This window comes from Lynx canadensis, chromosome C2 (assembly GCF_007474595.2).
Source record: "Lynx canadensis isolate LIC74 chromosome C2, mLynCan4.pri.v2, whole genome shotgun sequence".
In the NCBI taxonomy this organism is placed as follows: domain Eukaryota; kingdom Metazoa; phylum Chordata; class Mammalia; order Carnivora; family Felidae; genus Lynx; species Lynx canadensis.
In genome coordinates, this window is record NC_044311.2 from 36154685 (window position 1) to 36226773 (window position 72089).

The 72089-nt window shown below is 43.0% G+C and overlaps 1 protein-coding gene across 1 annotated transcript; it reads left to right on the top strand.

The window, feature by feature from the left end:
* The first annotated feature begins 24036 nt into the window (after positions 1 to 24036).
* Positions 24037 to 47942, top strand: TRIM42 (tripartite motif containing 42). The gene is made up of 5 exons (XM_030330601.1): positions 24037 to 24377; positions 28178 to 28875; positions 34502 to 35325; positions 38538 to 38762; positions 47856 to 47942. The coding sequence occupies exons 1-5, from the start codon at positions 24037 to 24039 to the stop codon at positions 47940 to 47942; spliced, it is 2175 nt and encodes a 724-aa protein (XP_030186461.1).
* Positions 47943 to 72089: the final 24147 nt, after the last annotated feature.

Consider the following 72089-nt stretch of genomic DNA (forward strand, 5'->3'; position numbering starts at 1 on the left):
TCCATCCAGGAAATATGGGGCTAAGCCAGCCAGAGCCTCGCACAGATCAGAAACATGCTGTGAATGCTGCTTCCTTATGCAACTTGAGCAACGTGGAGTTTGAAAATGCAGTGTTCGATATTCTGTTAGTGCCTCACAATGATCTTGGGCGGTTGCTATTGCTGTCACCCACATTTAATAGGTGAAAGTGCTGAGGTTCAAGAGTCCTGGCCCCTGTTCTCTCCTGCCTACATCTTTGTATCACAGCCCTCACCAAATGCATTATGACAATTACTTATGCCCATGTCTGCTTTTCCCCCTGGGCAGTGAGAACCTTGAAATGAGTCGCACCATAGCCCTGGCGAGTCACAGAGGGCCAGGCTCAGGAAAATACTTGGCCAAATCAGTCAGTCCATCAACAGAGGAAGGGGCCCAGGTCAGACAATCAGCACAAGTCCCCGAGGCAGATGCTGCCCTGGCCTGGCTCTGAGACCACTGTTCTCTCTCCTTGACAAAAACAGCAATGTTTTCCCTTCCACCTCTTCCATCTGCTCTGGGGCTCACTACTCCTTAACCAGCTAGCCATTGGGGGTTTCACCTGGGCAGTCAAATGTGGATCCCAGGTAGTGATGGGGACTCCAGCAGAAAGAAATGTGACATCACACTCCCACGATGTGCTAGAGAAGTGGGAACCTTCCAGAGAGTTGCTGGCACCTGGGCAACCCAGGCTGCAGACCTGACCTCCAACCTCACCATACCCCACTGCCTCCCTAACCCAGGTCCTACAGCACTCCTCCACCCGATTCCCTACACAACAACACGAAAACCTTGTATCAACACAATAGATGCTTCAACAATTTTAAAAATCAGATTTATTGCAGTGTAACTTACAAAAAGTCACTCATTTTAAGTGCACAGTGTGGTGAGTTTTGACAAAAGTGTACAATCTTGTAACTACCACCACAGTCAAGATATATAGTTGACCCTTGAACAACATTGGGGGTTAGGACTGCCAACCCCCGCCCACAGTTGAAAATCCCAGTATAACTTTTGACTCCCCCAAAACTGAACTAATAGCCTACGGTTGATCAGAAGCCTTATCAATAACATACACAGTCAATACCACATATTCTGTATGCTATACATATTATATACTGTATTCTTCCAATAACATAAGCTACAGAAAAGAAAATGTCATTAAGAAAATTGCAAGGAAGATGGGGCGCCTGGGTGGCTCAGCTGGTTAAGCCTCCGACTTCAGCTCAGGTCATGATCTCACAGCTCGTGGGCTCGAGCCCTGCATAAGGCTCTGTGCTGACAGCTCAGAGCCTGTAGCCTGCTTCAGATTCTGTGTCTCCCTCTCTCTCTGTTCTTCCCCTGCTCTCACTCTGTGTGTGTCTCTCTCTCTCAAAAATAAAGATTAAAAAAAATTTTTTAAAAAGAAAATTTCAAGGAAGAAAACATACATTTACAATATTGTACTTTATTTATTAAAAAAAAAAATCTGTGTATAGGTGGACCCCACAGTGCAAAAGTTCCTTGCTTCAGGCTACTGATGTGCATCCTGTCGCTACACTTTGGCTCTTTCTAAAATGTCATAAAATGGAAGGTTAAAGTGTATAGTTTTTGGAGTCCTCCTTCTTTTGCTTACCATAGTGCTTTTAAAATTCAATTCCAGGGGCGCCTGGGTGGCTCAGTCGGTTAAGCGGCCGACTTCGGCTCAGGTCATGATCTCATGGTCCGTGAGTTCGAGCCCCGCATCGGGCTCTGTGCTGACAGCTCAGAGCCTGGAGCCTGTTTCAGATTCTGTGTCTCCCTCTCTCTGACCCTCCCCCGTTCATGCTCTGTCTCTCTCTGTCTCAAAAATAAAAAAACGTTAAAAAAAATTAAAAAAATATATGAAAAAATAAATAAATAAAATAAAATTCAATTCCATTCTTGCATCTACCATTAGCTTGTTCCTCTTTATTGCTGAGTAGTACTCCATTGGGTGAATACACAACAGTTCATTTCTCCATCACTTGACAGACATTTGTGCTGTTTCCAGGCTTTGTCTATTTTGAATAAAGCTGTTATAAACTTTATGTAAAAACATTTATTCAGGATATGTTTTTATTTCTCAAGGATGAATATCCAACACTGCAATGGCTGGGTCATATGGTAGATGTATGTTTCACATTATAAGGAAATAGCAAACTATTTTCCAAAGTGGCAATGACATTTTGCTCTCCCCCTAGCAATTGACAAGCAGGCCGGTTGTTCCACGTCCTCTGTGGCACTTGGCACGGACAGTCTTCTAAAAAAAAAATTTTTTTTTAAAGTTTATTTATTATTGAGAGACAGAGCATGACCATGGGAGGGGCCGAGAGACAAGGAGACACAGAATGGGAAGCAAGCTCCAGGCTCTGAGTTGTCAGCACAGAGCCTGATGCGGGGCTTGAACTCACAGACCATGAGATGATGACCTGAGTCAAAGTCAGATGCTTAACTGACTGAGCCACCCAGGGGCCCCTCTCAACCAGTTTTAATTTGAATTTCCTTTAGGAAATGTCCTTTAGGACAACTGATGTTAATCATCCTTTCATATGTTTATTTGCTATACCTATATCTTCTTTGGTAAAAAGGGTCTTACTAAATCTTTGTCCATTTTTTTTTAACTGGGTTGTTTGGATTCCCAATACTAAGTTTTAACAGTTCTTTAAATATTCTGAATCCAAGTCCTTTACCCAATATATGGTTGACAAATATTTTCTCCCAGTCTGAGGCTTGTGTTGCCATTTTCTTAACAGGGTTTTTCAAAGGGCAAAAAGTTTCATTTTCATGAAGTCCAATTTATCAATCTTTTTCTTTTATAGTTTCTACTTTTTTGTGCTTTATCTAAGAAATCTTTACCTAAGCCAGGGTCGCAAACATTTTCTGTTTACTTCTAGAAATTTCATATAGTTATAGCTTTTATATGACAGTATGACCCATTTTGAGTTCCTATTTATATATTATATGAGATCAAGATGAAGGTTCATTTTTTTTCCATATAACTATCCAATTGCTTCCACTCCATTTGTTGAAAAGACTAGATTTTCTCCAGTGAATTTTCACAGCACCTTGTTGAAAATCAGTTGAACATGTACATATGTGTCCATTTCTGAATTTTTCCTTCCATTTCATTGAGTTATATGTCTATCTTTATGACAAATCCACACTACCTTGATTACTGTAGTCTTATGTAGTGAGTTTGGAAATTAGGTACTGTGCATTCTCCTCTGTTATTCTTCTCTGCAAAAATGGCTTTGGTTATTCTAGGTTTTTTGAATTTCTATAAAAATTGTAGAATGAGCTTGTGAAAGAAGCTGTAAGGAGCCTACTATGATTTTGATTAGAATTGTTTTGGATCTACAGATCAATTTCAGGAGAATGGACATTGTAACAATACTAAGTCTTCAAATTCATAAACCTACTCATATTACTCTATTTCTTAAATCTTTTTTAAGCATGCATAAGCATATATATACATATAAGATACATACATAGGCATGTATAATCAAATACAATAGAAATCACTTTTTAATATTTTATTTTTTTCTGAGAGAGAGAGACAGATGGAGCATGAGTGGGGGAGGGGCAGAGAGAGAGAGGGAGACCACAGAGCCCGACACGGGGCTTGAACCCACGAACCGTGACAGCATGACCTGAGCTGAAGTCAGATGCTTCACCAGCTAAGCCACCCAGGCGCCCCTATGACACAAGTCATTTTTTTTTTTTAATTTTTTTTTTTTTCAACGTTTATTTTTATTTTTGGGACAGAGAGAGACAGACCATGAATGGGGGAGGGGCAGAGAGAGAGGGAGACACAGAATCGGAAACAGGCTCCAGGCTCTGAGCCATCAGCCCAGAGCCCGACGCGGGGCTCGAACTCACGGACCGCGAGATCGTGACCTGGCTGAAGTCGGACGCTTAACCGACTGCGCCACCCAGGCGCCCCAACACAAGTCATTTTAAATGAACTGTTACCTATTAGATCAATTAAAAATAAGAAAAATAAGTTTTTATTTTACCTTCATGTATTCCTTCTTCAGTATTTTCCTTCCTCAGTATTCTTGTTTAGATCCAAGTTACTGATCTATGTACTATTTTTCCTCTCTATAAAAAACTTCTTTTAACATTTCTTGCAAGGTAGGTATACTGGAAACACATTCTCTCAATTTCTGTTTGTCTGAGAAAGTCTTAATTTCTCCTTCACTTTTGAAGGATAATTTCACAGGGTACAGAATTCTAGGTCAATTTTTTTCCTCAAGATTTTAAATATTTCACTACACTCTCCTTGCTCTCATGGTTTCTGAGAAGTCAGATATAATCTTGTTCTTTTATAGATAAGATTTCTTCCCCCTGGCTTCTTTCAGAATTTTTCATTATCTTTGATTTTCTGTAGTTTGAAAATAATATGCCTATGTGTAGCTTTTTGGCATTTATCCTGCTTGGTGTTTTCTAAGCTTTCTGGATCTGTGGTTTGATGCCTGACATTAATTTGGGAAATTTTCTGTCACTATTGCTTAAAATATTGTTTCCGTTCCTTTCAATCTCCCTTCCCTCCTGGTACTACCATTATTTGTATTTTATACCTTTTGTAGTTGTCCTATAGTCCTTGGATATCCTGTTCCGTTTTTTCCAGTCTTTGTTCTCTTTGCTTTTCACTCTTGAAGGACGCCACTGAAATTGCCTCTAGCTACAGATTCTTTCCTCAGCTGTATCCAATCTACTAATAAGCCCATCAAAGCAATCTAAATTTCTCTTACAGTGTTCTTCATCTCTAGCATTTCTTTTTGGTTCTTTCTTATGACTTCGATGTCTCTGCTTACATATACCATCTGTTCTTGCATAAAGTCTATTTTATCCATTAGCTTCCCTTAACATAACATAACATAACATAACATAACATAACAAAACAAAATAAAATAAAATAAAATAAAATAAAATAAAATAAAATAAAATAAAATATCATAATCATTTTAAATCCTTGGTGTGATAATTCCAACATCCCTGACATGTCTGGTTCTGATGCTTGCTCTGTCTCTCAAAGTGTGTTTTTTGCCTCTTGGTATGCCTTGTGATTTTTTCCTGATAGCTGGATATGATGTACTGGGTAGAAGGAACTGCTGTAAATAGGCCTTTAGTAATGTGGTCATGAGGTGTGATGGGAGGGAAAGCTTTCTACAGTCCTGTGATTAGGTCTTAGTCTTTTAGTGAGCCTGGGCCTCTTGACTTTGAACTTCACATGCGTTTCTTGGTTTTTTCTTCCCCACCTGAGGTGGGACAAGACTGCTACAACCAGCTAGAACTTGTGCTCTCCCTTTCCCCCAGTCAGTCTGAAAAATACCCCAGCAAGTTAAGCTCTGGTTAACTAGTTTCCCCTGAGTGCAGACCTTGTTAAGAACAGAGTACCCAGGCATATTTCAAAATGATTCCTTTTCCCTTCTGCCTGCCAGAATCACAAGGGGACTTTTCCTGGATATTTACTGTGGGAAAGTAGTCTAACTCCTACAGATAAATCTCATAGAATTATGAGATCCTCCCCTATGACTGGGGTCCTCCTGGAGTTTTTAACTCTCATACTTGTCCACACTGAGCCTCCAGCAGTTTGTCAATTATAGTTCAGGGTTTCCTACCCCGGCACTGGTTCCTGTGCTGGCTTCTAGTCATGACTCCCTGCATTTGCATGTCTGCCTCACAAGTCTTGGGTGTAGTAACTGGCCCTGTGTCCTGTGTCCTCCCCTCTCCTATGGATCTAAGAAGAGTTGTTGATTTTTTGCTCATTTAGCTTTTTACCTGTTGTTAGGACAGAGTGGAGACTTCCAATATCTTTACTACAGAACCATAAACTGGAAGTCTCTTAAGTCTTTAAAAATTTTTCTCAGCAAATATATTTCAATACACTAAAAATATATTCAATATGTACAGATTTTGTGTGTAAATGTTTTCCATAAATATTTTATATTTTCTCTACATGATTTTATATTTTTGATGTTATTTTAAAAGGCATTATTGGGGCGCCTGGGTGGTGCAGTCGGTTAAGCGTCCGACTTCAGCCAGGTCACGATCTCGCGGTCCGTGAGTTCGAGCCCCGCGTCAGGCTCTGGGCTGATGGCTCGGAGCCTGGAGCCTGTTTCCGATTCTGTGTCTCCCTCTCTCTCTGCCCCTACCCCGTTCATGCTCTGTCTCTCTCTGTCCCAAAAATAAATAAATGTTGAAAAAAAAATTTAAAAAAAGAAAAAAAAAGGCATTATTAATTTCAAGTCTGATACTTTTGTTGCTAATATAGGGAAATACAATTTATTTTTGTACATTTTGTACATTTTGACCTTATGTCCTATAAGCCCATAAAATTACTTAGTTGTTCTAATAGCTTTTTAATAGATTTATTAAGATTTTCTTTTTTTTTCTTTTTTTTTTTAATTTTTTTTTCAACGTTTATTTATTTTTGGGACAGAGAGAGACAGAGCATGAACGGGGGAGGGGCAGAGAGAGAGGGAGACACAGAATCGGAAACAGGCTCCAGGCTCTGAGCCATCAGCCCAGAGCCTGACGCGGGGCTCAAACTCACGGACCGCGAGATCGTGACCTGGCTGAAGTCGGACACTTAACCGACTGCGCCACCCAGGCTCCCCAGATTTATTAAGATTTTCTATGGAGACAATTATGTCATCTGGGAATACAGTTTATTTCTTTCCCAATATATGTTATCTCTTACTTCTTTTTCCTGTCTTATTGCACTGGCTATGACTTCCAGTACAATGTCAAATAGATGTGGTGAAAGTGGTCATGCTTTCCCTTATTTCCCAACCTAGAGGGAAATTATTCAATCTTTCACCAGTAAATATGATGTTAACTGCAGGTCTTTTATAAATGCTCTGTCAGGTTGAGGAAATTCCATTTATCCCTGGTTTCCTGAGAGTTTTCATCACATGTTGTTGTATTTTCTCAAATGTTTTTTTCTGCATCTACTGGGATGAATAAATTTTATTTCTTTGTTAGTCTTTTGCAATGGTGAATTATAGTGATACATTTTAAATAATAAACTGACATACTGCTTTATTTCAAACTGAAATGGCCCATATATCAATAGGACAATGGTTTAAAAAATGTGACTTACATACATACACTTCTCCTTTATTCTCTATTGTATCAGCAACAAGAAGGCAAGAAATTTAAAAAATACAAACAATATACATGGGGAAATCACAGGAAAGGAAACCCCAGGTTATTGATGAGTTTATGATTTTTTTTTTTTTACCTCACTGGTAACCAGAGATTGTACAGTGAAAAAAAAAAATGCCATGTTTTATCCAGTGATCTCGATAGTCATGAGCTTCTGGTTACTTCCCCCTCAGGAGGACACAATATTTGATGCCATGATAAAACACCCATTTATTGACAAAAAATTAAACAATTACTATCTAACGCCTGGCTGAGAAATGAGTAACTGGTGTTGCTGTGTTTGAGGGGGCACACAGCAGACATGATTGACAAGCAGCAGCCCCACACCTTCGTACTTACCTGGAAGAAACTCTTACACAATCCAAGGACAAGGATAACCATGCAAGAATGTTTATCACTGTGTTGTTTGTGATAGTTATGGCACTGAGACCCTGCATCTACTGAATAGAAGTTTTTCATGAGAGCTTGTGGATTGAATTGCTTCTACTTACTTGTATCCATTCCTCCATTGCCCTGCTTTCTGGTCTACGCAGCATGGCTCCCTCTTCCCAACACTCTCAGAGCACTCACTGTCCTAGAACAAATTCGCCATTCTATGTTCACTCTAAAATATGTGAAATAATAATAATTAATATTTCATGATTAATAGTTTGCTTTCCTTCTTGGAAATTTGATGAGCTTTTGAGGAATCACTTGGTTAGCCTGAGTCTGTTAATAAAAGATGCCCAAAGAAATTTATGCCGCAATTTATTTTTCACCCCGTAAAGTTTTGCACTGCAAGAAGAAGCAGTCCAACATCTTTGAAGCTATGGGTATTTCCCTTAGAATTTCAAAGATGAGGTGGCATCTCTCCCACTGAAACCATTAGTAAAAGGCTTGCTCAGCATTACATGCCTTTATCCTCTCTTACCTCCTTCCTCAGGTCAGGTGCTCAGATTCAGACGGAAAGTAAGCTAATGGGAAACAATAATGTATTTTCCAAAGGTTTCTCTTCCTTTTTCTGTCAGTGGGCTGACTTGGCATTTTGTTGGCAGCCTTCAAAGCACTTCACACTTCCCTGGAAAGTGTTGAAAGCTTATAAGTTCTCAGCACATATAATAAATAGGTTTTCAAAACAATCTCTTTTAAAATTGCCAACAATATATAGACTGGGTGAGACACTGTTTCTTCTCTGCTGGTTTTCCCTGGGAGATATTACCAAATAATTATAAAGACCATAGGGATTGAGGTAGCAGTTCAGCCACGATAAATCACTGAAGTTCTGTGACAGGCTTGTCATTGCACAAAGAAAAATATGTTCCAGAAATGACAATACACTGACATGAAATTACTTCTCTCAAGCTGGTTTTAGGTCTAGAAGTTCAAAATTTTTGGTCAGATCAGGTGTGGTGAATACCTACAGCTTTTGCCCCACCCTCACCCCCACCACCCATTTGCCACTCTGCTCCTAACTAACCCCTGCCTCCCTCTGGAGAACTAGCCCCTCCCACACTCAGACCCCATCCTCTGAGTCCGAGCCAACCCCAGCTCCAGGGTTGAACATAAAACTTGAGTCTAAGCCAATCGGCACACTGCATTTCCATGACCCTAGCCATTTGCTTAGGAATGGTCACATGACCCAACAAGAGCCAATAAAAATGTAGTTAAGTTTCGGGGAAACAGGTATTTTCATTTCTGGATTTAAACTGTGGGGAGGAAAGCATTGGAGATTTGTTCCCACCATCATGTTATACCACAAGAAACCTGAGGCTCTAGTCAAGACAGAAAGAGGCAGAGCAGAGATGTGGAAAGAAACTGAGTCCTTAAATTCAGCAATGTCTGAAACTATAACTGTACGGTCCTGTTAAATGAAACAATTTTTTTTCTTTTTTCTACTTAAGCAGGTTTTTTTAAAGCTTATTTATTTATTTTGAGAAAGAGAGAACCAGAAAGGATGGGCAGAGAGGGGGGTTGACCGAGGATCTGAAGCAGGCTCTGTGCTGACAGCACAGAGCCAGACGTGAGGCTCGAACTCACAAACCCTGAGATCATGACCTGAGCCAATGCTTAATGGACTAAGCCACCCAGATGCCCCATAGCAGGTTTTGATATGATATTCTTTTACTTCAAAATCAAACCAAACAAAAACCCTCAGTGTTCCACCATATACCCTGATTTTAGGTTTGAAAAATATATTCAGTGTAGGTAAAAGTATAAATTAAGTGATGTGATAAAGAGCCTGTATTTCTACATTTCCCAAAGCAGCAAGCACATCCTGGCCACACTCTAGCTTTCCAAGATGGGGTGTGTGTGTGTGTGTGTGTGTGTGTGTGTGTATGTGTGTGTGTGTGTGTGTGTGTTGGACTGACTGAGTGGGCCCAGAAAGAATAATTCTGTCGGGAATAATTCATGTCAACTGTTAGGGAATCCCTGGGTTTCAAAGCAACAATCACTGGAATTTGGAAGTTCTCTAGTAAATATGCAACTGCCTGTCAATGCTCAATGAATAGAACTCACTAAAAGCTGAGCCACAGAATAAAATGTCTGTGAGCAAGAAGGCTCTCACTGACCATCTCCTGGCAAGGCCACCGATCTCCCTGAAACAGGAACTCTGACAAACCTGAGAGAAGGCCCCTCCCATCCCCACCTCCACATTGCAGATGCACCCCCGGAGCAGTGAAAAATCAGAGTCAGGGCCTCAGAATGCCTTCCACATCCAAGGGATGTGAGGGTGAGAGCTGACATGGGCAGCACGAGTTTACAGAAGAAACTCATGCAGAGCCTGAGGTCCATGGCAGGAAGAAGCTGGCTTTCTCCTGACAGTACAAGTTCAGCATTCTCAGCAATTCAAAACTCTTTTTAGACAGGGAAGGCACAGGACTCCAGAAAGAGGAGTCCTCACAAGACCTAGAATTGAAGGAAGAACCAAGACTTGAGCAGGAATGGCTTTAGAAAACTATAAACTGAGCAAAGTTCTGTTCTCACTACTGAAGCCTGTGTCCCTTATCAGCACCTCCTTCCCAGAGGTCCAGGGCTCTTCCATGGCTTCAGTCACTGAAGAGATGAGTCAGAGACTTCTTTGTACAAAGGAGTTAGAAATCAGTGTGAGCAAAGGGACACGAAGGAAGAAAGAAAGGAAGGAAGGAAGGGAAGGAAGGAAGGAAGGAAGGAAGGAAGGAAGGAAGGAAGGAAGGAAGAAATACAGTGGGGAGAGAGGAAGGAAGGAAGGAAGGAAGGAAGGAAGGAAGGAAGGAAGGAAGGAAGGAAGGAAAAATAGAGTGGGGAGAGAGGAAGGAAGGAGGGAAAGAGGGATGCAGAGGGTATAGTGAATCTTCGGATGAACTCAAGTGGTGAAACTTCTCAGGCATTGACAACATTCTCAGGCACTTCCCCAACTTCCTTCTCTATATAAGGAATGAAATTCCACTGCTGGAGTTGTATTCCTTTAGCTTTTGACTTTAATCTCATTAAGACACAGATGTCTTTGGAAAGAAAGAGATTCAGACAGTAAACTGTTGCTCCTCTGTGTGAAAGCTTTTTTATTACAGAAGAAAGTGTGATATCTAGGAACAAAAATACAAGAGGAAGACAAAGAAATGGGATGCCAAAGAGGGGAAATGGTATTTGGGCAAGTGGTACCCTGGGATGGGCAAAGCACAGACTTTGGAGTCAGAAAGACATGAATTCAAATCTTGATTCTCTTACCTTCTAACCTTTACATTTGGCTAGTTACTTCACTTCTTTGAAATTCTACTACCTTCTTTGTGAAATAGATACATATATATGCCATCTCTGTGCCTTAGATCATTGCATCCTCTCTGTCTCAAATGCCCACATAGTCCTTGCCATTTGCCTGCTGACTCCTATCCAGGCTATATTTGATCCGTGTCTTCCTCAGGAAGACTGGACTACAGCATCCACTTACAGAGAACAGAGGCAACATCAGTTGTAACCATTGCTATTCCACACTGTGACCTCTCCCTTTGACTGTCTCCACTACAGTGAGATGGCTTTGAGACCCAGGGTCTGTGTGTTACTCACTGGTGCATCCCCAGTGCTTAGGAAATCTGAAAACATCAGGGAAAGGGATCTGGAGAGCTCTCTCCTAGGAGAGATGGAGACACTGGTCTTGAGTGAGCCAGGGGAGAAGCAGGGACCCCTGTGGAAGGCTGTTCCTCCACCACATGGGGAAACAAAAAACAATGTCGACAGAGCTGAGAGAGGGATAGGCAGCCATACCACTTTTCCTTTCCCCAAACCAGCTTCTTAACCTGGAGCAGAGCCTGAACAGAGACAAGGCAGGAATTGTGACCAGTGTTATTAGACAAAGTTGAATTCAAGGTCAAAAGCACTGTGTGCGGCCACTTCACAATGATGAAGGATGCAATCCACAGTGGAGATAATACTGTCATGATCCATTAGGAATCAAATAACAAAACATCAACATCAGTAAAGTAAAACCATAGGAAATACAAAGAGAAATTGACAAAAATATGAAAGTAATAGAAGGTTTTAATACACGCTTTAGAGCTCTGACAGATCAAGTATATGAAAATAAGTAAAGATATAAAATATGTTAAGGATATAATTAAAATTATGTCTTTCTAGGTTGCTATGGTGCATTTACAAAAGTTATCATCTTTTGGGCATAAATTCCAAGGTGTTATAATGAGAAGAACTACATTCTAAGATTGCAATACAATAAAACAATAAATAAGTAGCAAACAGAAACATAGAAAAGTCAAATACTTGCAGATTTGGGGGAAAACATCTCTCCTAATTAACTATTAGGTCACAGGTAATAGATAAATTACAACTATCAAATATTTAAAAAATAAAATAATAGCATTACCAATTAGAACTGGGAAACGTTCAGGGTGCCTGGGTGGCTAAACGTCTGACTCTTGGTTTCAGATCAGGTCATGATCTCATGGTTCATGAGTTGAGCCCCATGTGGAGCCCCTGGTGGAGCTTTGGGCTCTGCTCCAACACTGCAGAGCCAGCTTAGGAATCTCTCTCTGCCCCTCCCCCACTCGTGCACACTCTATCCCTCTCTCTTTCTCAAAATAAATGAACAAATTTAAAAAAATAAAAAGAACTAGGATACATTCAAAATTGTACTTACAGGGAAATTCACAACTTCAAACACTTATACTATTAAACAAACAAGAATAAAAATAAATAAGCATTCAACATAAGAAAGTTCAAAGATAAAGAAAAAAAGAAGTTGAAGAAAAATATAAACTCAAAAGACCATGAATCTGTGATCAACAAATAGTAGGATTAAATTAAGAGCAGTTTCTTTGGGGAAAAAAAATCAATACAACGAATACATCATTGGGCAGCCTAATCAGGAATGAAAGAGAGAAAGCACAAAATTATAACCTTAAGAATCAATAAAGGAGAAAACACAAATGCAGAGAAAAATCCAAAGATACGTAGGAGAGCATTTTGCCCAACACTGTATTAGCAACTTTGAAAATATGAATAGAACATATCTTTCCTTATCCCAAAATGTCATATTAGTTTTCTTTCCCACAGGCTTGCTGCTTCTGGATGACAGTCTCACATCATGATGGTGACTCCTCACAGACCAGACATCGTGGGAAATTCCGCAGCATCTCACTGATACGTAAAAATGGCCCATGAGGTAGGCATTCCTATCATCATCCTTCTGATTTCACAGATGAACAAACAGTAGCTTTGAGAAATTAAATGGTTCGTCCAAAACTACATAGCTAATTAGGAACCATACTGAAACTTGACCCCAAGCAGCCTGACTCAAAAGCCACACCAGCGTGCCTCCAGCTGGATGCACTGGTGCTGCTGGTCCAGAGCCCACACTTGCAGCGCAACGCAAGGCTCCATCCTGCCTCCCAGCAGACTGTCCACCGACTGGCATCTGCCACAAGGCCGACAGGGCACGAGACGTTCTACAGATTCTACTTACTTCATTGCCATGACCATCCTAACACTCATAGGTATTATTATAATTCCCATTTTACGGGGGGGGGGGGGGGGGGGGGGGGGGAGTGAGGCCTAGAGAGTTAAGTGCTTATCTAAAGTAAGACAAATCTAAGAGGCAGAGGCAGGATTCACACCCAGATCTGGGAAACCCCCAAACTGGTTTGTTTTTTTTTACACTTCACCAGGCACTCTGATCTACTTGTCTCCACGGGAACTGCCAGGTTTATTCACAGTGTGGTAGTTCATGGGATCAAGAAATGAAACACTGCCCAAGAAAATTAGGAGGCCATGGCCAATAATAACTACATAAGAAATACTGCCACAAACTGTGGTGCTTTTGATAATTCTCTCAAGAGAAGATGCATTATGTTAGTTTATCATTTTAAATAAATTCTCAACAAGCTCTTTACCTGTCAGTCTGTATCTGCGGAGACGGTTTTTGTAACATCAGATAAATGAGCAATTAGAGACTTTAAAAGGCTCTTAAATGTGGTGGAGCTTATAAACCTAAACTCCCAGGGACAGTAAATGTCACATCAAATGGCTTCAGTACACATTTCCTATCTACCCTTTGTTTCAACAGCTGTAATATGGCACTCCATATCCCAGTCTGAACACATCTGCCTTTGAGCAGGATGTAATGGGAAAATTGGGGACCTGGGACATAGGTCACCTGGACTCTAGAACCACCTGTCCTTGGATGACCTTGACCAAGTCAACATTTCTCTCAGTTATTTCCTAATAAAATGAGAGGGTTGCAACTAGAACATTATGAAGAGCTCTCCAAGCTCCAATGGTCTATAGCTTCACAAACCTATGACTTTGACTATGCACACCATCATTCTTTATACTTTTCTATGCAGAATCCTACACAAAGGCAAGTTTAGCCCTTGATAAGTATTAGTTATCATTGTCATCATCATTATTACCTGATGAAGTCATAAAGTCTATCCATAGCAAAAGAAGCAGAACGAGGATCTAAAATTCTACCATTACAGACTCATTCCTTTGGTTTTAAAATGTTCTAAAATATCTCATATAGGAAAAATGCTCTAAAAATTTATTGTTTTTAAGAAGCAGTAATCTTTTTTTTTAAGTAAAACTCTTTAATGAGCCCCGATATACAAACAATGGATACTGAGTTTTTCTGGTTGAAGTGGGGAATGGAGCAGGGACAGGGCGGGAATGGGCACGGATACCTGGAAGTTTCTCCACTTATTTCTTTCATTCACATGGACACCAAGGCACTGCCTCAAAAACCTGTGATTCCTCAGAAGACCATTTACAATTCATTTCTTTAAGCCAATACCACTTTCCCTCTTTACAGATTAAGGAGCCAATAAAGATTAAGCTGAGTGATTGAAAATGGAGAACAGCGGGGCAGTTGCAGAGGAGGCCAGACTCTAGGACGGAAGGGAGAGGAAAGAAGCTAACCTTTACTGAGGGTCTTCTGTCTGTTGTGTATTTCGCTAGATCCTTTAAATATGCAATAAGGGGAAAGCATTTAAATTATACATATTTACCAAGGCCCGGTTCCCATGTCAATCCCTTTTCTTGTGTACCAGATCCCATCCTCGCTTCTCTACTCAGGACACTGCTCTCTTCTAAATCAGTATCTCCCACCTGAGTCACAGCTGTGGCTTCCTGCCTCCCACCAATCCGCAGTGTGCTGTCAGTGTGGCACTCTGACCAGAACCTGCAATCCCTGTGCTCAGAGTAAAAGCCAAAATCCTCCACTGGCCTCCAAGGGATGTATGGTCTGGGCCTGATGCTATCTGGCCTTATCTCCTGGTTCACCCCCTCACACTCTGCTGCAGGCACGCTGGCTCCCTGCTCCTCTGGGAAGATCCCAGGCACGCTTCTGCCACAGTACCTTTGCACCAGCTGTCCCCTCTACCCGGGACACCCTTCTACAGACATCCACGTGGCCCTCTCTCTACCTCCTGCAAGCCTTCTCTCCAAGCCCCTCTCAACAAGTTTCCCTATTTAACACGACTGACCACTCACTTGGGCACTTCAACCTCCCCTCCTGTTAAGCCAATTCATACACTGAAGTCTGAACCCCCAGTAGCTCTGAATGTGACCTTATTGGAAATAGGGTCATTGTCAATGTAATTAGTTAGGATGAAGTCATGCTGGAGTCACGTGGACCCCTGATTCAACATAACTGGTGTCCTTATAAAAAGAGGAAATTGGGACGCAGAGATGGACATGCCCACAGGGAGAAAGCCATGTGAAGACTGAGGTGTTGCTACCACCAGCCAAGGAACAACCAAAAGCCAGGAGAGCCACCTGGCACAGATCCTTCCCAGACCCCTGCACCTCAGACCTCTGGCCTCCAGAGGTGAGGGCAAAGAATTTCTGTTGCTTGTACTACTCAGTCTGTGATACTTTGTTACCACAGCCCTGGAAACTAACTCACTCCTGTTCTGCTTTTCCTATTTCCCATGGGACTTTCTAATGTGTCACACAGTATCATTTCTTGCTGTTTTTTAAATATATTGTCAAGTTAGCTAATATGCAGTGTATACAGTGTGCTCTTGGCTTCGGGGGTAGATTCCCATGATTTGTCACTTACACCCAGTGCTCTTCCCAGCAAGTGCCCTCCTCAATGCCCATCACCCATTTTCCCCCTCCCCCTTCAACCCTTAGTTTGTTCTCTATTTAAGAGCCTCTATGGTTTGCCTCCCTCTCTGTTTGAAACTATTTTTTCCTTTTCCTTTTCCCTTTCCCTCTCCCCATGGGCTTCTGTTAAGTTTCTCAAATTCCACATATAAGTGAAAACATGTATCTTTCTCTGACTTATTTCACGTAGCATAATACCCTCCAGTTCCATCCACGTTGTTGCAAATGGCAAAATTTTATTCTTTCTCACTGTCAAGTAGTATTCTATTGCAAATATAAATCACATGTTTTCTATCCATTTTTCCTAAAATTGTGTGAAACCACAAAACACCCTGAATAGCCAAAGTAATACTTAAGAAGAAAACCAAAGCAGGAGGCATCACAATCCTAGACTTTAGCCTCTACTACAAAGCTATAACTATAATCATCAAGACAGTATGGTATTGGCACAAAAACAGACACATAGACCAATGGAATAGAATAGAGAATCCATAAATGAACCCACAAATGTATGGCCAACTAATCTTTGACAAAGCAGGAAAGAGTATCCAATGGAAAAAAAAAAAAAAAAGGCAGTCTCTTCAGCAAATGGTGCTGGGAGAACTAGACAGCAGCATGCAAAAGAATGAAACTGGACCACTTTCTTACACCATTCACAAAAATAAACTCAAAATGGATGAAAGACCTAAATGTGAAACAGGAAACCATCAAAACCCTAGAGGAGAAAACAGGTAAAAACCTCTTTGACCTGAGCCACAGCAACTTCTTACTCAACAGGTCTGCAAAGGCAAGGGAATTAAAAGCAAAAAGGAACTATTGGGGCTTCATCAAGATAAAAAGCTTCTGCACTGCAAAGAAACAATCAACAAAACTAAAAGGCAACCAACAGAATGGGAGAAGATATTTGCAAATGATGTATCAGATAAAAAGGGTTAGTATCCAAAATCTATAAAGAATTTACCAAACTCCACACCCGAAAAACAAATAATCATTTCTTTCTTTTAATGTCTATTGTCTTCTCTCCTCCTTCTGGATTATAACATAACCTCTAAAGGGGCACAGATCTTGGTCTACTTTACTCACTGATGTCTAACGTAAGTGGATTAAGCAAATGCTTCCAAATGAATGATTAAACAAATACATTTACCTCCTTTCTTCTATTTCCTCCAGAAACTAGCATTAAATTTGACCTTACTCTTGTGTGCCTTAGTTCTCAGACTTATCTTCCTGACCGACAGCCCTCCCCCACCTCACCCACTCTCACTACCCATCTTCCCACCTGCAGGGACAATAAGAACATGTTTAGAGGGATGCAGCTCACGAGGGTGCAATTACACTGATGTTGCACATATTTAATCCTCATGTGAGCCCTGTGAAGCAGACGTTGTAATCCCATTACATGGATAAGGAAACTGAGGTTCATAAAATTCAAGTAATATGCCCCTAGCATCCTGTGTGGAAAACACTTACACATGTTGACCTGCTCTCTTCCTTCTTTAGCATGGCAGCTTCCGAGGGGCAGGAACAGCAATGGTCATCTCTGTGTCGCAAGCACGCAGGCCAGACCGGCACACAATAGGTGCTTCGTGAACACTGCTGGACTCTCCACTGTGACACCACTGGCAAGCGGCAAAGCTGGACTGCAGCGCAGGCTGGCCCCACGGCCCATGCTCCTGCCATATAGCCCACCCGGCCGGCGGAACATGGGCACATCACAGCTGCCTTTTATTTTTCCAAAGTTTTTCAGCGGCCCCATCTCCCCACCATCCACCCAAAGCACTTTCCCACTCCCCCCCCCACACCGGCCCCAAGTAACCATGTTAACACCTGCTGAACACCCTCCCATATACACAAATGCAAATGTGCCTACGTAGAATTTTTGCCGGTTTTCTTTTTTTTTTAATGAGGTCTCCTACATTCATGTGTGCATCTTGCTTTTCTCATTCAGCAACAACATTCCTGAAAACTCATCTAAGGTGAACTGGTTTGCCTCCAAATATTTCCTTGTAACGACTGCATGGTGTCACAATTTATTCAACCATATGTCACTGTTGGGGATTCAGCTTATTTGCAGAATCTTTTTTCTCTTGTGTTAGTTTTGCTACATTAAACATTCATACATGGATAACACCTATGGATAGATTCCCAGGAGTGAGATTATTATATTAAAAATTAAATGTATCAGGGCCCCTATGTGGCTACGTTGGTTGAGAATTCAACTCTTGATTTCGTCTCAGGTCATGATCCAGGGATGTGGGATTGAGTCCCATGTCAGGCTCCACGCTGAGTGGGGAGCCTGCTTGAGAATCTCTCTCTTTGCCCCCACTCGCTCTCCCTCTCTCTCTAAAATTAATTAATTAATTTAAAATGTCTCTCTCTATGGGGCGCCTGGGTGGCGCAGTCGGTTAAGCGTCCGACTTCAGCCAGGTCACGATCTCGCGGTCTGTGAGTTCGAGCCCCGCGTCAGGCTCTGGGCTGACGGCTCGGAGCCTGGAGCCTGTTTCCGATTCTGTGTCTCCCTCTCTCTCTGCCCCTCCCCCATTCATGCTCTGTCTCTCTCTGTCCCAAAAATAAATAAACGTTGAAAAAAAAAAAATTTAAAATGTCTCTCTCAAAAAAAAAAAAATTAAGTGTATACATGCTTCTATTACTTATAATGGAAATTCTCAAACATATAAAAGTAAAGGAAACCAAATAATGAACCCCCCTAAACCTAATGCTCACAGCTTCAGTGGTTATGAAATCATGGCCAATCTGGTTTCATCAAATCCATTACCCACAGTCTAGAATGTTTTGGAGGAAAACTGATATTCTATCACATAATCTGTAAATATTTCTGCCTGTATCTCTAAACATTGAGGACTTTTTAAAATAATACCACCAGAAGATTATTATCAAACCTAAAAAATTAACAATTATTTCTTCCTATCATCCAGTCTTCAGGCAGTGTTAAAATTCCCTGACTGAACCAAAAACAATATTTTTACAGTGTGCTCAAACCAGAATCTTATTAAGTTTCAAGAATTACAATTGGTTAATATGTTTCTTGTCTCTTAAGTCCCTTTAATTTATAAATGTTCCCCTTCATAGCTGTGTGTGTGTATGTGTGTGTGTGTGTGTGTGTGTGTGTGTGTCCCTTGCAATGTCTTTGTTGAAAAAACAATGGTCATGGGATGCCTGGGTGATTCAGTCAGTTAAGCCTCTGGCCGTTGGTCTCACAGTTCGTGAAATCGAGCCCCATATTGGGCTCTGTGCTGACAGCAGAGACTGCTTGGGATTCATTCTCTCTCTCTCTCTCTCTCTCTCTCTCTCTCTCTCTCTCTCTGTCCCTGCCCTTCCCCTGCTTGTGCCCTCTCTCTCTCTCTCCCCCTCTCTCTCACTCATACAAAATATAAATAAATAAACTTTTAAAAAATGTTTTAAAAAAAAGAGTCACATGCTTAAATGCAGGCCTAGGCCACTCTCCCCTATTATGATTTTACCCTGCATGCTCGCTCTCTCTCTCTCTCTCTCAAAATAAATAAACATTAAAAAGAAACAAAGAAAGAAAAAAGAAAAAACAGTCATTTGTCCTAAACAGTTTTCCACAGTCTTCATTTTACAAATTGCCTCACCCCAATATCATCTTGTCCCCAACAACTGGTGTTTAGATCTAGAAGCTTGATCAGATTCAGGCTGGAACTCTTTGCAAGAACACTTCATCGGTGGTGCTGTATACTTCCATCCGGAGCACACAATGTCTGGTTGTCCCTCTTGTGCTATTAGCAGTCACCGATAATATTGCCCAGATTCATCTTTTCTGTAGGAGATAAATGTAAATGGATGGAATCTTAAGTTCATCATTCTTCATTTCTCAGCTGGCATACTTCTATAAAGAGAAAATTCCCCTTACAACTCATTTATTATCCTAAGGCACAATCCATTTAACCAAGTCTGGATAAATTATTCTTTCCCTTTATTTGCCAGGTTTCAAAATAACAAGGTAGTTTTCTAGTACCACCTAAATGAGGGTTGTTGGGATTTTTGTTCTGTTTCAATTATCTTTACAAACTTGCGGGTTTTCAAATGCAAATATAGGGTTAACAAATTCATTCTCCTTTTCTATGGAAAACTGACCTTGGGTTAACTTTCTAGCTCTGTTCCCCTGGAAACCTAATAAAGGTGGAATGCCATCTATGTTACCAGGCAACATTGCTCATGGTAAAAATGACCTCTAATTAGTAAACTATACCTGGCCTGGGAGGACTGTGAATTAACTATAAATACCCAGTGAGAATCCATAGTTTGAACTCCTCTGAATGCAGTGCATTCTTGCAACTGGGTATGTCCCTTGCTAGGCCTCCTGAAAGCTATTCCCGTGGGAGGAAATAAAACATATTGGCTCATATGGGGAATGGAGCTTATAAACCAGAATAGCACCTATACTCATTCACGTGGGCCAGATTCCACCAAGAAACAGACTATGAAGTGGAGATTTGTGCACAGGAGGTTTATTGGAGAGGGCTCTCGGGGAGTGAGGGAAATCAGATTTTGCAGAGGAAAAAGCTAAACTACAGTATAGTTTCAACTGTAAACCTCAGCCAATGCAATCGGACTTCCTCAGTAGCTGGGATGGCCATTTAAAGTCCTAATTTAGGAAGCTCCCTGCTTCCTGAATAGGGGCGTACTCTTGGGCAAGGCAGCTTTTTTTCCACAGAACGCAATCCCCAGAGATTGGTTCAAGTGTGAACTGTGAGCAGCCAGCACTCATACAACTGGGGGAACAATTATCTGGGTCTTAACAAGGATCCCCAGGCTCAAGTACCACAGCATCACTACACCTGCTCATTTGGTCTCATTCCTTCACACCTGAGCCATCACACCTGCCTCTGCCCTGCTGAAAAGCTGTCCTTCCTGTCCTACCTCCACCAGCACAGCTAACAAACAGATGCCAGAGGGGACCTGTTCAGTTTTGGGAAACGTAGATCTAAACCCACATTTACCTTGTACATTTCCTGCCCCACATCTGGTATCATCCATTTCTCCAAAGAGCCTGGCTTCTTTTCAGTAATATTCAGGACCACAATCCAGGAGACGGAGGGCTCATTACTACTGATTAAGTCATGGTTTCTGGGACTTTTCAGTGGCTGGAGTTAAGAAATATGTTGCTGTTTGGGTTTTTTTTTTCCCAGATAAGATACGTCATGAGTTTCATATTCAAGACTACATAATTTTCTTAACTTCATCAGTTGTCCATCTGTATGCCCCTTCCCTGTTGTCCAAAATGGTGATTCTCACTGACATCAACCTAATTCCTTGTTTGCTTTACTGTCCAAACAAAGCCTTACCCGCATAAGATTTCCAGAATAAGAATACCAACACTACATTACTGAAAGAATTTAACTTCTCTTTGCTTTGTTTTATTTGTTTGTTTTGTTTCCCCTTAGGGATTAATGCCCCCTCCCAGGGATATATCACCAAATTACTGTGTTTTAAACTAACTTAAAATAATTCCTCTTCATATGTGCCACAAATTCACTTCACAGATTCGTTTGTTTCATTTTGCTTTAATTTTTAGGATTGGGCTTTTTAGTTTAATTTTGTTCTATAATTATGTAAAATATTTAAGTAGTTTCAAAATCAATTCAATAAATTAGGTCGTATAGGCCCCTCAATCTTTTTTCTGCCCTCCCTCATAAATCTAATCTTGTGGTTTATTTTTCAATATCATAGGAAAAGATTAACCAATGACTTAAGACCTTTCTTGAAATGAACAGCAGCATGTTACATGCACATTTCTACACCTGGCTTTTTGTACTCAACAATATATTTGAGAAATCATTTTGAAACAGTCAACAGAGGTCTTTTTCATTGGTTTATATAACTGCACTAGACAGTGGATGTACCTGTGTGGATATGTTTCGGTTTGTGTAGATATATGTTAGTTTATTTGATCAGTTCCCTATTGATGGGTATTTGGATTGTTTCTCATTTTATGCTCTCAAAATAGTGCTATTATAAGTAACACAATGAGTGATACTCTCTTCTTTTTTTTTTTTTTTTTTTTTTTTTTTTTTTTGCCAGTATATCTTTGGGAGAGATTCTTATCACTGGAATTGCTAGGTAAAGAGATGTAATTTTGAGATTCCACTTTCATGCCCACTATGATGGCTATAATAATAATAATTTTAGGAGAACAATAACAAATTTCTGCGAGGGTGTAGAGAAATTATAACTCATATATTGCTGACAGGAACGGAAAGATGTAAAATCCATCTGTTTTGGATGCACAGTTTGGCATTTCCTCAAAAAGTTAAACACAGAGTTACCATTTGACCCAGCAATTCCACTTCTAGGTGTATACTCAAAAGAACTGAAAACATGTTCATACAAAAACCTGAACACAAATGTTCACAGCAACATTACTCGTAATAGTCAAGAAGTAGGAAACACACCTATGGCCATCAATGGATAAGCAAAATGTTGTATATACCTACAATGTTATTCAGCCATAAAAAAATAAAACACCGATACATGGTAAAACATGGATGACCCTTGAACACATTATGCTAAGAAGCCAGATACAAAAAGCCATATGTTATATGATTCCATTTATATGAAATGTCCAAAATAGACAAATCCATAGAGACACTAAGTAGATATATGGTTGCCCAGAGATGTGGGAAGGGGGCATAGAAAGTGATGGGTAATGGGCACAGGGTATCTTTTTGGGGTGATGGAAATATTCTGGATTTAGCAAGTGGTGATGGTTGCACAGTCTTGTGAATATACTAAAAACCATCAAATTGTTCACTTTAAAATGGTGATTTTCATGGTAATTAAACTATATCTCAATAAAAAATTTTAAGTTAAAAAAAAAAAAACTAAAACAACAAGGAGCCTTACACAGACCAGTGATGAAAACGTACCATAAATCCGGGAGTAAAACTCAAACCTCTGTGCCTGGAGGATAGAGAAGAATATTTGAGAAAATTGGGAAAATGGGGGCAGGGGGGAAGCATCTCCCATGCATTGTTGGTGTCAGTAGAAACTGACACATTCATTTAAATAAGTAATTTAGTAGTAATCTATCAAAAAATAATAATAAAACACACACCCTATGATCCAGAATTTCCATTTGTAGGAACTTAAAATCAATGTGTGGCTGGCACAGTTAGCACTCAGTGAATGTTCTTTCCTAATATAAAGGTGATAATCACAGGGAGAGATAATAAATTACACAATAAACTCCTACAGCCAAATTCAGCTCTCACTTCTGCTCCCTTTTGGAAAAATACTGAGACAGTGTCTATACCATAGGGTAGTATGATCATGAAACCTTTCTCTTTTAATCTTTGCAAGCTGCATAAAGTAAAGGAAAGCAAAATTCTCCCCTAAAATATAAGGCCATTTCTAGAAATACTGAGCATATACTAAAAGCAAAGTTAAAGATGATCATGTAGAGTTCCAGCCTCTTGATAAAAGGGAGATCACGGGGAGGAAAACAGCTTGAGCCTCAGCCAAACACCATGAAGCTACAAAAAAGCCAAGAAATATTTAGAGTGACATATGCATGAAGCCTCCTGAAACTCAGCAATGACTATGCAGCAATTGACAAACAAAATGACTACTGAAAGGCATGCCTAAGTGAACTTCTATCTTTTTTTCCCTTTAATTCTTTCTCCAAATGTTGATTTCCCTTAAATGTGGCATTGCCATGATTTGTAAATACGGTGCTTTGTTCATTGCATTAAGAGTTTATTCAACGCAGAAAAGCCCAGGGAGAGGAACATCATGTCAGTCCACTCCCAGTTAACCATTCCAGACCTTTCAGTCCATGAAGACATACACTGAAGTCAACTAGCCCAAGTGGCAGGGAAAACCTCAAGCAAAGAGAAATAGCTTCTTAAATCCACCCCATAACCCAAAAGGTGACAAACCTCCAGGATGCTGTTTGCATCAACCCTACTCTGGACCTGATCCTGTGGAAGCATGGAGTGTCCTTCAGCGGCCCCTGCCACTAGCCCCAACATCTCACCCACCCAGCATGGTGAGACATGGTGGGGAGACAGGGATTGTGACATAAGCAAATGGCCTCAGGCTGATATAGGTAAATGCCAACCCAGGAGCTTCCTAGTAGGGACGCCGCCTGTAAAGGTCTCACGACAGCCAACCTCTTGCAACCTCCAAGCTGAGGACCTCATCAGAAGGAGGGGGGACTCCTGCCTGGGAGCCCACAGGATTCTGGTAGAGAGGCGTCAAGAGCTCTGGGCAGCCGGTAGCCATCATGTAGGCACCATGGAGACTGCCATGTGTGTTTGCTCTCCATGTTGTACATGGCAGAGATGTTGTCCTCAACTATGCTCCTGTCTGTGCTGCAAGTTCCTCTTCACCTCAGAGCGGAACTGCACCTGCTTCCCCTGCCCGTACAAAGATGAGCGCAATTGCCAGTGCTGCCACTGCACCTGCTCTGAGAACCCCAACTGCCACTGGTGCTGCTGCTCCTGGGCCAATGACCCCAACTGCAAGTGCTGCTGCACGACCAGCAGCAACCTCCAGTGCTACTACTATGAGAGCCGCTGCTGCCGCAATGCCACCATCACGTTCCACAAGGGCCGCCTCAGGAGCATCCGCACCTCGTAAGTGCCGGGCGCCCGACGGGGCCCTTGCCAGCTGTGGGCTCCATACGTACCCCCGCCCCAAGTCCCTTTCTCCCTCTGAAAAAAGGAGGCCAAGAACTTTGTAGCAATTAAGGCCTGTCCTAAACAGCCAGTGACCACATCTAGCCCTGAGTCCCACATCCACGCCCCACCAGCTGCGTGAATAGGCACTGGGCTCTCTCACCTGCACTAAATAGTAGTGGCTAATACTCAGCGTGTAAGCCACTTGCCAGGCACTGTGTGCCCCCCAGCAACCCTCACAGCACGCCCACCACACCAACGAGGAAACGGAGCCTTTGGAAGGTGAAGTTGCCCAGGATCACACAGCTAGTAAGACGCAGCCAGATTTTGAACCCGGAATCTGTGTCTTAACTTAAAAATGTTGCACCGCAAAATGGAGAGTATAGGATCTGTTGTGATTCGGTGGGTTTGGGGATTAACGTACGCACCTTGTAATCTGTTACGGGATTTAAAAATATAAGTTGCCCTTTCTCTTCCTCCTCTGAACTTTTGATACCTTCAACACTTATTGGAAAAGTAGTAACTTCCACAGGCCACTTTTGACCCCTATGTCCTTTATAAGTACCCCGGACCAACTCCTGCCAGCCTTCTCATTCTTCCCACCTGGAAGTCATGCATCTCAGGGTCTCAGTTACTCACGTGGGGCATGAATGCTCTGTGACAAGCAATTGCATATTCTCTTCCTGCTCTGACCAAGGCAGTCCTTTTATGTCACATGTGAGGGGAGTTTGGAGTAGCAAGGGCAGACTTCTTAGAGAAGGAAAGATCACAGCTCAGAACCATAAGAGGAGAGCTTTTGGAGAGGCAGAAAAATGAGACGCAGGTTTGAAGCCTTTCAGGCTGGAAAAACAATTCTGTGAGTAAAGTTTCAGTGAATTCAGGAGAAGGATATGATCCATCTTGCAGTTCAGCACTTAGGAGATGCTTAACAGACACTACTCTCCATTCAGGGAGCTCTTGTGGTGTTTGCATGAGTAGAGGATCCAGGGGTTCTGGATGCAAGTCCAGAGGTTCTCAGGTGCAGAAAGTAGCATCCACATTCCTCTCTCCTGACTCAACGCCCCATTTCCTGCATATCAGCCATGGAGAGTCACTGGCCACAGTTCAACGGAGGAGGGATGACATTGGTGTTGTGGGAAGATGCCTTAGGTCAGTAACTCCCAAACTTTGCTTTACAGGAATCACCTGGGGGTCTTTACAAAGGTCCTCACTGCCAAACATTCTGATTTCATTGGTCTGGGGGATCACCTGGACATCAGAATTGTAAAAGCTACCCCAAGTGATACTAAAATGCAGATGGCCTGGAGGGATCAGAGGGAAGCCAGGAGACCTTCTGGGTGACACAGTGAGAACCCAGGTGCTAGGGGAACAGGCCTGAATTGAAGGGAGGGTGTGTGCAGAGGAGGAGAGGCCAGATATCTCAGCAAGAAGGCAAGGCTGCTGGGTCTGGTGGCTGTTTGGGCATGGAGCCACAGCCACTGAATGCCCGGGTCCAAGCCTGAGGCTTTCAGAGGATAGTCAGAGATGCTATTGCAAGTGTCAGGAGGTGGGCAGTGGGAACACTGAGGCTTGTCTTCCATCTGGCCTCTCTCCTGGTTTCTGAATCCCTGCCTCCCCCTGCTCCTCATCACCACTTCCTGCTCAACACCTTGCTCATCCAGCCCACTCTGGTCTCCAGCATCTCTTTCTGACTTTCTCATTTCTTTCCCACTTCCTTTTTGACCTCCACCCAAACTCCCTGGGCTGCCTTTCAGCCCTGCTGTTTCTTCTACCAATGTCACCTTCCCTCCCGCTTTATATTACACCATGCCATCTCCCTTTTTATATTACACCATGATTCTCAGAGTCCTACCTTCTCGAACTAAAGAGGTTCATCCAGCTACCACGTGTACAACTCACTGTCGCTCCAGTGACCCCTTTAGGGCCCAGGCAGGAGACTGAGAAAGCAGAGAGGGAATGGGCTGAGAACATCGAGGCCAGCAGGCCTAGGACCCAGCATCCAAATCCTTAAGGGATGAACTTTTCAGGAGCCTGAGTGCCACAAAAGGCATTCTCTGCCACCACAGGGCCATTCCCATTCAGTATGCTTTGGCAACACCTTTGACTGTCTGGGCTCTGAGACATAGGTCCATGGGGAAGGAGATAGGAGCATACAGGAACCTCAAGAAGTCAGAAGCAGAAGAAAATACAGCCACAATGTCAAGATCAACACCCAAATATCACTAATGTGAACAGAAGATAAGAGACAGGATCAGTCACAAATTGTATATCTGTTTACCTCCATCCCCACAGCTAATTCATTTATTTTCATAAACTGCTTTTGCCCTGTTTGTAGCTTCTTAAAATATGCATTTGAATTTTACAAGTATGCTTTTACCTCATCCATGGTTCCTACAATTAAATACATGAAATCCACCTCAGACAAATAAAGAATCAACACACACACACACACACACACAAACACACACACACACACAAATAATAGAACCATATACTTCTCATGGGCGTGACCACTCTTTTCCTCTACTGTGGACATTAGCTGGCCAGTACCAGAGGGGACTAATTGCCGAGGCCACATTTATTGAGTCCTTACTATGTATCAGCAGTTCGTCACTTTATCATGGATTACCTCATGTAGACTTTGTAAAATTCTCATGAAGGAAATAGTATCGTTAGCTTTGACCATTGGATTACAGATGAGAAAAGTGAGAATGGGAGGGATTAAGAAATTCGTCTCAAAGGTGCAGCTCTAAATGGGTACATTCCATCATGAATAATCTGTCCCTAGAGCCTAGACCCTTAACTCTTACCTGTCGGTCTGCTGGTTCTAGGCTTGGTTCTAGGGACTGACCTCCTGGTGTCCTGAGGACACTTTACCCAGCCTCTTCTGTGTTCTACCCTATATACCGTAATACTGATGATGCCAATGCCTGCCAAGCAAGAACATGCTTGTAGGTGGACAAGATTGGATTTACTGAGTCACTGCACCAAGTGAGAACATACACCATGGTGAAGAGTAAGGTGTCTCAGTAAGAAGGCATCTGCAAGTTATTATGAAATTTAGGCTCATTTCAGGTGAGGAAGTGGGGGTAAATCTCCTATCAGATATCTTAATAAAAATCTGGTTTACAAGTTGGGAAGGTCACAGGGCACCAAATGCTGCAATCGGTGAAAAAGCAGCAGTCGCTCCCATGAACCAGGATAGGCGAGATCTGGTCGTTTTGTGGTTTGGACGATGTTCTTGTCTTGCCTGCGTTCAAACAGGAGGAAGTGGTCTTATTTCTGCTTTGCTCCATCACAGTCCCAGAATGGCTTTGTCGGGTGTTGGTGTTCTGTAACTTTGCTGATGGGCAACAGAGCACTGAGGCCCCACTGATGGTGCCAGACCAGTCTGTCCTGCTTTCTCTTCAAAATTCACAATGTGCAGTCGTTCAACACTTACTGTGTTCCCGGGACTGCTCTCAGTCAAGCTTTGTAGGTATTAAATGTAGTTTTAGTCCCCTCAAGAAACTATAATGTGACTACTAATTTTATAACAAGGCAAAAGGCAGAGAGAGGTCAATTAACTGCCCTGAGGTCACCCAGCTAAAGGATGTTGGAGGCAGGCTTAGAACCCCAGTGCCCTGGCACAGAGCCTGTGCTCCCCACCATCACACTGGCCTGCCTGGCAGTGACCCCCAGTTCTTCCAGAGGCCAGAAATGGGGTGAGCTCTGGAGCCGACCTCCTGAAGTCCTCCCGTGTCCGCTTCTCCTTCCAGCTCCAAGACTGCGCTGCGCATCGGCAGCAGCGACACCCAGGTCGATGAGGTGAAGACGATGCCCGCCAACAGCAACCTGGTGCACCATCTCTCCTGCCCCCTGTGTAACCGGCTGCACCTGCACTCGTTCATGCTGCCCTGCAACCACAGCCTGTGCGAGAAGTGCCTGCGGCAGCTGCAGAAGCACGCCGAGGTCACCGAGAACTTCTTCATCCTCGTCTGCCCCGTGTGCAGCCGCTCGCACTGCATGCCCTACAGCCACAAGATGCAGCTGCCCGAGAACTACCTGCGCGGGCGCCTCACCAAGCGCTACATGCAGCAGCACGGCTACCTCAAGTGGCGCTTCGACCGCTCCACCGGGCCCACCCTTTGCCAGGTGTGCCGCAGTCGGCGCATCGCCTACAAGCGCTGCATCACGTGCCGCCTCAACCTCTGCAACGACTGCCTCAAGGCCTTCCACTCGGACGTGGCCATGCAGGACCACGTCTTCGTGGACACCAGCTCCGAGGACCAGGACGAGAAGATCTGCATCCACCACCCGTCCAGCCGCATCGTCGAGTACTGCAGCCAGGACAACCAGCTGCTCTGCACCTTCTGCAAGACGGCATTCCACAACGGCCACGACACCGTCAACCTCATCGACGCCTGCTCCGAGAGGGCGGCCGCCCTCTTCAGCGCCATCGCCAAGTTCAAAGCAGGTCCTGGTCCCCTCCCCTCCCCTGCACAGTCACCCCTAGTTCAGGTACTGATGGGGAGAACGGCTCCAGGCAGTCCACTTGGTGAGAGCCTCCCCCACCCGGTGGGCCAGTCCAAGCACTGGGAAACACTGAGCCAGGCTGCCAGGCACTGGCCGGGTGTGCACGCCGGGCAACCATCACCAGCCTCCTAACCTCCCTGGGCCTTGGCTTTCTCACCTATAAAATGGGCATAGCGGTAGTAACTCCGCTGGGTGATTGTGAGGATTAAATGGCTTATTCTATGTGAAGCAGGCAAAAAAGTATCTGGCACATAATCAGTGCAGAAAGATTCTATAATCTTGGTTATAATCTTCATGACCTTGGGCCTCATTTCCTCCTTTGGAAAAAGATGAGTTTGATCTTCCAGTATCCTGAAGTTCCGTGAGCCTTTCTGAAGGGTTTTGTCACAAAAGTTGAGTATCTTCGGTGTTTTCCCAATTTGCAGAGGGAAAAAATTAAATCGATGTTGAGAATTATTTCAATTTAAAATTTTCCCCGACAGCGTTTTCCCCAAAACTTGCAAACACCAAAGTAAACAAACTGGTAACAAACACATAATAACAGAAAAACTCAGAAATAGCCAATAACATTCTGGTCAACGGCTGGCTTTTCCTCTGCATGCCTGCTCAAGGTTATTTTATATTGGTTACCTATAAAATAGTACATTTTGGTTAAGGGAAACTGAGCCTAGTTTCCATGCTGGAACCCAGAACAACAATATCTTGCAGGGTTCAGTAAAGAGCCTCATAATTTCTGGGTGTGGATCCACTTGATTAGACATGAGGATCTCCGGCATCCTTTTAGGGCTCTTAGCCCCTGGGAATAGCTTCCTTGAATAGAGGCCTACTTTGCCCAGGCCCTTTACAAGAAGTATGCCTGGTCTCCTCACTCCTCCTGCAGTACAGGAACTGAAATTCCCTCCATGAATAAGACAATGGGGATTCCACGAATTCACTGGCACAAGGCAACTTGTAAATGGCAGACCCAATCTATCTGACTCCAACATCCATGTTAAATCCATAACATTCCTTTGACAACCTTCTCTGTGCTAAACAGTGACCAGAATCTAAAGACTGGAGGACTGGAACACAACAGAAACCACCACCACCACTACCACCCTCACAATCTGTGGTCTATCTCATTTCCTTAAGGACCAGCCTGCATCAAGTGACCAAAGTGCCCCAGATCACCCCAGCCCTTTCCCTTTGTGTCCATGTGTAAATATGCCTGAACATATGAGTGGGACAGTTTTTCTCTGAGCTGCACATAAAGGTCCTATTGGATGTAGAGATGGGTCAGAGATGGACTTTGCTAACTCTGTCACCTAGGACCTCTCACCAGCATGGGTGTTTCAGGAATACCTTCATTTCTCAATTGCTTATACTAGGAAACATTGTTTGTCGATTGATATTTATTCTGTTTTGGAACCACGATCAGGGAAGTCTCTTTATTAAAGAAACTCTATAGGAGCCACATTACCAAGCAAATGGGTAGTCCCACTGGTTCCCAGAGGGTTTCTTAAGGTGGACTCACTGCCTGGGCTCGGCTGGATTCTCTGGGGCCTCGGCATGGGAAGGGGTTGCTGCCTATAGTCTGCTGTGGCCCCCATGCAACTATAAGAGGCCTGGGCCTTTAACACAGGAGAAACCTAGGATAGTTTTCTCAGAGTCCAGAGCACCTAGAAGCCAGACAATGAAATTCAATTCAATATGAGGGGACATCAGTTCAAATTCCAAACAGCCCAGCAATTGGAAGGACACAGGGGTCACCTTCATGGCATATCCATTTATTTATTTTTTTAATTTACATCCCAATTAGTTAGCATATAGTGCAACAATGATTTCGGGAGTAGATTCCTTAATGCCCTTACCCATTTAGCCCATCCCCCCCCAACACCTCCAGTAACCCTCTGTTTGTTCTCCATATTTAAGAGTCTCTTCTGTTTTGTCCCCCTCCCTGTTTTTATATTATTTTTGCTTCCTTTCCCTTATGTTCATCTGTTCTGTGTCTTAAAGTCCTCATATGAGTGAAGTTATATGATGTTTGTCTTTCTCTGACTAATTTCGCTTAGCATAATACCCTCTAGTTCCATCCACGTAGTTGCAAATGGCAAGATTTCATTCTTTTTGATTGCCGAGTAACACTCCATTGTGTACATATATACCACATCTTCTTTATCCATTCATCCATCAGTGGACATGTGGGCTCTCTCCATACTTTGGCTATTGTAGATAGTGCTGCTATAAACATGGGGGTGCATGTGTCCCTTCGAAACAGCATACCTGTATCCCTTGGATAAATACCTAGTAGTGCAATTACTGGGTCCTTAGGTAGTTCTATTTTTTATTTTTTGAAGAACCTCCATACTGTTTTCCAGAGTGGCAGCACCAGCTTTCATTGCCACCAGCAGCGCAAAAGAGATCCTCTTTATCTGCATCCTTGCCAACATCTATTGTTGCCTGAGTTGTTAATGTTAGCCATTCTGACAGGTGTAATGTGGTATCTCATTGTGGTTTTGATTTGTATTTCCCTGATGATGAGTGAAGTGAAGCATTTTTTCATGTGTCTGTTGGCCATCTGGATGTCTTCTTTGGAGAAGTGTCTGTTCATGTCTTTTGCCCATTTCTTCGCTGGATTATTTGTTTTTTGGGTGTTGAGTTGGTAAGTTCTTTATAGATTTTGGATACTAACCCTTTATCTGATATGTCATTTGCAAATTCTGTCAGTTGCCTTTAGTTTTGCTGATTATTTCCTTTGCTGTGCAGAACCTTTTTATTTTGATGAGGTCCCAATAGTTCATTTTTGGTTTTGTTTCCCTCGTATGGAATATCCATTTATATGTAGGTAGAGAATTTACCCTGTCCATCCTTTCTGAGGGAACCCCCTCACCCACCCCTCAAATTTTTTTAATTTAAAAAAATTTTTTTAAATGTTTATTTATTTTTGAGATAGAGAGGGAGAGAAACAGAGCATGAGCGGGGGGCAGGGTGGGGGGAGGGAGGGCAGAGAAAGAGGGATGCACAGATTCCAAAGCAGGATACAGGCTCTGAGCTGTCAGCACTGAGTCCAATGCGGGACTCGAACTCACACACCATCAGATCATGACCTGAGCTGAAGTCAGACTCTGAACTGACTGAAAGGTGCCTCCACCCCTCAAATTTTTTTAACCAGAGTTCAAACTTGCTTTTAAGGACTCAACTTATTTTGGGGGAAGGTGCCATAAATCTACATTTTAAATAAATCTTCAAGTAATTCAAAATCAGGTGATCTGACAATACACTGAGAAACTCTGGGTCCTGGAGGAAAGATCTAGTTTGGGTCGATTGAAGCTGTGGTGTCGATCCCCAGGTGCACACTGGAACCCCCTGGAGAGCTTTACTAACTAGGGCCAGCAGCAATGACACCATCCAGGAGCCCGGTAGGCATGCAGAACCTCAGGCCTCACCCATACCGATTTTGTGGGAATCTGCACTTTTAACAAGATCCCCAGAAGATTCCCGGCAGCTGCTAACTGCCTCACCTGGATTCCTGAGCCCCAACTCAGGCCAATTCATAATCTCAGCAAGTGAGGCCAAGAGGAGAGTTTTCTTTAAAGTTCTCCCAGAAGATTCTGGTGCTCACAGAGGACTGAGAACCATGACTGGAACAATTAAGAACATAGGCTTTGGACTCAGATAAATAGAATTAGAGACAGGCCTTGGTTTCTCCCATATACTTGCTGTGTGACACTGGACAGTAACTTAATCTCCCTGAGCCTTAGTTTCCTTATCTATCAATAGGAACAATATCTTCCTCATAGGAAGATACATGTAATATATTATAATAGAGAGATATGATCCATAATATGTGAATTATATAGATCTGGCCCATAATATTTAATAAATAATAGCTACTTTTAGTGTATTTCCTGAGAGAGATATGGACTTAACTTTGCTCTAGGACCAGCTCTTGCAAAGCTGCCATATTTGTAAGATGGGAGGAGGGGTGCTTCTGGCCTCCTCTTTCTTTTCTCGTGGTGCTGCCTCTTTCCCCCTCACCTGAGGAATTTTTATGCTACCTCTCGGGACTTTACATAAACTTAATTAATCTCTAATGAAGCAAGGAATTTCCTATGCAAGATTCTTTGGCAGTGAATAACTATTGAATAGCCAAAGAAATTAATGAACAAAGTGGAATTTCAGCTGCCATAAGCCACAGTAGGGCTTGCACTGGGGAGGGCGGGAAGCATTTCTCAGCTCCTCTGCAATCACCCTGATAGTTTCCTGTTCAGCCCCTGTCTGCATTGCTTCCTCATCCCTCGTGTGCCAGCCTGAGGGAGGAGGTGGGCAGAGGAAATAGCAGCTTCACAAAATAGGCCGGAGAGTAACACTTACCCCAATGATGTCAGAAAACAGGACAGAATGGCTTTCACTCAATAAATACCTTTCAAGCCCTTCTACACACCCTAGTCATAGTGATAACTAAGAGAGCCATGCTCCCTGTTCTCATGGTCTGACAGGACTCCTGGGTTTCTCTTACTCAAATGCACATCATTGTTAAAATGGCCACAACCCACAAAGGTCCAGCTGACTGTGCACCTGGGAATATGTTAAGAACAAAGTACAGAAAAATCTTGGGCACGCCTACTCCTGAGTAAAATCTGATGAGGATTATAGCCCATCAATTCACTACCAAGTTGGCCTATCAAGGGAGGACCTTACCTTTAGACTAGGCCACAGAAGGTTGACATGTCTTCACATCACTGTCACTGCCTGATGCCTAAATCACTGTAAAGCCAACAAAGGTACTCATTTCAGAGAGATGTACCACATACTCCCAATCATAGCATCCTCTACACTATAGTATCCTTGGATTTATGAGTGTCTTGAGCATCGGTGCCCTCTCATATTCATATCTGTATCCCTAGTACCTTGGAAGGCATGTGACATAGGTATCCAGTAAATGTTTGTTGAATGACTGAGTGAACTTAAAATCCAAAAACCATGTAAGAGGATCCAGAACAAACTGGGTTCTCTTTGAAGTGCAATAGCAGACTCTTTTTTAGAAAGAAATGAGGAAAAGGCAAGAGAGGAAGCCCAGCTGATTTCCTACTGTTGTCTAGGGCTGGGTTTTGGTGAATGAGGCAAGGCAGCATTTAGAAGAAGTCATCAGAAATTTAGTTCTTTCTCTTGCCCCTGCAGAAGCTTAGCTTTCACACAGGGAAAACCAGTCACTTTGAGACATCACCTCTTCTCAAGTCCAACATGCTGACACGTGATATCTGAAACTCATATCAAGGGTGGCCTTGAACTTTCAATTCCAACCCAGAGCCGCAGGGATTACTATAACTATAACTATGCCAAGGAAAGAAAGGCTGGGACTCCTGAGGGAAGTATTAGACAAGGAGGCGGCGGTGGGGGGGGGGGGGATCCTGAGGGAGGCCAGATGCATCTCATATACCTGTTCAGGCCTATTGCAGTTCAACTACAAGTGCCCTCCCTCCCTCTCCACCCACTTTCATGGAATCTGAGGGAATTCCCTGCAGTCAGCTTTGACACCTGGGGAGATGAAAATTTTAACCAAAGTAACTAACCTGGTTGTTTTGCAGTCCGCTATGAGATTGATAACGACCTAATGGAGTTCAACATTTTAAAAAACAGCTTTAAAGCGGACAAGGAGATGAAGCGAAAAGAGATTCGAAATGGATTTCTCAAGCTGCGCAACATTCTACAGGAGAAGGAGAAGTACATCATGGAGCAGATAGAGAATCTAGAGGTGTCCAGGCAGAAGGAGATTGAAAAATACGTGTACGTCACAACCATGAAAGTGAACGAAATGGATGGTCTGATCGCCTATTCCAAGGAAGCACTGAAGGAGACAGGCCAGGTGGCATTCCTGCAGTCGGCCAAAATTCTGGTGGACCAGATCGAGGATGGCATCCAGAGCACTTTTAGGCCTGACCCACAACTCCGGCTACACTCCTTGCACTGCATGCCCTTGGACTTCGCTGAGCTCTCCAATGCCATCCACCAGCTCTTCCCCACAGGGCCCAAGAAGGTATGCTCCTCAGGGGAGTCCCTGCCCTCCCCTTATCCCATGCACTCAGAAATGATGATCTCCAGGAAGGTCACTTTCAGCACTCACAGCTTTGGCAACCAGCAGATATACCAGCGAAGTTCCTCCTTGCTGTCCTTCAACACCACCAGTGGTGAGAAGGCCAAAATGGGTCTGGAAGCCTATGGGCGAGCCCAGTCAGCCACACCTGCCAAACCCACAGATGGCCTCTGTACCTACTGGAGCGCAGGGGCAGAAAACCAGCCTGTGCAGAACAGCAGCAGCTTCCACAACTGGTACTCATTCAATGATGATTCTGTGAAGACCCCAGGCCCAATTGTCATCTACCAGACTCTGGTGTATCCTAGAGCTGCCAAGGTAAGGAAGGCTCTGGGCCCATGAGGAAGGCAGGAGGATGGGCGGTATGGAATGGAGGTGGGTAGTCAGAAAAGGTTGCACTTACCTCTTTGACCTCTGGGGTTCAGTCACTCAAATCTGCTCCTAAATTCCTAAAATCTTAAGTAGCACAATATTGGCTTAAACCAAATAATGTATTTAACTCATAGTCAAAAATCTATCTGAAGGCCCCAACCCCATTTCAAATGCAACCCAATTTGGGAACCAAAGTAATTTGAAGAGACTGCTTGGAGGGTGTAATGTTTCCCAGGGGCAAAGCCTGTAATTGTAGAGAGAACACAGAAAATCCAATTAGAAATATAGGCTCCATTATCTATCAGCAGTGATTCCTCTAAATTGCTACCTTTCCTAAAGAAAGTATTCATACTCTCTGTGATTTGGAAAGAATAGAAGGATAATCCCCAATGGAATTCCAATTCTAATCTCATAAGATTCAGTTTTAGAGGGAGGGAGTGTTGATCTCTCACAGACCTCTACAACTGCCATCATCTGACTTCAGGAGACATGACTCCTCCTTGACCCTCTTGACCTAACACAGACAAATAACCTTTCCCTTAACATTCCATTCAAATCCAGCTGAACCTAAATCAAACTGTTTATAGAATGTGTTATTAAAGTTCAAGGAAGGAAAAAGATTAACTTGCAATTAGAGATCCTGTTGGAGCATAACTTGCCTCTCTTGGGGTTCCCTACAGGAACATCTCCCAGGCCAGCCCATGGCCTGCTTTCATGTGGCAGAGCCCATCTTTTGCCCTCATAATCTGAAAACATTCCCAAAGACTTTTAGCATCCTTGAAGTCTAAACCATTGGTTCTCAAACATTAATGTACACCTGGAGGTCTTGTTAAAATGCAGATTCTGTTTTAGTGGGTCTCAGGGGGCCCTGAAATTCTGTTTCTAACAACCTTCCAGGTGCTGCCATTGCTGCCAGTCTGCACACCACACTTTAGTATCAAGGGTCTAAAAACAAGAAAATGAAAGCCAGACACTGACCAAGCTTTACTTTGCTGTTCTCCTGAGACATCATAATCTATGTTTTAGAGTCTATAATCAACAGCAAGAATGACCTTACTCTGAAAAGTAGAATATACCTTCCCATGGGCTATCAGACACAGCAAAGTATCTCTACCCTTCATATAAGAGACACCTACAACTGAGTAACCAAACCTTCATTTCCAAATGATACCAGATCAGCAAAGCCTCCAGTGTATGTGACATTAGCTCAGTGATGGCATTAGGTCTCTCCATGCAACTTAGACCTGGGAGATTGGCAGTTTCTCGCTCTGGTGATGTCTGCCCCATAATTGGGCTTAGAAAACAGTCACCCCATGCCACTGGTTAGTGGTCCCTGCAAGAGCCCAAGAAAGGGGCCTAGGAAAGTCAAGTCATTTCCTGTCAAGAGAGGACACCTAAATCTACTGCCAAATAGTGGTATTTGATGTGAAGATATCAGTGATCCCTATTAGGATCATGGAATGGAAATCATACAGGAATCCTAGTGTTTAGTGATGCCGAAGATGAAATCTGTGCTGACTTCTCTCTCAAATGATGGTTGACTAATAGCCCACTTTAGGCTTTTGGCATAGAAAACATTCTCAAAGTTAGTCTTATAACTTGTCAAATACGTATCTTAAAAATCCTAAGGATTTTTTCCTAAAAACATTCTCAATTTTATTTCTAGAAAACTTTCCCAGAGAAATGATTAAAAATTCAGGTGAAGATTCATGCCCCCAAAGTCCTCATTGCATCATTATTTATTGGAGTGTAAAATTAGAAACAACCTAAATGTTCGACTACTGAAAGATTAAATCACTTATGGGACAGCTGTTAAAATGGTGCTTTACTAAGTTTTTAATAATATAGGGAAATGTATAAAATATAAAAAATGAAAGGAAGCAGGAATCAAAGCAATATAATCCAAACTGTATGCATTTCTGTATTTGTGAATGTTCTAAAATTGGAAGGAAATGAATTTTGAACTGAATTTTGGGATTATAAGTGATGTTTATTTTTGTCCCTTGTATTTTTTCTGCATTTTCCAAGTCTTTTATAATGAGTATGTTTGTTTTGATACTCAGAAAAAAATAATTTAATTTTTACTGACAAGTTATACAAATTTATAAAAAGTTTTAAAAGTATAAATATATAAAAATAACTACAAATTAATTATAAATTCACAAAACTTTATGCACTTAGGAGTAATTTTATTTTTATTTTATTTTTTTTTTCAACGTTTATTTATTTTTGGGACAGAGAGAGACAGAGCATGAACGGGGGAGGCGCAGAGAGAGAGGGAGACACAGAATCAGAAACAGGCTCCAGGCTCTGAGCCATCAGCCTAGAGCCTGATGCGGGGCTCGAACTCATGGACTGCGAGATCGTGACCTGGCTGAAGTCGGACGCTTAACCGACTGCGCCACCCAGGCGCCCCTAGGAGTAATTTTAAATTAACTTTATAAACATAATAACATTTAAATTTGTTAAAGCTTAAAGAATACAATATCTGTTTTGAAATATAATCATTTTAAAATATTTATGTGCCAGACACAATCTGCTAATTGATATTTGTTAATATATCTCTTTCCGAAAGCTGATATATTATGTTTTGAGTGTGAATATATATTCTTCATGCCTTGGGTAAGCCATTGCACCTCTCTGGTACTCTACTTCCTTATGTGTAAAATACAGGCTTGGAACAGATACACTTTTCATTGTCTAGTAGTCTGTGGTTCTATTGGAATTTGCTAAATGTAACCTTTCTGAGCCTCAACTGTAAAATAGGATAATAAAATCTCCCTTCCAGGGAGTTGTGATGACTAGGTGAGTTAGGCAATGTCTGACACAGAATCTGACGCATAGAAGGTATTCAATAAATGGCAGCTACCTTGGTTAATGGTGTCAAGAGAACAATGGTCACTGCCATGTTGACTGATGGTAACAGAACCCAGAGGAGCATTCTTCTGTTCTTGAAATGCATTATGAGCATCATGTCAGGTCTTATCAGGTAGCCTTTCAAGACTGCTGCACATAGTCCACATTAAAGTCCTCAGCAGCTAGAGGGGATGGGGTCAGCTTAAATCCGCCCCACTGATAGTTAATGACACAAATCTTTACGGGAAAGAAAACTGAATGGTGTATATTAGTACCACACCCATATGTTCATTGCTTCATAGGTTTATTGGACATGCCCAACAGAAGATGTGGACTCTTTTGAGATGGAATTTTATGAACTCGTTACTACCCCTCCTAACAATGTACAGACAGAGCTCTGTGGGCAAATTCGGGATATAATGCAGCAGAATCTGGAGCTGCACAACCTGACCCCCAACACTGAGTATCTGTTTAAAGTTAGAGCCATCAACAATAATGGTCCTGGACAATGGAGTGACATCTGCAAGGTACTGTGCACATTTTTTTTCTCAGACTTTCTTTGTAAGCTCTGGATGCAGCTCTGTCAGGATGATCACAAGATCACAGAACCCACAGTGTGACTGCCCCCTCTAATCCCAGAAAACTTGTTAACTCAGAGTCAAAGAGAGGGCTGCTGGCCTCAACCAACTTGGCAAATGAGGCCTAAGAATTGTTAGTTCAGTTTGATTCAAAAAACATTTAGTCCAGGCATTCTGTTAGGATGTAGAGATTCTGAGGAAAATAAGGCATAATCCTTACCTTCAAGGAGCTCAGGGTCTATTAAACAAATAATTGTGGTATGAGAAGGACAAAAAAAGAGTTCATTGTTAATCCCAGTGGTGATTCAAAGCAAGCGTAGGGTGCCAGATTTAACAGACATAAATAGAGGGCACATACAACAAATAATTTTTAATGTAAGTATGTCCCATGCAATATTTTATTTGTTGTTTATCTGAAAGTCAAGGAGTAACCACTGAGCATGTCAGAATGGTATCCCCCAGAAAAAGGGACATGATTATTCCTATCTTTCTTTGTGATTCGAAGCTGACTCTTCTTTATATCTCTGGGGGATATACGTTCATGAGTATAATTTTATTGATACTCAAAGGAGAAAAGGAAGAAAAATACCAAGGGCTATCGTACTGTAGAACCATAATGACGTTCTTTGGGATACCAGTAGATTATGGCTTAATCAGGAATTCTTTAGAGGAAAGACAGTAAGTTCATTCATTTCAGCTTTTGAAAAGGGAAACGTATGGTACAGAGAAAGAGGAGTCTCATGAGACCACTTCCAGCCAGGACAAACATCTAATCCTCAAGGGAACTAGAAAGCCATCAGTTTCTTTCCCTTCCTCTGTCCATCTCTCTGTCGCTGTCTCTGTCTCTCTGTCCTCCCTCTGCCCACACTTCCACGTCTGCTTCTGTCTGAATCTGCACCACTTTCAGCTAGTTTGTAGTATTTCCTCCCCTAAATTCAGCTTGCTTGTGGCTTTGGATTGTCCTGGCCCAATTTCTGTGTGACCAACACAGTATAACTAGCAACCCTCCCTTTGTCTCAGGACAAATGTTTGCAGAAGAGAATCTGATTGGTTGCTACTTCTAGTGATGAGGGAAGCACAAGGTAGGGTGGGGGCAGGATTATGCTGTAGGTCATTGTACCAGTAGCAAATCAGCTGAAGGCAGAGGCTCTCTAGTCCATCTGGACTGCTTCTGGAGCCAGCACCCACATGAACCTCTTCCCACTCTCATGGAGGCCAGATACTCACCTGGGCAGGAGGCAGAAGGAGAAAGTCGGCCTGCCTGCTCCTCTCACTCTACCCCAGCCAGCTACCCTGTCAATTGCCCAATTCTTGTTGCCACCCTTCTTTCCCAAGCATGGAACACCCACAGCTGCTACCATATTTTGCAGCATGTGCTTTCGACTATGGATTTTTCCTTCATCTAATTCCATCTGCCTTCTCATTTTTTAGAAATTCCTCAGACATGTCTTGCCCATGAAAGGCACTCAGTGCTGTTACTAATATTTTTAAATGTATCTCCTGTCGTTTTTACATGCTAGGCACAAGGACAGGGAGTGGAGAGACTGAAGTGTGTCGGCCCGTCTTAAGTAGATGTTTTGTCCTCCCTCTTAAGCTCTGAACTCCCTGAGAACAAACTTCACATCTAATTCATCTCTCTTTCTCCCACAATGCTTACCACAGCAATGTGCATATCACAGGTTCTTAATGGTTATTGAATGAATACATGACTGAAAATGTGATCAAACAAATGAATATATGAATGAATGTCTAAATTAAAGAGTGAAGAAATAAATGGATGAATAAAATTAATAATTACAAAGTACCATAAGATGCCCAAAAGCTAAGTGTTTTATGCAATCAGTCAAGAAGTAACATTCCCCCTAAAATTGTGTTTATGCGATTAATTTGTACTCCCTATATGGGAAGGAAACTCATTCCAGTTTCTTTGCTTTTTAACACAATTTCTAAATGAGCAGAGCACTAATTAATGAGGTTTTCTGGAAGCTTCATTTTTATCTGACTTGCAGAGCTGCAATATAGATTTTTCCTTCAGAAGTAATTCTTCCTCCCTCTTTGTGATTATATTAGCATTCTAGGGGAAACACTGGTTTCCTTAACATTTGTCATGATTTGCATAAGTAAAGGCTTCAATAGCAAATGAAAATAAGATGGTGTGTTTGAATGACATTTATAAAGCTTCATAAAAGTAATGACTTCAGTTCTTTCCCATAAAATCGAAATACTTTTCCTTTGGCATCGGTCCTATGCAGGTATTCCTGAAAGGTTTCATTTAAAATGCTGTAATGAGGTAGCAGAATCATTTCTTATCCAAAATACAATATTTCCATCATACATACTTTTGAAAAGGAAGCGAAATAACACCTTTCATATTTGATTTTCATAGTCTGTGACTTGCTGATTTTTTTAAGGGATTTTATTTGAAGTATAATATACAAAGCATGAAAATTAACGTGAATGCATTTTAAAGGTCCCATTTATTGAAGGCCGACTCCCTGTCAGATACTGTGTATCCGTTACCACTGATCATGCCAACCACTGGAAGTGGGTAATTATTGCCTCTATTTTACAGATGAGGAAACTTAGGCTCAAGAGGGAAAGTGCTCTCATGTAACTGAAGAAAGAGTTGAGTGGGAACTCAGTTCTCATCCAAGGCTGGAGCTCTTTGTTCTCCTGCACCACAGTCAGATTCAGCTAAATCTGGGCCAGTGGGCCCCACCCTGGGGACCTGGCACCTCATTCTGGGAGAATATTGTCAAAGCCAACAGCTGTGAGAGCAGGAGTTTTTTTCTGAGAGGCAAGATTGAGCGTTGGACTTGACCTGGTGTGCCATGGCCCAAGGCCCAACTCCACTAGGCTGTAAGCCCAAGGTGGACAGGTGCCTTGCTGGCCTTCCTCACTCCTCTCGGCCCACAACCTTCAGCCAAGAGCCTCTTACATCCAAGAGCCTGATAGTTTTGAAGGAATGAAGAAATGTGTTTTTAGGCAAGTCATATATCCTTTATCCTCAGTTTCTCTTCCTGTTCTTCCTCTAATCCGCAGGGTACCTCCTGACCACCATCCACATTTCTGAAAAGAGCCTCCTTACTTTGTCTCCCTCTGACTTCAAATCTCTGCTAACTTCCAGGAAGTCTTCCCATGACAAACCTAACTTTCTATCTGTGCATTGGTTTCCCATTGCCACCATAACAAATCAGCAGCTTAAGCAATACAAACTTACTTATTATCTTACAATTCTAAAGATCAGAACTTCAAAATGGGTGTCACCCAGTAAAATCAAGGTGTGAGCAGGGCTGTGTTCCTTCTGAAGACTCGGAAAAGTTTATTTTCTTGCCTTCTCCAGCTGCTAGCATCAGCCCACATTCCTGGGCTCATGGCCCCTTCCTGCATTTTCCAAGGTAGCAACATCAGGTTGAGTCCTTCTTACGCCTTCATCTCTCTGGCTCTCTTCTGCCTCCCTCTTTCTTTGAAGGACTCTTGTGATAACATTGGACCAACCTGATGATTCAGCATAATCTCTGTCTTAAAGCCAGCTGACTAGGAACTTTAATTCCCCTTTACTGTGACACATAACACATCCACATGTTCCCAAGATCACAACGTGGATATCTTTGGGGGCCAAAATTCTGCCTACCGCAGTCTATAAACCAGATATCCTCAGCTACATCACATTTGGAGGTAAAAATTCAGGCCTAACAATAGTCACAAACTGCTACTTTTCTGGGCTTTTCCTGATTACCTCTTCAGGAAATGCACCCATTCCTGCCCGCACTCATCCCCGCAAATTCCTCCCCAGTCTGTATTGGGGGTCACCTCTGGTGTCTCCCATGTGCTCAGGAAACAGCCCTGCCAACTACTCTCAGTCTCTGCAGTGCTGACCCCTTCCTGCCCAGGCTGGAACTCTAGGCACAGAGCCAGGCTGCCTGGCCTTCCTGGGCATCTTACCTGGGTTTCATGAAATCCCCCTACTGGTTTTACCTCTGTCTCTACTTCAGACCTCCTGTCCAGGCTGAGATATGCATCTTCAGGAGGTGGGGTTGCAGGGCAATCTGAGAGACCAACACTATCCCACACTATCATACACTCAGAATAACTGCCCCAAACCTACCTCACCCACCCACATACTCACAGCCACCCCCTGCCCTGAAATGAGAGAAAAATGGTTTGCACTCCCTATCTCCTTAGGATTTATTCTTTTCCAAATTGCTGCTTGATCCTTCATGCAAATAGAGAATCCTATCACCTGCTCTCTACTTGCTCTGCAGAAAGACATGAACCCTGGAGTGAGGATAATTTAGATCAAGCTGGACCTATTACTTTTAACTTCATACACAGAGGGTTGAATTAATCATACACTTCAGTTCATGGTCCATTTTCAACAATGGCCTATGCAAGGCCCTTTTCTTGTCTATGTATGTATTCCCTTCTGCAGCCATTCCTTCCCAGACATCCATTCTAATACGTTTCATGTATATCTTATTGCTTTTATGAGTTCTTACATGGTATGTATTGTTTTGAATGTGCTGGTAATTTGCACAAATAGTGTTGTGCTACTTAACCCTACTTTGTTTCTCACCTTTTCTCCCAGAACACTGTGTTTTTTATGCTGTAGCAATGTAGTTATACACATTTAGTCCCTTACTCCTAATGTGGCCTCATCTTTCACAATGTGCATTTGGGCACCATATTTCACCTGTTCACTTAGCCAAGACAGACACCCAGATGATCTCCAGTAATGATGCAGTGAACAGCCTCATTCGTGGCACTTTGTGGGCAGGATAGGGGTATGAGAATTTCTCTGGAACATTGTATTTGTTTGCTAGGACTGCCATACTAAAATGCTACAGGTTGGCTGGCTTACACAACAGAAATTTATTTTCTCACAGTTCTGGAAACCAGAAGTCCAAAATCATGATGTTGGCAGGTCTGGTTTCTTCTGAGGCCTCTCTCCTTGGCTGGAGACACTTGCCTTTTCCCTGAGTCCCTCACATGGCCTTTTCTCTATGCCAGTGCACCTTTGGCAGGTCTCTGTGTGTCCACATTTCCTCCTTTTATAAGGACACCAGTCAGATTGGATTAGGGCCCTCCCTAATGACCCCATTTTAACTTAATCACTTCTTTAAAGGGCCTCTCTCCAAATACAGTTGACCCTTGAACAACATAGGTTTGAACTGTGTGGGTTTACTTATACACTGACTTTTTACAGTACAGTACTATATTTTCTCTTCCTTATGATTTTCTTAATAACATTTTATTTTACTATCTTACTTTATAGTAAGAATACAGTGTATAATAAATACATAAAATATGTTAACTGACCATGTTAATGGACCAATTGACCAAGTCATCAGTATGGCTTCTGGTCAGCAGTAGGCTAATAATAGTTAAGTTCTGGGGGAGTCAAAAGTTATACATGGATCTTTGACTGCATGGGGGTCAGTGCCCCTAAGCCCTGCATTGTTCAATGGTCAACTATACAGGCACATTCTGAAGTACTTGGTGTAGGACTTCAACATATGAATTTTGGGAGGACATAATTCAGCCCTTATTAGAATATACCATGAGTGAAATTGCTGGATCACAGAGTATGTGCATACTTGATTTAAATGTGTGCATGAATGTGTCCATAAGGAATGAATGAGGGACCCTATAGCCTAAGCCCCACCCGTATGTGGCATGGTCCAGCTTTCTACTATTTTGTTAATCCAGTGGGTACAAAGTCCGATAATCTCCTTACTGTTTGAAATTTCATTTCACATGCTTGTTAGTTTTCAGGATTTCCTCTTCTGTAAACAGCCTGCTAAATATCTTTCACCCATTTTTCTATTGCATTTGTTCTTTTTCTAGGTGATTTGCAGTATGTTCTTAAATATTCCAGATAATGCTTTTAGACATTGCTAATATCTTCTCTGTTCTGACATTTGCCTATTAACTTTGTTCATAGTGTATTTCATGAAACAACAGAAAACTTCCATTTTGATATGACTGAAGTCATCAATTGTTTTTTTCTTCTGGTTTGACCTTTTGAAGTTTTATTTAAGAAAGTCCTTCCATAGGCTTAGTTCACAAAGATAATCTTCCTCATATTCTTTTATTATTCTTTTATTAACTTTCACTTTACCTGTCAAACTTAGGACTTTAATCCATCCAGAGTCCACCTTTGTGTGTAGTGCCAGGTAGTGATGCACATTTTTGACCGTCTAGTGAGGCAGTTTTTCCAATAGCATCTACCAAGCAATGTCTTTTCCATTAGTATATGGTAAATGTGCCACTGCGATCTTATATTAAAGTGACATATATTCAAAAGTTGTCTCTGAGCTCTCCATAGTCTCCTGTTGGTCTATTTGTCTGTTTTTATGTCAACACCACACTGGTTTTATTGTTTAACCTTAGCTTTCTGCTTTGTCTTGATGAACTGCTAAGGTAAGTCTACCCATTACCCTTCTTTCTATTTTAAGGTTTATTTATCTAATCATAGGAATTTGTTCCTTCATATAAATTTTGGAGCGAGTAATTGAATTCCTAAAAAAAAAAAAAAAAAATCCAGATAGAATTTGATTAGGATAGCATTGAGTCTCTAAGTTAATTTGGAGACATTTGATATTTTTGTAATAGGTCTGACATTTATTAAATCATCTTCAATGTGCTTTACTAGGGCTTTTAAATTCTTCTCATAGAGGTACTATATGTTCCTGGTTAACCAGATAGTTGACAGACTTTGTAGATATTATGAATGTTATCTTATATTTGATTATATTTTCTAATGTTTTGCTGGTTTAGAATAAAAGCCATTGGTGTTTGGAGGTTAATCTTGATTCTAGAAATCCTGATAAACTCTCTTATTATTCTGAGAGTCTATCTGTTGATTTTGCTTGCTTTTCCAGGCTATGGTCCTATCATTTATGAATAATGATAGTTATATCTCTTTCTTACAATCCTTGAACCTCTATTTCTTTTCTTTCCCTATACCTTTGGCCAGGGCCATGAGTCCTACAGAAAATAGAGGCTGAAATACTTGATATCCTTGTCTTATTCCTAATCTTAATGTTTCTCCATTGAGTTATGATGATTTTTAATTTAGTTTTTGTGGTGTATAATTCTCATTGAGTTAAGGAAATTTCCTTCCACTTCTTAATTGCTGAGAGCTTGTACAACCTTATGCAATTTTTTTTGTATTATTTGAGACAATCATATGATTCTTCTCCTTTAGGCATTAATGAAATGAATTACATTGATTTTCTGATGTTAATCTTGACTTGCATTCATGGAATTAACCCCATGTGATCATGCTGTGATTATTTAATATACTTGGTTTTACTCAGCTCATATTTTATTTTGGATTATTGTATCTATGATCATAAGTGAACTACCCCTATAATGTCTTGCCTATATTGTTTTTATCTGGCTCCAGAATCAATATCTTATTAGCTTAATAAAATGAGGTAGGAAGCTTTTGCTCTTTTCCTGCTTTCTAGAACAAACTTTTCTTAAAAGTGTCTTAGAATTCATGGGGCGCCTGGGTGGCGCAGTCGGTTAAGCGTCCGACTTCAGCCAGGTCACGATCTCGCGGTCCGTGAGTTCGAGCCCCGCGTCGGGCTCTGGGCTGATGGCTCGGAGCCTGGAGCCTGTTTCCGATTCTGTGTCTCCCTCTCTCTCTGCCCCTCCCCCGTTCATGCTCTGTCTCTCTCTGTCCCAAAAATAAAAATAAAAAAAAAACAAAAAAAAAAAACAAACAAAAAAAAAGTGTCTTAGAATTCATTTGGAAAACCATCTGAGCATTTTGGGTAAGGAAGGGGATGTCAATTATTTCAATTACTTCAGTATCTCATAGACTGTTCTCTGTTTCTTTTGTCCTTTTTCATATGATCCCCTTGTTCATAGACACGCCCCAATCCTTACTGCTCCATCCACACATCACACATGATCTTTGTCTCTGGAGACCCTGACTATGACAAAATTCAACTCCCCTATGTTGTATGAGTCAATTCCCAACTCTGCCACAACACTGTTATTCCTTCATTATCACCCACCCCCATTGCTCAGTGTGTTTCTTTAACACTATTTTTATTACCCTTACCAGGGCTGTCTCTTTGTGTTATCTCAATTTTTATCCAGCAATGGGTAACATAAAGACTTACTAGCTTTGTATATAGGGACATTGTACAAACATCGCTCTTTGCCACCCAAACCACACCTCCACCCCATCTGCCCTGTGAGTCCTGATTCATCTAGACAGAGCCTACTGATCCAGTGGGCTCTCATTCCTGGATCTCAGCCTCACTCCCTAACCGCCTCTTCAGTCAATGTGTACAGGGAAGGAACGGGAATGCTGCCAGACCAGAGGCATGGAGAAACCTAGCACCTTCAAAGAAAAGCAGGGAGATCCACGTGTAACGCTGAGTCGGTTAGACTTGTAAGAAACTTGCTCAGTGCAGTCTCCCCTTTCCAGGTAGTTCTGACCACTCACTGCGATCACAGACAGTGTGAACCATCAGAGGGAGGCAACTGGCAGATATACATATTGTGGTTCTATTCACCTTTCATCCACTTCTCTAAGAAGCTTCTCTTTACCATAGCCAATGTTGGGATTACAGAGATGAAAGATGGTCACTTCCCCCACACCCCAGTCAGAATGCTCAGTCTGTTAAGAGTCAAACACATTTGATGGAATTTACAAATGATAAGAGCTACGACAGAAGCAATCTCCAGGGGCTGGGGGTCACCTGGAGAGCTATTCTATGGTGAAGCCCACCTGGGGTCACAGCATGCAGTTAAATGAGGTGTCTTTTAAGGAAATGGAACCTGGTCTGTGAAATCCCAGTCTCACCACATATTAGGTGTGTGACTTTAGAAAAATGAGAAGTTACCCAGTCCTTCTGAGCCTCAGTTTCCTCTCACTCATACAGTGGGGTCAGTGGCACCTGCTTCATGAAGACTTAATGAGATGTTGTGTGTAGGGTCTGGTGCACAGCAGTGGCCAAGCTCCTGGAAGCTGCTGTTTCCCTTGTGACTGGTGCCATGGTTCTCTGCTTCTGATTGCAGGTGGTAACCCCAGATGGGCGTGGGAAGAACCGAGCTAAGTGGGGCCTGCTGAAGAACATCCAGACTGCCCTCCAGAAGCGCTTCTGAGCTCCTCGCAGAGCAGGAAGCAATCTCAGCAATGTACCACAGATAGACATATATACACACATACATACGTATTTTTCTCAACACATGCTTCAGTGAGGCTATCACTGTAGGCAATGTTCCCAGGACCTCTGAGTCTTCTAAGAGCTAATAAAAGGAAATGCCTGATGTCATGGCTTGCTGTTTGCTGATTACTTTGAAACTAAGATGGAAAACAGTCCACAAGTCTCTATGCCTCCAGTAGTTCTGAGCCTAACCCTTGGCTCAGAATTCTGTGGTGTTGTGTACATGGCAGCCACCGGGCCTCGGGGTGGTAAAAGGGGTGGTCTTTTTGCAGTCAGTTCCTGTGGGTATACATTCTGACCCTAGTCTAACTAGATTTTAGTGTTTGAGCAAGTCAATGGTTGATGAGAAGCTCATTACCTCACCCTGTTGTCTATTTGAACAATAAGCAGCCAACATTGTTAGAATGCTCTTCCTAACTATGGAGTCTGGACTTGCCTTCCCATAACTTTCCCCATGCTCTGAAGCTTGCCCCTGAACCATAAAGAATGAGAGCACTCCCTCCCCTCCATACTTCTGCTGGTCCCCAGAGCAAAGAACAGTAGAATGCTTGGTTGGAGGCTCCTCTATGGTCCTTGAAAGCAAGGTAAGAAAGAATGGCAGAGTCACAAGTCAGCTCCATCCTGTCAGAACTTGCCCTGGCCCTTCAGACAATAAGAGGCCACCAGGGTCTCTTGACTGACAAGGCCCTATCTGCCTAGAATGACCTTCTCCTGAACCCCACCTCATTTCTGCTGGTAAAACACCACCAGTCTTTAAAGACCCAGTTCGACCATTTCTGGGAAGCCTTTGCTGATTTTCTAGGTAGGGATGACACCTCCTTCCTCCCCTGGATCCTCACTAAACAAATTCTCCTCCCCCACTCTCATCCCCCACAGAGATATCTATTCCAGCCCTTGAAACTCAGGCACTTGCATTTGTCCCCAGTCTGTAGGGCAGAGATGGGACCTCATTAATTCTGTTCTCAGTGCCTGGCTTGGTGAGGCTCACATTGCACATCAGTACTGGGGAGGGAAAGAGTATGGCTAGAAGGCAGGCACATAGAATAACCCTCCTCTGAACCTCCCCACGTCAATCTGCATGACAAGGGTCTACACACAGAAGTGGGAGTGGGTGTGGAAAGGCACATGCAGTCACTGGTCTCCACCTTCTCTAATCCCATCCTTTTCATGAGCTGTTCCATAAAACAGGTGTGGCCATCCCATCTAGCTTCACCCATAGGACCACTGCTTTGCAATCCTTTATTTTGCCCTGAGACTCAGCATCAAAGGCAGAAAAGGCCCTTTCCCACAAGAGGTGCCCTGTGAGGATCTTCTAATAATGTAGGATAAAGTCCAGCAGATTCCTGCCCCGCTCCATAACAGTATTACAAGAAGAAATTCCCCAGGGAGCTTCGTTATGATCCTATTACCGTAAATGATGGCTTGAATCCACCATCAGATTTGGTATTACCATATAATCATTTCTGTAAAAGGCTTCAGAATCATCATTAGCACAGGGAGCAAATTAAATGACATGCCAGCAGGGATTTTACTACTGATAAACTAAAATGAAATTAAACTTAAAAAAACAGAGTGGTATGAATATTGCATTACAATGATCACACCTACACACAGAAAAGCAAGTACAGCCAGCATTGGATAAGCCACGGCACCCAGACCTTCCTTCTCTAGAGGACACATAGCCTTGCCTTCAGTGACCGCAAGAGTTGGCTGGATTCTCTGAGAGGTCCACCTAACCAGTAGCCAAACCATTCTACCAAATGCAAGGTAGGATTTCTAAATGGCATCGAACCCCTTACACGTCATGCAGAGGCCCCCTTCCCAGGACCCTTCCTGAGGTACAAAAACGGAGGCAAGGATCTGGTTTTAACACCAGCTCTTCCTGAACTTGAGGAACTTGAGGAAGTCTCGCTCTCACACTGGGTGTCAGCTTCTTTGTACAATGATGCGGTTTGATGTGAGATTTTACAAGTGATCTTTAATAAAATGAGAATAATGCTCCTTTCCCTGACTCCTAGGATTGTTGTTGGATTCAAATGAGCAATATAGCTGACAGCATATTACAAAGTGGAAAATGCTGGTAAGAGGAAGAGGTTTTATAAGATGAAACGATGTATATGCACCGAAGTATATATACATAAACATGTATGCCACTTATAAGCAAGAAATTCACAGGTATATGCCACTGTGTTGAGCCATAATCTCTCTGTATATCTACCTATTTCAACATCCCTAGTAGTCTTTCCTCAGAGAAGAGTTTAGGGCTACACGAACAGATAATTAGTGGTCACATCTATTCTAAAACAGCTTGTAGCTGTACAGTTGCTAGCTAAGTAAGCCGTGGTTTATTTACACCTCTCCTCTTTTTCCTTTTTTTCTTTTCTCTTCTTTTTTTCCTTTGATATCCACTCTACATTTACTCATTCATTAGGCACATCTGTACTGAGACCTGGGTGCAAGGCGTGGGAATACAGTGGTGAATTAAGCAGACACAGTCCCTGCCCCATGTATTTTACACTATAATGGGGGAGGACAGATAAAGGTATAGATATGTTGATGACTGGAAATAATGACAATTACTACGAAGGAAAGCAGTATGGAGCCTGGGAAGTACCAACTCTAAAGAGGGTCCAGTGGACTAAGTATTTGTGCCCCCCTCCAAACTCATATGTTGAAACCCTAATCCCAAGGTAATCGTATTTCAAGGTGGGGCCTCGATTAGGTTGTGAGGGTAGAGCCTTCATGAACAGGATTAGTGCCCTTTACAAGAGAGCTAGCTCACTGTCTTTCTACCATGTAAGGGTATAAGAAGCCAGCAGTCTGCAAGCCAGAAGAGGGCCTTGCCTGGATCCTGACCATGCTGGCACCCTGACCTTGGATTTCTAGCCTCTAGAGGCTAGAAATACATTTCTATTGTTTATAAGACACCCAGTCTATGACACTTTGTTATGGCAGCCCTAGCTGTTAAAACAAAGGATGTCAGTGAATGGTTCCCCAGGAGGTAAATTTAAAGTTATTTCCTTAAGAATGGGGAAGAGCCAGCCATATGACAAACAGAGGAGAAAAGCATTCCAGATAGAAGGCAGTAGATGCCAAGGTCCTAAGGCAGAAAAGAGCTTGGCATGTTCAAGAAACAGGAACACAGCTGGGGAAGCTGGTGTGTAGGAAAGGAGGAAAGAAAGACAGGAAAGTGGCCTTGGCAGGATCTATGGGTCATCACAGAAGGTATGTGCCTCAGGAGGCTGTTGAAAGATATTAAGCTACACAATATAACATCCTATTTATATTTCAAAAGTAGTAGTACTTTTGATTCTGGGTAGGAAATGAGTTGTGAGGGGCCAAGAGAAAAGGCAAGAGGACTGTTAGTACAAGCATGGATAGCTGGGCTGGGGGAGATTCAAGGTGGAATCATAGCCCCTTCTAACCAATGGAAGGGCGGGGATGGGGTAGGTGCAGGTGAGCAGGAGAGAGGAATGAAGGATGGTGCCCAAGATTCTGGATTAAGCACTGAACGGATGGCAGATCCAGGCAGCGGAAATTGGACAAGCTCTGGAGAATATCACAGTTCTGACTTGAATGGGTGAAGATCTTGAAGGACTGGTGAATCAAAGAGCAGCAGCTATGTGTTGTTATCAGTTGGGTTCAGCTTGGAAAACAAACACCACACCAGTCCTTTTAACAGAAAAACTGAACATAGTGGCTAGTTGAACAGACTGGAGGACTGATGATAGGAAAGGGACACTGAAAAGACACAGGTCAAAGAATAGGCTACCATGAGGATGGCCTACAGAAGAGCAAGAAGGAATGGCCCCTAATAGGTACAGAGAAAGCGCTCACTGGTTTGGGTTGTTAGACTCTGAATTTGCCATGTATGTATTTCCCTGTTTTTGTTTTGAGAAATAATAAGAAACAGGGTATGTGGGGAAATGTTGATATAATTTAAATTGCTGATATCATTTCAACAGCTGCTCTACCCCAAAGTAAATACAGAGGTATATGCAGAAAACAAAGACAGATAATACGACTACCAACGTGCTGGGAGAACACCTACATACAAGTGTCCCTAATTCTGCCTACTGCCATGACTTCCTAGTACAAGCTATCACCAGTACCCAGCCCCACATACTCAGCTATGCCACATACACACACACTCAGACACACGAGCACATATGTACATATATATCAACATACATATGCACACACACACACATACACACATATGCTTGTATACATATATCTGTGTGGACACACATATGCTCATGCACACACACACTAGTATGCACACATACACTTGTATGGACACGTATACACAGGTGTGCGTGTGTGTGCATACACACAGGCACATTCCACATTCATTGCCTCTGAGCCACATCATCCAATCTGAGGTCAGTGAAAACTTCCTGAACTAATAGGGACTTGCCTTGAGGCCTGAAGGACTAGAAGATCAAATAGACATGGTTCTGAGAGAACACTTCAATATCTGCTACGGGAAGTATGACAGGGAGGAAGGGTAGGTGACAAGAAGGAAGGGGGTAAGGTGAGACATTTCCGAGGTCACCCTGGTCTCCAAATGATCCGTGAGGACATTCTGGTTTGACATCAAAGGGTTTCTTTGCCAGCAAATGACCAGAAGAATCCAGTTTTGTAGAGGTTCTCAGAAAAACTAATACAGTCCAAGGCAAATAATTGACTGAAACCAGGGAAAAAATGCAATTTGGGGAAAAGCCCAAGGGACACGTGTTACTGCAAAGCTGAAGTGGGCCCAGAAGCTTGAATTTTTTATACCAAGTTGTAGAAGTGAGCAAAATAGGGTCCAAAACAGAGTTCTTCAGAGGCTGTGAATCTATGCATGACTTCATTTCCATTCCCTTAATTCCACCAGGAGCCACAATTTCTAAATTTTCCTTCAGGAAAAAAATCATTTAGCTCAGAAATAATGCTTTCTATATAAAACTGTAGCAGTTTCAGGGTTTATTTCTTTGATTTTGTTTCCTTCCAAGAAAATAAGAATAAAAGGAGTATTTCATCTTAATAAAGAGAGACGTGGGAAGTTTCTCTCTGAGCACCGACGCAGAAAACAAATTCACTCAGGAAAACATGACCAGGTGCTGCGCCCATCTGGCCGTGGGCACATGGAGTAGACAGGTGTGCCCTCCATGGGTTTCCACACATGAAACCGCAGGAGAAAATCAAGTCCTACCCCTACGTGGACTTTGGTGTCCAGGCCAGGTTTCACAGAAGGAGTGGGGCCCTTCATGATGTCCCTGGGGTGATGAAGATTAAAGGGAATTGAAGTAGCAGAGAATGAAAAGTAGGCATAGTAGGTAGAGGAACAGTGTGAATAAAGGTGCAGAGGCTGGACTACCATGTCAGATATATGAACGTGAGACAGGAAGAAATATATATCGGTCTCTGCCCTGGGTTCTTGACACGGGGCTCCTAAACCCCTATAGTTTCCTAAGCAATAAGAGCACTAGGAACACCTTTTGTTCTAATATTTGGTCTTGGACCCTGGTTCCTGACACAGGGCTCCTAAATCTCTTGGAATATGCTGGGTGATAGGAGTGTCTTTTGTTCTAATGAGATAGTTCAGTGGGCTCCTGGTTGGGGGCTGACCACCAGAAAGACCAAGCTATGATTCAGAGTTTGGAATTCAGTCCCACCCCTCATTCTCCAGAGTTAATAACTGGTCATGCCTATATGGTGAAGCCCCCATAAAAATCCCAATAGTATGAGGCTCAAGGAGCTTCTGGGTTGGTAGACACATCTGCATGCTGGAAGGGTGGCACACGCCAACTCCGTAGAACCAGAAGTTCCTATGCTTAGGACCTTCCCAGACCTTGCCCTGTATACCTCTTCACCTGGCTATTCTTCTGTATCTTTTATCATATCCTTTATTATATCATAAACTGGTAAATATAAGCATTTTCCTGAGTCCTGTGAGCTATTCTAGCAAATGACTGAACCCAAGGAGGAGTTGTAGGAACCCTGATTTATAGCCGGTAGGTCAGAGTACATGTGACCTAGGATGTGTGAATGGTGTCTGAAGTGGGGAGGGCTTGTGGGACTGAGCCCTTAAGGCTGTGGGATCTGACGCTGATTCCAAGCTGATCACGTCAGAATTGAAGCAAGTGACAGGACACCAGCTGATGTCACAGAGAATCACTTGGTGTGAGAACTGCCCCACACATGTGGCATCAGAAGTGAAGCGTGGCAGCAGTGTGAGAGAGAAGGAGAAATACACAAGAACATGTTTTTCCTCTTCAAAAGTGATAAGCCTAGATAGGATTTGAGGCACATTATAGGAGTCAATGAAAAATAGACTTTGAGTTTATCCTATCACTAATGAGAAGCATACATAGGTTGTTGGGTTGGAAATGAATAGTAATTATAGTAGTAATGGCTAACATTTATGACAACATTACAGGCACTGTACAAAGCATGTCGCATGTACTGGCTATGTAGTTCGCACAAAAGCCCTCTGAGGTGGGCACTATTAGGATCGCCACTTCACTGATGAAAATGAGGCCCAGAGGGGTCAAGTAATTTGCCTGGGGTCACACAACTTCTTAGTGGCACAGAGAGGTTGAGGTAGAATGCAGCCCCTGTCCTGGAGGCTGTGATGGGTGATGGTCCCACTGTACCTTCCCTCTGTGCCCTGTCTCACAGAGAGCTTGTCTGAGGATGAGGCTGAAACACGAGAGAAGCTGAGGTGAGAGGTGGCGGGGGTGGGGGTTGGCGATCCGGGGTCTGGATCAGGATCAGGATGCACCCCTGCCTTCTTGAATCCTCTCTTGTGTCTTAAGCTAATTGGAGTAGGGGTTCTGCCACTTACAACATGCCTTCCCTTCACCTTTTATAAGTACCAGATTGGGGCTTGTCTGTACCTTCTTCAGCAGCACCTTACTAAGTACTTACTAAGTGCTGGGGACACTAAGATAAGGGAGACAGTGCCCCACCCTCAGGATGGAAACCATGTGGAAAGGGGCACAGCATTCAGGGCAGGGTGGGTCACAGCGGGACCAGGAGGGCCCAAGGTGCTCCAGCGAGTCAAGGAAGTCTCCTAGGGGAAGCAACATGTGGCAGCACAGAGGGTGCATGGAGTTTGCCGGGTGGCACAGGGTAAAGACGCTGGAAGAGAGACCCAAGTGCTCGCCTAGGCTGAGGGACACCCAGCAAGATCCTGTGACAAGGTCCAGACAGCCCCTTCCCTTGCATGGTTGCCTCATGTCAGTAGAGGTTTTGGGGCCCATCTCCCCACAAAGAATAGTAACAGAAAGGCCACTGATATCCAAGTGCCAGACACTCAGTGTCCCTAACTAAACTGTTTGTTTCCCAGTCAAAAAAAAAAAAAAAAAAACCTGCAGGTCTTATGCAGTTAAAAGTGAATGGCTGTAGTTTAGAGAACTCCATAAGCTTCTCTCTGCACCAGCCAAGAACCTCTGTAGGTTTAAAGGCAAGACTCTACCTGTCAGGTTGGAGGGACCTCACCTCAGGCCTCACCTGTGAATACTGGGTTTTCTCAGTGGATATCAGCTCTAACTATGAAAACAAGGTCTTCCCCCTGGCCCCAGCTCTCCAGGAATAGCCAGGAAGGGAAAGTGAAGTCCCTGATGCATTTGCAGCATCGCCAGGAGGACACCTCCTTTGAGCAACTGTCACCTTCCCAAGGTGATACCCCAAGAGAGAAACAGCATCAAGGAAACCAGACCTGGGCCCATGTCCCTTCTCTACCACTCTGTTCCTATATGACTCTGTCCAGGTATTTACACTCTCTGGGCCCCAGGACTTCACTCTGTAAAAGGGGATATGAACTCCCACTGGGAAGGATAGTCATGAAGACTACAGGGGTGTAAAATGAGAATATATCCCTACAGTCTCAAGCATAGTGCCTGGCCTGTGACAGATGCTCAGCAATTGAGATTTGTTGCTACAATTGCAGTGATAATCCACACGATTACCATTATTCCGTTCAACTGTGTCTTGATGCAGCCTGCCTCTTTTAAAGCAGAGCAGTTCTAACTTTTTCCAAATTACTGGGCTCCTTTTGAGAATCTGCAGAAATGACAGACCCTAACGAAAGCACAAACACACGAGATTTTGCACAGGATTTCAGTGAAGTCAAGAAGCCCCAAATTCTAAATATTTAAAAAAGAAAAAAAAATTAACAAGCCCCAAATTCCACATCCACGCCTCACCCTGCAGGAGTCCAGGGCCACAAGTTCTGAGGCCCCACATCTGGAGACCTAGCCTATCTCTGATCTGATTTATTTTGCACTGAGATAAAAGTGAGATGGACTCTGCACTTTCCCAGAGCAGTGCTGGGCGATCGGTCGTTCATCTGCCATGAACGGCTCACAGAGATCTCCTGGCCCAGAGAGGCCCAGCATTGGGCCACCGAGCAAACAAGCAGCTCCAGGAATCGGCATGTACACCAAGCACTGTTTGCAGCCTGTGAAAAATAGCAGCACCTATCCCATGCATGAACTTGCTTGCGTTTTTCAAATGTGGGAAGCTGCTGCGGCAATGAACAAAGAGTTACTACAAGCACAAGCACCAACCTGTGGAGGTACCAGAAATATTTTGCCATTTATGAAGACCCTCAAACTTGACAAGGTCAGAAATCCCTGCTGTGGTCCAACTGCCCTTCCCCAGCCCCCAGTCCATGTCAGCATCCATGACAGAAGGTTGCCTAGGCAATGCCTGCACGGTTGGCCTGCTGTGCCAACTAATATGATTAAAGTAGAAATCTTTTCCAGCACAGTTTAAACAGAAGTGAATCATGCTACAACCAAGGGCCCCTTTATTTAGCTTCTGCAAATAAACCCCATTTCCAGGGTCCCTGGGTCACGGTGTCTGCTCAGAGCCACTTGGCCAGTTCTCCACATCTAGCCTCTCACACACAAAGAGAAGGTTTAGGTTGAGTTGTTTGTCTTTGTTTTTTCTTCTATATTGCTCTCTTAAAGTGACAGAAACTAAAGTTAGATAAAAAAAGTAGTTTTGCCTGATTCTCAAATTCAAGAAGCCTGTGTTCCACTTTGCTCCCAACTGCTACTCAATCAAAATAGCAGGTTTAAACTGTCTTCCACCTACTATGCTTCAGCTGATGAAAACATGTTTTTACAACTATAACAAGTACAGATGCCTTACGGCAAGAGAGGTGAATGAATAAAACTCTTTCAAAGCCCCTCCATCACATCTGTGTTCTTCCTCTGATCCCAAGCCTATGCTTCTTCCCTCCTCCCCCACCCCTCTTCCTCTTACTTAATATCCAAAGGCTTTTGTCTTGAAATAAAGTTGAACAAATCTATCATTCCCTTTCCTTCATTTCTTCCTTTGAAATGATTGGTCACCTGTATAACCTGCAATTCAAGAAGGCTCCACCAGGGGATGATACTCCATTATTACAGACTCAGCAATAACATTTGTCTAAGTCAGAGTCAAAACACCAACATTTGTTCTATAAGCTTCTAGGTGGTAGGATTATGAGGTAAATATGTTTCTACACCTCCGTGCTTTCCCTCTACTTTTGAAAAAGAATATATTTCTTTGATAATCAGGGGAGAAGTTTATTTAAAACATTTTAAAGTTATTACAATGTAATAGTATTATTCAAATACAAAGAGCAAAATGAATGCTGGGGCATTACCTTTTGCTACCATTAAATATAATGGTGTGCATATGATGAATTCAGGTACTCTGATGCAACCACAGTCTATAGCCTGCCCACCCTATTAAGAGGCTATTTATTATTTGAATGCTCATCCTTGTCACCCCTGCACTCAGCATGTTAATTTGCCTCTGAAGAAAGACACCAAATGCTGCTATTGCAAAGAATGTGAATCCCAGAAACTCCAATGACTGGTGTCACCTTTGACCTTAAGAAATCTTTTCAATCTGTCACTGTTGGTCAGTGTGTGCACAGCAAAATTAAGAGAAAGGAAAAGGGACAACTGAGATGTCTCTCTTGCCTTTATCTCCTTAACTCTTCTCAGATTTATCATTGGGATTTTCCATTTTCCCATCAGAATTGCGAGTCTGAAAATATTCTAAAGAATAATAATGCTTCTGGCAATAGCAGTTGTAAAGAAATGTTATATGAACATGTTGTGTTGAGTTTTAATTTCTCCACACAAAACTAAAAGACCTTTTTCTGGAGTTTAATGCTAACCCAGCAATCCTGCTTTTAGCAATATATTCTATGGAAATAAAACAAATATATAAAGATGCCTGTCAAGGAGGCTTGTTTGCAAAGAAGTTCAAAATAACAAAATAAATAAGTAAAAGCAACCAAATGTCTACCATTTAAGAGCTTGGTTATTTAAATATATCTTTATACTTGGAAACACTATAAAGTCATTAAAAGGAGTGAAAGTAGCATTTATGTGCTGGCATGGAAAGATGTCCACTGATAGGTATAAGGGGGAAAAACAAAAGGAGCTAATATAAGAGGAACTATAGCATCATCCAGTAGAAAGAGACTAGTTAATTGGACTTTTCCATTGGTTGATGTAAGCTCCAAAGCTGAGAACAAAAGGTGATACATATACATCCATTCTAAAGAGAATTCCTAGACACATCCATACAGGCCTTGCTGAAAGGCAGTAAAGCCAGTCCAGAAACAAATATTCCATCCTGGTTATAAATGAGAAGATGAGGGGCACCTGGGTGGCTCAGTTGGTTGAACGTCCGACTTCAGCTCAGGTCATGGTCTCGCAGTTTGTGAGTTCGAGCCCTGCATCGGGCTCTGTGCTAACAAACAGCTCAGAGCCTGGAGCCTGGTTTGGATTCTGTATCTCTCTCTCTCTCCCCCTCCCCTGCTCATGCTCTGCCTCTCTCTGTCTCTCAAAAATAAATAAATGTTTAAAAGTAAATAAATAAATAATAAATAAATAAATGAGAAGATGAGTCATTCAGATAGAGTTCATTGAACATGAAGTAGGATTAGTGAGTTGGTTTCCTCTCTTCATCTGTAGTGGAGAGGGTGTCCCCAGGAAGAGAACTGTTTGAAGAGACTGGGAGTGCTTGTGAGAAGCAGGGCTACTCATTTGCTTACCACCTAGAAACTGAGTTGTAAAAATGGAGTCCCATCTCAGTGATTGTGGTAAAGGAGATCTCTACTGAGCAAATATTCCCTCCAGTCAACCATCTACATGGGAGTGTTCTTTCCCATTCCAAGTGTTGGGCTTGGTCATGTGACTTGCTTTGGCCCCCAGGTGAGCAGAGTATATGTACCGTTAGACTTTGCACTCAGTCATGGGGCTTGCTCAGGCCAATGAGATACACAGAGGTTTGACAGGTACATACATGGTTTAGTTTGTTCCCTTACCCTTCTGTCATCTTCTGGGTATAGCTCCCCTAGATAGCTGCTTCTTCTTTAGCTTTGGCCTAGAAGAAACACACATGGAACAAACCTAGGCCAACCAGCAACAAGGAGCCAAGGGCAGCAAGAACCACCACTTAAAGCCAAGCTTCCCAGAAAAGGCCAACTTGTCAATCAGCTGAATTGCAGCCCAATGAGGATGAGAATAAGAACTTATTCTTCCACACCACTGAGTTTAGGGGTGGTTTGTTATATAGTGCTATTGCACCAAGAGCTAACCAGTACAACAGTGGGTTCTTCAGACCTTTGATAATTGAAGAGTTTGTGACTTAGTAAACCTACAGACTCATGTTTGATTCCTGCCTGGAAACTTATGAGGACAGAATCTAGCAGAAGTTGCCCATAATGTCCATACAAGAAGAGTTGGGACAGAGTTGGACAAGAACAAGGTTGTATGTCCAGGGTAACACCCAGGGTGTCAAATGGACACAGAGGTTAGTGGGTTTGAGCCATCCTGATGGAATTTTACTCAAAAGTAGAGTCTACCAGGTGGGGAAATCCAATGAGAAGAGGCTGTGGGTATATCTTTGAGGGGCAAGAGTAGAGGGCACAACAGGCAGCAATCAGGGATGTGGAAACACAACAAGGAAGAGCAGAAAGGTCATCATTCCCCCTTTTCCACTGTAGATCCCAAGCCTGGGTCATTGTAAACTGGACAAACAAGTGAAATGGGAGATAACGGCTTTTATTTAGATTTGGCTAGACCTTTTAATACCTGAAAACAGAATTCTTGTAACAGAATGACCAGATAGCTATGGAATTTTGAAGTTACATTATGGGGAAAGAAACAAATCTGACAGACCATATGAGATGACAGTGACAGGAACTTTATTCAATAAAATGGTGACACCCACTATATAAATTATGTAATACATATAATATATTAAGCATGTCAATAGACAGATTTATATTTTTATTTCTATTTTGGTAAAACAAATGGCCAGGGGTGGGTCTGAGCCAGGGCTGTTTGTCAGGTAGGGGGCTTCTGCAGTGGAAACAGACTGCAGGCTTCTCCTCTCCTTAGTTCCCTTGGCTCTAACAATACAGCTCATTCCTCAGCAAATTTCCCTTCAAATGTTCAGCCTGTGGCAATGAGATATTTTTATAGCTTTTTATTTAACATCCCCCTGAGAATTATCATTTGCTTTTACGCAGTATTATCAAGAAACAAAAGCAACAAAAACGCATTTTAATTGTTCAAACTATTTGGCTCTTCTTTCAGACAATGGACAAATCAGAACCCTGTAGGGCAGAGAACTAAACCCCAGAGGCAGAAGACAGGGATTCTTGTCAGGTCGGTGGCCTGAACTCCCCCATGGGACCTAAAGCAAGGCTCTCAACTTTCTGGGCTTCATTTTCCTCTCATGTAGATCCTCTGCAAGATATGCCCCCAAATCCTATGTGTCAGGGTATCTTTTGTTATGGAAAAATCTGAAGCTACATTAATTAGAACATCTGTGTTCTAGTCCTTCCTATTTTGCCAAGGTGCACTATGATCTAAGCAAAGGATTTAGTGTCATTGAGCATCCGTTTCTTATCTTTAAAACAAAAAAATAAGTTATGCCCTCCTTCTCTCCTTCCCTCCCTCCCTCCCTCCCAGGTTTTACTGTTGTTTTTATGGTTTGGTTATCTAGTGCTGTGTTAACATACTACCACAAAAGATAGTGGCTAAAAACAACCATCTATTTTGCTCATGATTATATGGGTCAAAGATCTGGGGAAGGATGCAGCTGGATGGTTATCTTAGCCTTGCATGGAATCGGCTGGGGCTTCTGGGGCTGGAGGATTCAGTTCCAGAATTCTGCTTCATTCATGTATCTAGCACACTTCTTGATCTCTCTCTCTCTCTCTCTCTGTCTCTCTCTGTCTCTCTTTCTCTCTCTATCTATCTATCTCCCCTCTCCCCTGCCTCCACATGGTATCCCAGAGCCTAAACACAGCAGTCAGGAAGCAGAAACTTCCAGCCAATTAGTAGCTACTCCCAGAACTAGCACAACATAATTTCCACTGTATTTATTCTATTGGTCCAAGTATTCACAGTCCCACCTAGAATCCAGGATGGAGAAATCAACTTCATCTCTTGATGGAGGAACAAGAGCATCACATTGCAGAAGAGCAAATGGGATGATAAATATTGGAAAATAGAATTTGTCACATATTGTTTTTGTTGTTATTCTGAACAAAAATTATGATATAGAAACTCTGAAAAATAAATCTCTGTGCATCTATCAAGTGCCATTATGATCCCTACTTCAATTTTCCATTTTTAATCTACTCTGGTTAGTGTTACTGTGAGGTAAGTAATAGATCCATTCCAAATCTGGCCACAGTGGCCACCAAAGCATTATCTGTCCCCAAATCAAAGCCAATTAGAGACCCAGGTAATTCCTTCAATAAGAGACACAGGGTTCTTGGGGCGCCTGGGTGGCGCAGTCGGTTGAGCGTCCGACTTCAGCCAGGTCACGATCTCGCGGTCCGGGAGTTCGAGCCCCGCGTCAGGCTCTGGGCTGATGGCTCAGAGCCTGGAGCCTGTTTCCGATTCTGTGTCTCCCTCTCTCTCTGCCCCTCCCCCGTTCATGCTCTGTCTCTCTCTGTCCCAAAAATAAATAAACATTGAAAAAAAAAAATTAAAAAAAAAAAAAAAAAAAAAAAAAGAGACACAGGGTTCCTTTGGTTGAACAGAGACATGACAGATATGCCAGATTACGATCTAGTAACTAACAACCCCAAAATCGATGTCTTAAGATAAGAAAGTATAACTCTCTCTTGCTGCATACCTGTCACAGGTCCTCTGGGGTTCTGGGGTTCTGAGACACGGCTGATAGAGCATGTCCTATCTGAGCCTTGTTGGGCACCTCAGCAAAGGGACGGAGCGTGGCTTCCACAAAGTAAGACATGTCACTTCCACTCATATTTCATTGGCCAATGCAAGTCACATGGCCACATGTGACCTCAAAGGGGCAGGTGTGTAAAACCTTGCCATGCCTCAGAAGGAGGAAAACCAAGATTACTGGAGAACTGCATTCCTAATGACCACATCTGGATTAGAGTTTTTCAGGATTCTGTTCAAGGACATTTTCAGGGCCCTTTCTTAATGCACAAGCACCTATATGAAGATGAAGAGAGAAAATGCATGGTGTTATCCTATATTCTTCTGCTCTAATATGTTTTTTTGTTTTTTTTTTTTTTTGCCAAGCTTTTCGTTGCTCCTTCTTGTAAGGACATTTCCCAGGGAAGTGACAGTGGTTGAAATCCTGACCTTGCCTAGAGATTCACAGAGAACAAAACGCTCCCCAGGGTATTCACAATCATATCCATCTGCTAGCTCCATAGAACACATGGAGATGCCACATGTGACCCATATCAGTAAGTTTCTACCCAGAGGTTCATTGTCTTGGCTTAGACTATGGTGTGTTAGTAAGAGTCAGCACAGCAGAGTGGAAAGAGCAGCGTAGTGGGTATCAGTGTGTGGGTTGAAAACTATCACTTCTATCATGTGACTATGAACAACTTTTTCAACTTCTTTGAGCCTCAGTTTCCTCAGCTGTAAAATGACAATAGTAATAGTACGTCAGAGACTGTCGTGAGAATCAAAAGACATAATATGTGTAAAACACGACTTTTTACATTGCTCTTCTTGCTGTTGTTGGTGTTGTCATTTGGCATGGCTCTGCAAGCCTCTCTGCCTGCTGTTCAATCTCGTGCAGGAACTAATGGTCATACTCATATTGCCAGGTGCTCGGTGCTCACAAAGGAGCACACGGCCAGTAAGTGCTATAAGAACAAAATGAAAAAAGGTGTGAACATCAGAGATCCCCTGCATTTGTGATAGGATGAGACAGTTTTGTGCATGGAACAAGGTGGTAGTTACCCTTCTTACCCAAAATATCTCCCCTGCCAAGCTGCCAAGATGCCTGATATTTTGTCATTAGAAATTAATTCCCTTGGTTTAACCATTATCTGGTCTAAGTGCATTACAAACATCACTAAGTGTAGGAGGCTTAGAGGGAAAGGGCATAAAGGGATTAGCCAAGGTATTTCTTTTTTTTTTTTTTTTTTTTTTAAATTTTTTTTTTCAACGTTTATTTATTTTTGGGACAGAGAGAGACAGAGCATGAACGGGGGAGGGGCAGAGAGAGAGGGAGACACAGAATCGGAAGCAGGCTCCAGGCTCTGAGCCATCAGCCCAGAGCCTGACGCGGGGCTCGAACTCACGGACCGCGAGATCGTGACCTGGCTGAAGTCGGACGCTTAACCGACTGCGCCACCCAGGCGCCCCAAGGTATTTCTAACATAGAGTTGGTGAAAAGGGTTAGAAAGTTCTCCTTCACAGTAATTTCCTAGTTACCCAACAAGAGTAACTAAGATTTCACCATGTGTGATGACATGTTAAATTCTTATTAAATGATTTTTTTAACTGTATCACTGAAATCATTTCTGAACCAGCATGCTTATTTCCAATCAACCTCCTCTAATTATAGCCTCTAAATTACTGCTAGGGTGGGAGAGGGGAAAGTGGGTGATGGGCATTGAGGAGGGGACCTATTAGGATGAGCACAGGGTATTGTATGGAACCAATTTGAAAATTAATTAATTAATTAATTAATTACTGCCAGGATAATCTCTACAAATAGATGTGATCATGTTGTATTGGGTTTTGGTGAGGCATGGGAGGTTTCAATCATCACACTCTTGGCCCCCACTTTAGCCTTGTATTTCACTGCTACCACTACCCCCAACTCTTTCATACCAATCAACATTCTAACCCATACACACAGACTGACTCACCTAGAAGCATCACATTCTTACTTTACCTGTCACCTTTATCAAAGTTATCCTCTTTGCTTCCATCACATTAAATGGAAATTGCAGTCTGGAGGGTACTTTCCTCCCTCAACATTATCACGTGATTCCTGTGGGACCTATGATCACAAGACTCATTCCTTCTAGATATAGGAATGGGCATGTGACTCGGGCTCAGTCAATCAGAAAAGTACATTTCCCCCTGGAAATAACATTGGGCCAGGTATGGCCAAGTGATCCAAATAAGGAAAATCAGATCCTTGCCTTTTGATGTTATTAAATGAAGAGAAGTATGTCTTATCTCTTTGGTCAGATAGAATAATGTACACCAAGGCTGCCAAAAGCCATCCTTTCCCCCCTGCCTCCAAGGTGGAGCGATCGTTAGCTGGAGAAACTAAAGTGGAAAAGTTAGCAGGAGAGAGAGAGAGAGAGAGAGAGAGAGAGAGAGAGAGAGAGAGAAGGAATGACAGACCTCATTTTCATCCCTAGATCTGGTGAATTTAGAATATGTTAACAAATTATCTGACACTTCTCCCTTCAACAGGTGGAGCCCAACTCCCCTCTCCTTGTGTATGAGCCAGATTTAGTGTCTTGTTTCTGATGAATCAACTGAATGGGATCGAAATTACAGAACATGACTTTGAGCATAGGTCTTAAAGGCATTGGTGGCTTCTATCCTGCTCCCTCTTGGATCATTTGCTGTGGGAGAAGCCAGCTGCAATATCAGAAGACATTCAAGCACCCCTCTAGGAAGGCCCACATGGTGAGAAATTGAGGCCTCCTGCCAACAGCCAGAGAGGAACTGAAGGCCTTTGCCCATAGCATGAGAGTGAGAGGGATCCATCTTGGAAGTGGATCTTGCAGCTGTAGTCAAGCCTTCAGATGCCCCAGCCAATGTCTTATCTGCAACCTCATGAGAGTCTCTGAGCCAAAACCACACAGCTAAGCTGTTCCCAAAATCCTAACCCTCAGAAACTGTGAGACAATAAATGTTTGTTGTTTTAAGTCACAAAGTGTTGTGGTAATTTCTTTCTCAACACTAGGTAATTAATACATGAAGCCTCTCCAGCTCTACCTTAGACATCTTATACCATACTTTTTTCTGTAGTTGGGATTCTATCTTTCACATCTCAAATCTCCCTATTTACAGTATCATCTTTCTCTGCCCTCCCAACTTCTTCACCAGGCTGAGTCCCTACTATGTTCAGATCCTTACTGAGTATCACCTCCTCTGGGAAACCTTACCTATCCTGCTCCCCATGCTCTACCTCTCCAAGCTAGGTGAGGATTCCTTCTCTGAGTCCCCCATGCTTCCTTCCATTCAACACAGCCATTGTCATCTATGTGGGTATCCCCAAGTAGATTCTGGCCTCCTGGATGCAGAAACTACTGCATTCCCATTACCAAGAAGAGTTTTCCCACATCAAGATCCTCAGTCAATGTGGTAGACACTGTCACTGCCCCACTCAGGTACCTTTACTGCCCAGTATGGTGCACAACTTGTGCCAGACTTCCCAAGACTTTCCAGGTTTTGGCACCAAGAATCCCACATCTGGGAAACTCCTCAATTCTGGGCAAATCAAAATGGCTGGTCACCCTCAAGTGTCATTTACACCAGCTTCAAGAGCTGGTACCAAAAGCTTACTTATGTGACCATCTCCAGTGAATGGCCTTTGGCTGACAGCAGCTGCTTTGCCCAGAGGCACTAGGAGATTACACCACATGCAGGGGCACAGTAACTGGCTGATACAGGGGTATGAACACAGAGCTCTCTTGCCTCAAGATAGGGCAACTCTGTGAAGCTGTTTATGTTCCAGAGCCCCCAAAGTGTTTTAGGCCAAGGCAAGACTACACCTGACACACCACATCATTGCTCATTCCTTTCCTCTGCCTATCCTGTTTCCCCCACTTCCTTGTATGATTCTCCTGAGAGCATTCCCTCAATACATCACATATGCCCAATCCCTGCATCAGGCTCTGCTTCAAGGAACACAAACTAAGACGGTAATGGTTGTTGAATGAATAAAGAGAATCTTAGTCACTTAAAATCTCTGAGCCTCAGTTTCCTGACCTATAAACAGAGATAGTAATACTCAACTTACAGACCTACCATGAGAAGTAAAGGAAGGTCTCTTTGCAAAGTACTTGGAGCTGTGCCTGCCCTCATGAAGAGTTATTCAATAGCAAATCTTAAGCAACCTTCCCCATGTGAAAGTCCACTGCATGGGTGGTCCCCCCACTCTGCCCTTTGTTAAGCCAGTCCCTTCCTTTTGCCCACAGTGAACTACAGCTTTCCTGAGTCTAATCCAATCCACAGGAGATTGAGGTTGTTCCTGAATTTAAAGGAGGTGCTGTCTCTGAAAAAAGCTAGACAGGTAGACAGGGAGTGACTGTCAGGCCATCTGATAGCAGGTTTAGGTTGAAAGCTGTTTTGGTTGAAACACATCTCATTTGTTCCTTGAAGATAAAGTGAGCCTGCCAAGAACCTACTAGCAGGGAAGTGTAAGTTCCATCTTGGAGAGAGGAGATGCCCAGACTTTTCCCACTTTAAACTTCTCAAAGTTTATTGCCTCTGTTGGTAAAGAGACATGGGATGTACCCAGGATCCTGGTGACAGCAGCAGGCTGCATGTAGAGTAGTGGATGGAACCCAGCCCCCACCTGGCTGCCCCAGAGGCACCTGCCTGCCAGACTATGGACCTGTGGTTTGCCTCCCTGGGAAAATCCATTCTGATTGGATGTTTAACAGAGGAAGACCCCTGCCCTTGCTCTGGACCACAGGACTCCAAAGAGATGGACAATGGGCTCTGGTTATGGCCCTTCAGGGGAAATTGCCACTCCTCCACCACCTAAAAGTGTGTGGCAGGTCTCTGGTGCTAACTCGTGAGATGGGGGAAGAAGTAACCCCAGAAAAATGCTTAGGTCCCAGATAAAAGAGACCCCACTCAGAATCAAGCAGAAATGGACACAAACCTGGCCCTGTTCTATTGGCTCTCTGACCTTGGGTGAAGTCACATCTCCATATCTCTGAGCCTTTGTTTACTCATCTATAAAGTGGGTACAATCAACTCTGCTTCAAAGGCTGTGGTGAAGATGAGCAAACACCACAGCTATGGAGCGCTGGGCTCACCAAAGGCACTCATGATGCAGAAGCCATGCCCTCCTTGAGCCTGACAGCTGAGCCAGGGCATTCAGGCTGCATTTTCAATCCACATGATCTAATTTCACAATCCCCCAAGCTATCCCCCTGTCCATCCCCTTCCCTCATCCACATGTGCAAGGCTTCAGGCAACAATGGACCCTAACCCCAGTAAAACCTGAGATAATATGGACCTCATATTTTAAAAGGGGAATCCAGATAGCTTAATATCTAGCCCAAGGAAATAAATTTGTCCATGATGGAATTTCCACACAATAATAAATGTTGGATCTTGATGGTTACCATTATTTATTACTACTTAACAAACAAATGCAAAACATAAGTGCTTAAAACAAAACTCCCTATATATGTATGTGTGTGTGTGTATATATATGTATATATATATATACATATATATATAATATATTGTAATATATGCTATATATATAATTATCTTCTTGGTTCTAAGGGTTGACTGCAGGGGCGCCTGGGTGGCTCAGTCGGTTGGGTGGCCGACTTTGGCTCAGGTCATGATCTCGTGGTCAGTGAGTTCGAGCCCCGCGTCGGGCTCTGTGCTGATGGCTCAGAGCCTGGAGCCTGTTTCGGATTCTGTGTCTCCCTCTCTCTGACCCTCCCCCGTTCATGCTCTGTCTCTCTCTGTCTCAAAAATAAATAAACGTTAAGGGTTGACTGCATAGCTCTCACTTGGGGTCTCTCACACAGTGGCTAGGGTTAGAGCCATCTGAAGGCTTGACTATGCCAGATGTACAAGATAACTCATTCACATGGCTGACAGTTGATGCTGGCTTTGCCTAGGAGTTCAGCTGGAGCTGTCATCTGGAGCAACTACATATATATCCTCTCCATATAATGATGGCAGCTGGGTTCTGAGAGCCTGCAACCCAAGAGCAAGCCCTTCAGGAGGCCCAAGGGAAGCCGCAAGTCTCTGGCTTCTGGTAACCTAGCCTTAGAAATCACACGGTATTACTTCCACTGCACTCTGCTAGTCAAGTGCCAGTCACACCTAGCCCAGATTCTAGATGTGGATGTCAGGAGGTCTTACTCATGGGAAGCCATCTTTGAAGACCAATTACCACAGAAATAAATGTTAAGGATGAGAAGAGGAAGATCTGCATTTATGAAGTGCCTGCTGTGTGCTAGGCCTTTAAACAATAGCACCTTATATAGTCCTCACAACAATCCAGAAAGGTGATCTTGCCCCCATTTTAAAGAAAAGGCAACAGAGGTTCAGAGAGGTTATTTGTTTATCCAGGGTCACAAAACCACAGAGTGGCCAGGCCAGAGTTTGAACTCAAGTCTGTGGGCTTCCAAGCCTGTGGCTCTCCTCAGATCAGCCTGGGCTATGGAGATTGCCCAGGCAACCATTTCTGGCCTTCTGTCTCAAGAAACTGAAGATTTCACATGCAGATAATTCTCCTTTCCACATGAACAAGTTGCCCTTTCATTGGAAGGGAAAATGACTTCTGGCTTCATCTGGGAAAGCCCCCAGCTCCGTGCTCTGTCCATGGAGACAGAGAGGCCCATCCATCATTGAGACCTGACTCGCCTGGCCCATTATTGCTGCATTAGCTCAGACCCTGAGGTCAGCCAGGAGGACAGACAGCCCTGCTGCTGGCTCCTCCCCAACTTTCCTCCTCCCCCTCCCACTCTGAGTCCCCATTTTTCCGTGGATCTCCCAGTCTTCTCTGCTGACTGGCTTCACTAAGGTTCCCTGACTTTCATAGACATAAACCAGAGCTGGGTCATTAAGCCTGAATCTTTTGAAATCCCAGAGATTCATAATCCAATATTCTGTCTGTCGTGGGTAAGGAGGGAAGTATACATGACCTGGCATTATAGATTCAAAGCCTCTGGGAATATGAAACCCCCTGGGAGGATGGGGTAAACTCCAAGGGACCCCAGAGTCTGAAGACCAGAATATGCTGTAACTCTTTGCCAAGTATTCCTGTGTAACTGGCTAAGAGTAAGGCCTGTGGGGGACCCAAGAGAAGAGTCAAGAGCCCTGCCTCCAAGATCTTTGAGTTCAGCAGAGTCCGAACATACAGATATCCGTTGATAAGTGCATGAAAGAATGAATGAGTGAATGAACCTTATATAGCACAATAGCAGATTTTAAAGGAGCATAGGAGAGGCGCCTGGATGGCTCAGTCAGTTGAGTGTCCGACTTTGACTCACGTCATGATCTCACAGTTCGTGATTTTGAGCCCTGCATCAAGCTCTCTGCTGTCAGCACAGAGCCTGCTTCAGATCCTCTCTCCCCCATTCCCTCCGCCATTCCCCAACTCATGTGTGTGCTCTCTCTCTCAAAAATAAACATTTTAAAAAATAAAAATATTTTAAAAAAATAAATAAAGGAATATAGGAAACACCCCTGGGACGTATTATGGTAGGGGAAAAAAAAACTAATTCTATTCATTTCAATTCGAGCAGCTATTTTATGTCTCCACCATTAGAATGTTCTTACCGACTTAATGGTCCGAAGTGCAGAAAAGATCGTGGTGGCCAGAAGCTGAGCAAGCCAGCTCTGCCCAAGTGAGCTTGCACATGGGCCACGGGCAGAGAGGGACCCACTGCCTTTGGACACAGGATGTGACAGAGAAGCATGCCTACAGGCCCTCTAAGACATGGTGGCCCTGACCCTACTAACATGACCCCTCTGACCCAGGTGCTAATTAATCACACTAGCAGAGGAAATCAAAGCAGGATGGAGAGTGGGTTTGAAATGTCCCTCCTCAATACCTCCCTAATAGGCAAAGGCTGAAATATGAGAAGAATGTGAGAGCTTTCCCTATCCCCTGTGCACAGAAGTGACAGCCAAACCAGGAAGTACCGCAATGCCAAGGACTATTCACAAAGGCACCTCTCCTTGGGTAGAGACCGTGGGGCATGTGCCTGAGCTAAATGGTCTACCTGTGGGTGTAAAGTCATCAGTATCCTCAAGCAGTGTTCCCCTCCTTGGGTTTGAGTCCATGTTCCTGGAGCCCATAGGAAAGGCCTAATGGAGAAGAAAGGATGCACATCCTTCCATGGGCTCATTTGTAATTCTGGTTCCAGGAATTACTCTGTTTTCCCCAAATTAGGACACTAATGCCCTTGCCTCTTGCCCTGGATGGCAGGGCCCTGGGAAAGTAAAATTACCCTTCCCAGCCTGTTTCTCCCAAGAACACAGAGCACCTTCCTAACTATAAGAACACATGTGCTCATATTATCCCTATTTTATGCTAAAATTAAGCTGTTCTCGTTCACTTGCCTCATCCTCTTGATGAGATATTGAGCTAAATAAAGGCTCCTCCCAGGCCTTAAAGCCATGATTTTTATGTCAGAGTGATGGAGTGAAGTTAAAATGGATTCACCCATAGAGAATTACCTATAATTTTTTCCATTAGTGCTATTCTCTGCTACTTCAATCCCAGGAATCATTATGCTTCACCAGTACTGGTCTCAGTCCCTGCTCCTCCACTGTGTCACCTTGGGCAAGTTGCTTCACAGCTCTGAGGCTCCCCTCCTCAGGTGAACATGGGGCTGAAGTTAGCTGACTCATGATGTCACTACAAAGATCAAATGAGATAATGTCTGCAAAGCACCTAGTTCACAATGTACTCAGAAGATGCTCAGCAAATGTTAATTCTCTTCTAGTCCCTCCAGAATTCCCTGCTGGGATAGAAATCCCCACAGGAACATTCTCAACCTTGCTGTAGGAGTAAGATTTCTTCTGTTCCATCCATGACTGGCTGTTCACATCTCTTCCCAACCCTGCATTCAATGACCTCATATGGGCAGTCTGAGATCGGCCGTAGCAGGAGGATTTATACTACAGTAGTCAGCAATGCCAAAAATCAAAGCCCCATCCCCCTGGAGCCAGTTTAGCAGCACACCCCCGCTGGCAGGCTACACTTCTCCACCATCCTACCCATCCAGGTCCACCAGGGTGCACAGAGGCAAGAGGCTAGACATTATGGGGAACAATAGGCCTAAAGCACAGCTTCCTCTGTACTAAACAGTTTTTCAACAGCTTACATGGGGCACCCAGAGGCCCACTGATAGCCAGCTGCCATTGATTTTTCCAAAAAGAGGAAAAACCAGCAAAAAGAACATGTGCTCAGAGGCCAGTCAATCTTTTATCGGATCAGATGAACCCAAGTGAAAAAGAACTGCCAAAAAGCTTTTGACCAGGACAGCATAATAGGGACTGTTTCTGAAATAAAACCACTTTGTTGTTCAAATGTACTAAGTTGACAGGTTCTTTTCTCTCCGTGAACTGAAAAAAAATTTTTCTAAAGAAAATTTAAAAACAGGTAACTCGTGAGGAAATGGCAAAAAAATTCAAGGCCACAGATTGTTCATAATAATAACTCATACACATATATGGCCTTTATTGCTCACCAGGCCTTGTTTTTAGCACTTTACAAAAAATCCTCATTATAACCCTGTGAGATACGAGCATTTTCCCCATTTTATAGATGAAGAAACTGAGGCAAAGAGAGAAACTGTGAATTCGAGATCTACAGCCTTTGACAAGGTAACCCCTGACAGGCTTTGCTGAGCCTTTTGTTGAAGGAAGGGGAGGTGGGATGAGAGGGGCGGCCCTAGCATGCTTGTGGCCTCCCTAAATGGTTCCCTTTCTGTAGCAATCTTCTCTGCCTGGACCACCATCCTCCCCTTCAGTCTGGCAAATGCCCATTCATCTTTGCTTTACATTTTGTGGGCTGTGGCATAAGGAGGTGTGCTTTCCCTCTTTTG

Bases quoted from the DNA above. Each gene is read 5' to 3' on its own strand.
- TRIM42 (XM_030330601.1), top strand. From the start codon at position 24,037: ATGGAGACTGCCATGTGTGTTTGCTCTCCATGTTGTACATGGCAGAGA. The intron at 24,378-28,177 runs GTAAGTGCCGGG...TTCTCCTTCCAG, and splicing joins CTCAGGAGCATCCGCACCTC to CTCCAAGACTGCGCTGCGCA. The intron at 35,326-38,537 runs GTAAGGAAGGCT...ATTGCTTCATAG, and splicing joins TGTATCCTAGAGCTGCCAAG to GTTTATTGGACATGCCCAAC.